The sequence below is a fragment of the Mauremys reevesii genome, unplaced genomic scaffold (genome assembly GCF_016161935.1).
Source record: "Mauremys reevesii isolate NIE-2019 unplaced genomic scaffold, ASM1616193v1 Contig51, whole genome shotgun sequence".
Classification (NCBI taxonomy): Eukaryota; Metazoa; Chordata; order Testudines; family Geoemydidae; genus Mauremys; species Mauremys reevesii.
The window spans coordinates 375,658-445,928 of record NW_024100864.1 but is presented as its reverse complement, the minus strand read 5'-3'; the positions used below and the strand labels follow the sequence as shown (position 1 = coordinate 445,928).

At 54.3% G+C, this 70,271-nt stretch overlaps 5 non-coding genes and 2 pseudogenes across 5 annotated transcripts; 5 read left to right on the top strand and 2 right to left on the bottom strand.

Annotated features, from left to right (window-relative positions):
• The first annotated feature begins 7,324 nt into the window (after window positions 1–7,324).
• On the top strand, window positions 7,325–7,398 carry TRNAI-AAU. The gene has a single exon. It is a non-coding gene; the product is annotated as a tRNA-Ile (tRNA).
• Window positions 7,399–10,137: 2,739 nt separating this feature from the next.
• Window positions 10,138–10,211, top strand: TRNAI-AAU. The gene has a single exon. It is a non-coding gene; the product is annotated as a tRNA-Ile (tRNA).
• Window positions 10,212–36,226: 26,015 nt separating this feature from the next.
• Window positions 36,227–36,362, top strand: LOC120394332 (annotated as a pseudogene).
• A 1,786-nt stretch (window positions 36,363–38,148) lies between these two features.
• On the top strand, window positions 38,149–38,312 carry LOC120394326. Its single transcript, XR_005592259.1, has one exon. It is a non-coding gene; the product is annotated as a U1 spliceosomal RNA (small nuclear RNA).
• Window positions 38,313–40,236: 1,924 nt separating this feature from the next.
• Window positions 40,237–40,352, bottom strand: LOC120394329. The gene has a single exon (XR_005592262.1). It is a non-coding gene; the product is annotated as a U5 spliceosomal RNA (small nuclear RNA).
• Window positions 40,353–43,589: 3,237 nt separating this feature from the next.
• LOC120394331 lies at window positions 43,590–43,743 on the top strand (annotated as a pseudogene).
• Window positions 43,744–62,613: 18,870 nt separating this feature from the next.
• LOC120394328 lies at window positions 62,614–62,753 on the bottom strand. Its single transcript, XR_005592261.1, has one exon. It is a non-coding gene; the product is annotated as a U4 spliceosomal RNA (small nuclear RNA).
• Between the last annotated feature and the right edge of the window lie 7,518 nt (window positions 62,754–70,271).

Here is a 70,271-nt window from a genome sequence, read left to right as displayed (position 1 = left end):
ACTTCGGCAGGTCCCGGAACAGAACGGGTCCCGGCCGCCAAAGACCGGGCTGCGCTTCGCGGCGGGTCCCGCTTCCCGCCCGGCCCCAGCCTCTACCCGGCTCCTCCTCACCCGGAGTCTCAGCGCCTCGCCGAACAGCCGCAGCGTGTGGCGGCGGGGCCTGAGCTCCGTCCAGCTGAGCCGCGTAGGGAGGCGGGGCTGGGAGCCCACGCCGAGCGGAGGAGCAGAGCTCAGCCCAGAGCTCTCAGTCCCGCCCCTGACGACGCGGCTCGGAGCGGGGCGGGGCTCAGGGGCCCCAGCGGAGACAGGGCATTTGATGCGCTGAGGCTCCAGGAGAGGCGGAGGCGGGAGCCTCCGCTGTTCTCTTGGGGCCCGTGCAAGGCCAGGGCCAGAGCAAATTGCCCCCTTTGCCCCCTCTGGGTGGCCCTGGTCCAGAGTTTGAGAACTGTCCCTGTTCTCATTGGACATATGGGGAGAAGCCTGAAGTACAAAGAAGGGAAGTGACCTTCCCAGGGGCCTACACAGCAAGGTGGTGGCAGAGCCAGAAAGAGAAGCCAACAGTCCTGACTCCTGTTCTAATGGACAAAAAAAAAAAAAACCCAGAGAAAGGGCTAGAGCCCAGGAATCGAGATGGTGGGGATATTTCATTGAAACCATTTCTGTCAGAAAATCCTCCTCAGACTAAACCAGTTTGTTTCTCGAAATCAAAACAAGTGAGATGAAAGTTCTTTGCAAAAATATTTTGTTGAGCCCTGATTTTCAAACTAACCATCGGATCTTGAATTTCAGACACTGAATGACCTGAATAAAGTGCTCTCAGATGAGCTCCAGACCAACAACAGTGCACAATAAATACTCAGCAAGTATTTGAGGAGAACTGCAATGTTAGAGAGAATCATGAACTGCTCAGAGACAATTAATGCAGAGGAGCAGCAAAATTCATCAAACATATGACGGGTTCTGACTTATTTCCTTGGGCTTAAAAGAGAACAACAAGGACCTGAGTCTCCTCCCTGTCAATAACCCCCTGCTCAGCCAATCAGGGTAGAGTCTGAGGACGGGAGGCTGAGGTTCTCGCCCAAAGGATGGCCCAGGTCACCGGTGGGGATCACTGCCTGAGCACTATTTCAGCCCCACACTTTGGGTGGACCTCCCAGAGTGGGAGCTGCAGAGCATTCCCCTGAGACACATACGCACACTCCTCCTGGTGTTGGGAGGGGAACAGGAGAAAGGACAAAAGAAGCAAGAGACAAAGAGAAAGGAGGGAGGGATGGATGGATGGAGGAAAAGGTGAAACCAAAAGGACAAACCCTAATGACCCCAGTGATTCTAAGGGACAAAATCCCAGGTGTGCAATAAAATTCTGCCTCCTTAAGCTCGTGTTTTCCATGCCTAGAATTCAACTGTCACCAGATGGATCAGACTGAACAGGTTTCAAACCTCGAGAAGGCTCTTACCTTCTAAACAGGGACGGCTGTTTTCTAGTAAAATCAGGACAAGGAAGGAGAAAACTCGAAAGAGGTTCCTCCTGGCACTCACGTACGTGAACCCGAATACTCTCTCAGTCCTCAAAGAGAGACCGGGAGAAGGAGACTTGCTGAAGCAAAGCCACAGGGGTCTCTGAGGTTTCCCTGGCCCCTCGCCCCTGTCCTGCCTGGCTGATGTCAGCATCTCTCTGTGAGGTCACCACCTCCCCACCACCTTTGACCAATAGTCTGAGCCCCTGCAAAAAGCCTTTGTGATGTCACTGCCACACCCCTCCCTTGCTGTGCTAATGTCCTGCCCCTGCCCAGGCACTTTGGAGGTTTGAGCTACTCCCTGTGGATCACCCCACTCAAGGAGCATTCATTCTAGGAAGCAAGCCGGCTAGACAGGAAAACATGAGACAGAAAAACACGTTCCAGAAAGGCATCTAGTCTCCATTAGATGACATCAGGAAATGGTGAATCCACCACTTTCCTTGGTAGATTGTTCCTGTGGTGAATCATCCTCGCTGTTGAATATTTGTGTCTTAGTTGTAATATGAATTTGTCTCTTTTCACCTTCCAGCCATTGGGTCTTGTTATGCCTTTCTCTGCTAGATTAAAAGCCCTTTAATGCCCAATCTTTTCTCTCCATTAAGGCCCTTCAACACTTCAATGAAGTCACCTTTCAATCTTCTTTTGATAAGCTAAACAGGTTGAGCTCGTTCAATAGCTCACTAGAAGGCATTTTTCTCCAGCCCTCAGAACATTTGGTGGCTCTTTGGTTATCAGACTCCTGAACTGCACCTGGATATGGTTCTTGTTCTTCTGCACAACACAGCTCCTGGAGAAGAGGGATCTGCAAATGTACATTCATATGACAACTTTGTTTAACTGATGAAAACATAAACTAGACACTTAGAGGATTGGAACTGATTTCAGCAGATGGACAGCTTTGCTAGGTTTTTATGCATTTGGACAGCGAAATGTTGAGTGTTTACATTCATATCAAGCACTCCTGTATAGAGGAGCCCCTGAACATAATGGAGAATGGAAATGAAAATGTTTTCCTTTTTTGTTAAAAAAAGAAAGAGGGTTATAAGAGAACAGAGGGGTTTGAACTGAGAACTACTTGAACTGCAGTCAAGCACTCTACCACTGAGCAAGATCCCCATGACACTAAGAGTGTGGAATCGTGATGTCCCGGACTTTGAAGGACAAACCCTGATTCCTCGAGCTCCTTTGCAATTCCCAGACCACAGGTGGTTTTAAAAATGGGGTTTGATTAAACTTCTTAAATGTGGCAAACACCACAGCTTGCACACCCACCGATATAGTTTCTCCCACTGACATAGCTGCCACCTCTTGGGAAGTGGATTAACTACACCCCCAGGAAAACTCTCTCCCATCAGCATAGAGCAGTGGTTCTCAAACTGTGGGGCAGGACCCCAAAGTGGGTCATAACCCTGTTTTAATGGGGTCGCCAGGGCTGGCGTTAGACTTGTTGGGGCCTGGGGCTGAAACCAAAAGTCTGAGCCCCACCACCCAGGGCTGAATCCCTCAAGCTCTGGTTTTACCCTCCCCTAACTGGGGCAGGCCTCAGGCTTTGTCTCCTCTGCTTGTGCTCAGTGTGGAGGGGCTTGGTGCATCTTTCCAGGACCATGCAGTAAGTTTTTTTTTTAAAAAGCAGAAAGGGGTTGTAGTGAAAGGAAGTTTGAGAAACCCTGGCATAGAGCCTCTGAATATGTCTAGACTTGGCTCCCTGGGGCAGATCAGATACTGACAGTGCAGCCATGGAGACACCACACCCCAGCCTGGCCTAGCAGGCAAGAATCAATCCTCCATAAACAAATGCGTGTTGTTTTCTAACCCATCTCCTAAGCCCTCAGCCACCACCACTTAACAAAGGGGCTTTCCTACACTATGGTTCTGGTCTCACTGAAGGGTCATTTCCAATTGTTTGCTCAGAGCAGCATTAGGGAAAATGGTGCCCTGGGCAAAGTTTGTACTTTGGCACTTCCCCATTGCCCCTGGACGATCCCCACTCCCCCTTTACCGCTAGCTCCTGCACTCCCACCCCTTGCACCTCCTTCACCCCTACCTCCTGCCCCCTCCTGTGACCCCTTTGCCCTTAACTCCCTGGGCCACCAGCCATTGCTCCTCTCCTGCAGCCCCTTCACATGGCTCCAGTGCTGGGGGCCCCGCACTTGTTCTCCCTTTCCCTGGGCTTTGGCATCACTAGCCCCTGCTTAGCCAGTAGGGTTCAGTGGTCCCCAAAATGTGGGGCATGACTCTTAGGGGGACACAGAGGAACATTCATGGAGTCAATGAAATGAATTGAGCTTCTTCAGTCTCTCGCTGCAGACATTTCCCTTGTTTTTAAAGGCAAAAATCCTGATCTTTCCAACGGGAGCTGCTGCTTCAATGTTCAGTTTGGGGAGGGATTTGGCTGCACTCGGAGATCTGCCCGCGGGTTACAATCTGCGATCCGAAGGGCCGAACGCAAACAGCGTTTAGATGGGACCGTTAGTGCCGCCCCCGTGTGGCCAAAGGTTAGAACCGACGAGCAGAGTTTACAGCTGGAGCCTGGGACGCTCCTGAACAAACTGGGCCCGAAGCCTCTCGCGTGGGATCCTCGCCGTGCAGCAGGAGGCGGAGGGAAGCTGATTGTCAGGGCTCAGGGCAGCTCCCTGCCAGGCTGAGCCGGTGTCTGTGCTAAGCTCGGCATCAATCAGGTGATTCTGGGAAGTTCGGGGTCCCCAGGCTGCCAAAGGAGGGTGAAGTAGGTCACCCCTGGAGCAGGGTAAAGCTGCAGGGTGACAGTGGGGTTGCTGCCCCTGTGAACAGCTGCTGTAGCACCACCTGGGCAGGACAGGGAGAGCCAGTTATACCCCCCCCCAGCCTGTATCGGGGATGGGAGCACTCACACCCTGGGGACCCACCCACCAGAGATCTACTGGGGGAGAGAGTGGCACCCACCCACTCAGGATCTTGTAGGGGGGGACAAGGGTATCCACACTCCAGGATCCTCTGCAGAGGGACGGACACCCACACATCCAGGATTCTGTATGGGGGGCAGAGGTACCCGGACACCTGGGCGGGGGAAGGGGGCACCAAAACGTCCGGGATCTTACCTGGCAGGACAGCGGCGCATGCAGCTCGACATGAGACAGGGTCGGGGGGAGCAGGAGCATTTCCCAGTTCCAGGCTGTCCCCGTCTGGCCAAGGCACAGAGCTCACAAGCAGAGTTTAAAGCTCCAGTTGCCAAGCTGCAAAGCAAGCTGGGCCCTGTGGCTGGTGCCTGTGATCCCAGCTCCTGGGGAGGCTGAGGCTGGCAGATTGCTTGAGCTCAGGAGTTCTGGGCTGCAGGGGGCTGTGCTGATCGGGTATCTGCAGTAAGTTCAGCATCAGTATGGTGATCCCGGGGAAGCTTGGGATCTCTAGGTTACCTAAGGAGGGGTGAACTGGCCCAGATCAGAAACAGAGCAGGTCAAAACTCCTGTGCTGATCAGTAGTGGGATCACACCTGTGAATAGCCCCTGCAGCGTAGCCTGGGCAAGACAGTGAGACACAGTCTCTTTTTAGACACCCCTACCCCACAGAGCCTGGATGGGGGGATGGGAGCACCCACATGCTGGGGAATCTGACTTCGGGGGAGGGAAGCGCCCAAGCAACACGGATCTTGAAAAGAGGAACAGCGACACCCACACACCACAGAGCCTGGATGGGGGCAGGGGAACCACACACGGGAGCTAGTTCATGGGGTGGGGGACACACCCTTATGCTCCGTTGCACCATTCTTAATGAGAAGAGCGGGGGCATCCGCACAACACGGATCCTTAACGGGCGGGGGGACACCCACACACTCCACTATTAACCAGGAGGGACAGGGGCACCAGACACCCCCAGTAGCATGGAGAACCCCCACATCCACCGGATCCCTCATGGGGGGTAAGACAGAGGGGATTGTAATGGGGCCCAGCGCACCCATGCACCAGGGATTGTTAAGGGTTGAAGGGACAGGGACACCCACACACACTGAGATCACGTCCTTGGAGGAACGCAAACCCTCCACAGAAGGACCTGGTCTGTTCCATGATGGCAGCCCAGCCTGGGTGAGTCAGTCTCCTTTTATACAGGCACGCCCCAGAGATCCTGACTAGGGGGAGAGAGACACCCACCCACCAGAGATCCTTAATGGTCTGGGGTGCACCAACACACCAGGGATTCTTATGGGTGGGAGGAATGGAGACAGCCAGACACACTGAGATCACTTCCTCCCAGGAGCCTGGGCCAGACAGGGAGACACAGTCCCCCTTTACAGATCTGCCAGACAACCTTCCTCCCACTCCCTCCACACAATGTTCTTATTTGGAGGTGAAGCCAGGGAAATCCCATGGAGAATTCTTATCTGGGGAACTGGGGGTACCCACTTACCACCAGGGATTCTTAAGGGCAGGAGGAACAGGGACTCCCACCTCTGCAGCATGGGGGTGGGTCGCCTGCTGGGATCATCGGGGCATATTTCACCTCGTCAGTTCCCTGCCATTGCCTTGGGGGCTCCTTGTTCGCTGCCTCTGGCACCCAGTTTAGCCTCCTTCCTGAGGGCTGAAACGCTTTGATCTATCTAAGGTCTGTGGGATCAATATGTGTCATTGTGTAATTCTGTGTTATTCGGGGGTCAGACTAGCTGAGCTAATGGCCCCTTCTGTCCTTAAACGCCATGAAAACATTTCCTGGTTCCTCCTTGCACCTGACAGACACCACGGTGAGGGGCCCAATAGAGGATCCTGGACCCAGCGCTCTGGCTCTTATGTTACTTGGGGACGTCAGCGCTTTCCTAGCAAAGCTGCTGCTAAAGCGCTGGATTTGGGGAACGGTTCGGCTCCGATTCAGAGATCTGCCTGCGGGGTGTGAACCTGCCACGAGGAGTGGGAAACACAACCAGCAACGGGAGGCTTTGGCTGAGCTCCAGGCTGCCCCCGTGTGGCCAAAGCTTAGAACTGAGCAGCGGAGTTTAAAGCTGGCGCTGGGAGGGACCTGAACACGCGGGGCACGAAGGCTCCTGCGTGTAATGCTTGTTGGGTGGGCAGCTGAGCGTAGCTGATTGCGGGAGTTCAGGGCTGCACCCCGGGGTGCTGAGCAGGTGTCTGTGCTCAGGTTGGCCTCACTATGATGGTTTCTGGGAAGTTTGGGGCTGCCAGTTCCCCTAGCAGAGAGGGGAGCCAGGTCAGCCAAGGAAAAGAGGCTGGCAAAACACTGGTACTAATTGGCCATGGACTGCCCTGTGAAGAGCCACTGTAGAGCTGCCAGGGAGAGCCGGTCTCTCTTTATGCAGCCCCAGCCCCATTCCTCAGGACGAGGGTTGTGCTCAAAGATCTGTGCCCCGTGTTTTTACCTCTGTGTGAAGCGCACAGTGCAAATAACCCTCAGCGCATCAGCTCAGTTCCAGGCTCCACTTCCACCGGCTCAGGCAAGATGGTGCAGAGGAGCCCCTGGGTGGCTGAGGGCAAGGGGGAGAAGGGCCAGGGAGGAGGAGCTTTGTGATCCGCAAGGGCTGGCTTTTTGGGAGGCCAAGCGGGGAGAGGGATGGAGGCCACTGGAGGAGCTGAGCCGGCTGACTGTCCATGGCTTCTAAAAGAAGGGCAAGAGAAGGTCCCGCGGGTGCCTTGCCTCTGGAGAATGCAGGCATTGATCCTACTCCCTTTCGCATGCGAAGCGAGCGCTCTACCACTTGAGCTAATTCCCCTACCTTGGCAAGTGCTGTCTTGATCCATTCATTCGATAACGGAGGCCACATTGTTCCCCGTGCCAGCCGGTGACTCCTTCCAAAAGGGTGAAGCAAGAGCGAGCACCCCGTAGGCTGGCTAGCTCAGTTGGTTAGAGAGTGGTGCTAATAACGCCAAGGTCATGGGTTCAAGCCCCATGCTGGCCACTCGGGTTGCAGGAGGGAGAGGGTGGCTTCTGCTCTTTTGGCTGACTGCTAGGGGTGGCAGAGGCCAAAACCAGGTGGGCCGGGAGCAGGCAAGGTTCCTGCTGGGCGCGGGCGCAGGCGCTGGGCAGGAGGAGGCTCCGGACACCTCGTTGGGCTCTGCTCCCTGGGCTCCTCGCTCCACCTGCTGCCTGAAAGGAACTTGGGCCTGGGGAGGAGACGGGTGAGCCTGGCCAGCTGCCTTCCAGGCTCATAGGAGGCCAGGCTTGAGCTGCCCGCGAAGCCAAAATCGCAGGCCTGCCGGCTCACCCCCATTTCCACAGAGGGTTGACCTGATGGCCCGAATTCTTGCCGGCCGCCAGCTCCACCCAAATGGACCTGACGCCGGATCACGCTCCCCAGCCCAAGCCACAGAGGAAGGCTTAATCCTCGGCACCCCAACCTAGGGGAGAGGCTTCACACTCCGCCGGCGCAGGGTGACCTTTGGGACTTCCCTGGACACCATCCTCCCACCGCCCACAGCCAGACCCCCCAAGCCCACACTCGAGCCCACACCTCCGACAGGAAGGAGCAGGAGGACCACTCCGCCCAGGGGCACCACCACTCAAAGTCAGCTTCACTTGCTTCCTCTTCTACCCCTTTCCTCCCAAGTTATGCACGCCTCACGGGAGCCGGCCCTGGGAAGACGCAGGCACGGCACTCTGACTGGCGCAAGCCAAACGCCCACACCGAGAGTTTAGCACGGGCTCTTGAGGCACTGGAGGAACCCCATGCAGACGCACTGACTGAGCTGAGGTTTACGGCCAAGGGCCCTACCTGTGCAGAAAGCCAACTTGCTTGTGAAAAAGACGCCTCTTTCGGCTCCCCTTCCAAACTTCCAAATGCCTCCAAATGGGAAAACACACACACTGAAACACCCAAACGGTCCTAACGCTGGGGCCAGGTGAAAAAGAAAAGCAAGGAAAAGATTTCTAAATGGCCACCCGGCCAGAGTCGTACAGCTCCGCAAGTGAAACCCGTGGGAGGGACATTACACAGAAAAGGGGAATGGAAAGCTGCCCAAATTGAGATGCTGTGGAAAGCTACAGCCCCATCGCTACTCCTACTCTGCACACTTCTTGCAACAGCTGATGAACGGCCAGGTGCTTTTCGCATCCAAGCCCACACCAGGGAAAGACCTTGAGAAGCTTCCCGTGGCTTGCCTGGTTCAGCTGGTCAGAGTGTGGCACTCGTGGAGGCAAGATGGTGCAGAGGAGCCCCTGGGTGGCTGTGGGCCTGGGGAGGATGGCTTTTGATTTTTCGGCCTGACCGCTATGGGCAGCCAGGCCAAAAGTCAGATGGCCGGCTCTCCCGTCCACCAGGCTCATCAGGAGCCCTTAGTTGACCGGCTCGGAGAATGCGGGCAGCGTCCCCCACTACCTCTCGCATGCAAAGCGAGCGCTCTGCCGCTTGAGCTAATTCCCCGCAGCTGGCCTGACTCTCAGGCACCGGGCAAAAAAAGGCAAGGGCTCTGTGGCCTTAAGCAGAACACAGCCTGAAATGGGGGCGAGGGGGGCGTGCTACCCAGAGCTGGGGAAGGGGGTCCGAGTCCCAGTCACGCTCCTCGGCACAAACACCAACGCTCCCTCCCTGGAGTGTGTCTGGGCTGAGAGTTAGCCCCTGAAACAAGCACCAAGCTTCAGAAGACAACGCAGGGATAGATCACTTGATGATTGCCTGCTCTGGCCATTGCCTCTGAAGCGCCTGGCATTGGTTACTGTCAGAAGACGGGATAGTGGCCTAGCTGGACCATCGGTCTCACCCAGGAGGGCCGTTCTTATCTTCACCACTTTCCTCTAACCCAAGCAAAGCCAGGAGCAGGCCCAGCTCAGCAACTCTAGCAGACTCCCTGGCCCCTGGCCCAGCATACAGCAAAACGACCCTGCCTCCGCCAGGATAGACAGCCACCGACTCCCTCTTCCAGACCAACGCAGCCCTTCCCCGCTTTGGCTGTCTCCAAGCTGTCTGGGTGCTCTGCTCTGCTCCACGGCTGCCACGCTGCCTGAGATCAGGAGGCTGCGAGGTCTCACGGTCTCAGCTGAGCTGGTATCGCGTGCCATCCCGCCCATCTCCTCATTCCCTTCATGGACCCCTGGGATGTGAGTAATTCTGTATTTGAGTGGCTCTCCCTCCCGGCCAATGAGCTTGGCGTAGACTAGCAGGGAGGGAGGAGGAAAGGGATTGTGCTCCAGTGAGAGCTCAGAAAGAAAGGTGCAGGTCCCCCACTAGAGCCCAGCCCAGCAGAGCAGAGCAGAGCAGAGCAGGCTGGAGAATGTGTGTATGGGTCTGACTACTTCTCCCCTGCTCTCCCATTTGAGCTAACTTCCCCCAGCTGTCGCCAGCCTCCCAGTCAGCGCAAGGGGGAGAAGGGCCGGGGTGGAAGAGCTTTGTGCTCCGCAAGGGCTGGCTTTTTGGGAGGCCAAGCGAGAGGATGGAGGCCACTGGAGGAGCTGAGCCGGCTGACTGTCCATGGCTTCTAAAAGAAGGGCAAGAGAAGGTCCTGGGGCTGCCTTGCCGCTGGAGAATGCGGGCATTGATCCTGCTGCCTCTCGCATGCAAAGCGAGCACTCTACCACTTGAGCTAATTCCCCTACCTTAGTAGGTGGTGTCTCGATCCATCCATTCGATAATGGAGGCCACATCGTTCTCCGCGTCAGCCGGTGACTCCTTCCAAAAGGGTCAGGCAAGAGAGGGCTTGCCATTGGTTGGCTAGCTCAGTTGGTTAAAGCATGGTGCTAATAACGCCAAGGTCATGGATTCAAGCCCCATGCTGGCCACTCCAGGTGTAGGAGGGAGAGGGTGGCTTCTGCTCTTCTGGCTGACTGCTAGGGGTGGCAGGGGCCAGGAGTGGGCAAGAGCCCTGCTGGGCGCAGGCGCTGGGCAGGACCAAGGTCCTGACACCTCCTTGGGCTCCCCTCCCAGGGCTCCTCGCTCCACCTGCTGCCTGAAAGGAACTTGGAGATGGGTGAGCCCGGCCGGCTGCCTTCCAGGCTCATAGGAGGCCAGGCTTGAGCTGCCCGCCCGCGAAGCCAAAATCTCAGGCCTGCCGGCTCGCCCCCATTGTCCACAGAGGGTTGACCTGATGGCCTGAATTCTTGCTGGCTGCCAGCTCCACCCAAATAGACCCGACGCCGGATCACGCTCCCCAGCCCAAGCCACAGAGGAAGGCTTAATACTCGTCACCCCAACCTAGGGGAGAGGCTTCACACTCCGCCGGCGCAGGGTGACCTTTGGGACTTCCCTGGACACCATCCTCCCACCGCCCACAGCCAGACCCCCAAGCCCACCCTCCGACAGGTAGGAGCAGGAGGACCACTCCCAGGGGCACCACCACTGAATTCAGCTTCACTTGCTTTCTCTTCTACCCTTTCCTCCCAAGTTATGCGCGCCTCACAGGAGCCGGCCCTGGGAAGACGCAGGCACGGCACTCTGACTGGCGCAAGCCAAACGCCCACACCGAGAGTTTAGCACGGGCTCTTGAGGCACTGGAGGGACCCCATGCAGACGCACTGACGGAGCTGCTTTACGGCCAAGGGCCCTACCTGTGCAGAAAGCCAACTTGCTTGTGAAACAGACGCCTCTTTCGGCTCCCCTTCCAAACTTCCAAATGCCTCCAAATGGGAAAACACACACACTGAAACACCCAAACGGTCCTAACGCTGGGGCCAGGCGAAAAAGAAAAGCAAGGAAAAGATTTCTAAATGGCCACCCTGCCAGAGTCGTACAGCTCCGCAAGTGAAACCCATGGGAGGGACATTACACAGAAAAGGGGAATGGAAAGCTGCCCAAATTGAGATGCTGTGGAAAGGTACAGCCCTACTCTTGCATGAGCTGGGGTTGTTGATATCCTTGCTGGTGTGGAAAGGCAGAGGTGGTTTTGAAGTTCTTCAAATTGTTGTTAGTGTTGCAATTGCTCACCCTAAGCTTATGCCATTAGATCTTTTTCATGGTGTATTTTGTTTCTGAGGGCTTGGCTACATTTGCAAGTTGCAGCGCTGGTGGAGGCTTTCCAGCGCTGCAATTATTCTTTGTCCACACTTGCAAGGTACATCCAGCGCTGCAACTCCCTGGCTGCAGCGCTGGCTGTGCACCCGTTGGGGTATAAGGAATGCAGCGCTGGTGATCCAGCGCTGCTCATCAGGTGTGGACACACACCAGCGCTTTAATTGTCCTCCAGGGAATAAGGAGATATCCCAGAATTCCTGTTCAGCCACTCTGCTCATCAGTTTGCACTCTACTGCTCTGGCCTCAGGTGACCCGCCCTTTAAGTGCCCCGGGAATTTTAAAAATCCCCTTCCTGTTTGCTGCAGCCAGGTGTGGAGTGCAATCAGTTAATCTTTCCAGGTGACCATGCCTCCACGCGGCAAACGAGCCCCAGCATGGAGCAATGGAGAGTTGCTGGACCTCATCAGTGTTTGGGGCAGGAAGCTGTGCAGTCCCAGCTGTAGGAATTATGATATCTTTGAGCAGGTATCAAGGTCCATGCTGGATAGGGGCCATGATTGGGATGCGCTGCAATGCAGGGTTAAAGTAAAGGAGCTGCAGAGTGCCTATTACAAAGCCCGCGAGGGGAACCGCCGATCCGGCGCTGCCCCCACGACCTGCCGTTTTTACAGGGAGATGGACGCGATACTTGGGGGTGACCCCACTGCCAATCCGAGGACCACGATGGACACTTCTGAGCATGGTGGGGGACAGGAGCAGAAGGAGGAGGAGGAGGTGGGGGGTGTGGAAACCGCGAGTGAAGCTACTGGGATGGGGGAAGACACCCCAGAGTCCCAGGAGGCATGCAGCCAGGAGCTCTTCTCAAGCCAGGAGGATGGAAGCCAATCGCAGCAGCCAGCAGTTGCTGAAGGACAAACAGAGGAGCAAGTTACCGGTAAGCGTCTTTTATTTTCAGGGTGGAAATGTTTCGGGAGAGGGGGGGGTTAGGGCTGCATACATGCATGCCTAGATGTGGAATAGCCCCTTGATGTGGTCTATCACGTCGCGGTAATCGGCTGCAGTAATCTCCTCAAAAGTTTCAGCCAGATCGTGGGCAATGTGCCTGCGCAGGTTTATAGGGAGAGCCACGGTGGTCCTTGTCCCAGTCAGGCTAACGCGTCCGCGCCACTGTGCCGCGAGGTGTGGGGGGACCATTGCTGCACACAGGCAAGCTGCATAGGGGCCAGGGCGGAATCCGCATTGCTGTAGAAGACCTTCCCGCTCTTCCCTAGTGACCCGCAGCAGGGAGATATCTTCCAGGAGTAACTCCTGTGGAAAATGTTGGGAGACTGTTTAGTGCAGATCCCCCATGTAGCTGTTTGCTGTCCCCAACGCACAGAAACCCCTGCACAGCCCTGAAGCAATCTCAGTACCCCTGTCATAAATAGTTAGTTAAGGGTTAAGTTTCCACCTGTAAAGGGTTAACACATAGTACCTGGTGAACACCTGACCTGAGGACCAATCAGGGAAGAGAATTTAAAATTCCTAGGAGGAACTTTTCTCTCTGTTCATGTGTGTGTTGTTCTTAGCCGTTTGGAGTTACAAGGGTCCAGATGTTTAATCAAGTCTTCTGCAAGTTTCCATCTTTCTGAACTAATTTTTTCTAGTCAGGATAGTGAGTATTAGAAAGGTACTTTGTGTCCTCATCTAATAATCCTATGTTTGCAATTCTGTGTGTTCGTTATTGATTATTCTTAATTCTGCCTGTATTGTTTGTACTGAGAAGGAGAGAAGATTCTCTCCAGAAATTAGTAAGGTTATACCCTATGAATGTCCAGGTTGGATTCATAGAGATTGTGTATTTTCTTGTTTTTCTTTTAATAAATTCTTTCTATAAAGATTTGATTAAATCCCTTCTACTGTGGATACAGGGGAGGGGTAAGAAACTCTCTCGGTGGTGAGACAAGCTTATCTCCGGGCAGAGAGGGGAGGGAGGAGACGGGAGGTTTCTCCCTCTGTGAGTTGCTCTGTGTTTCCCCAGGGAACGTCTTTGGAAAGAGGAGGGGGAAAACAGGGGTGTCCCGGCCCACGTAAATTGACCGGGTGGTGGCAGCAAAAAGGAGACCTACCCTAGGATTTTAGGGTGGGGGGGGATACATGCTGGTCCTCAACTTGAAACCCCCCAGTTTCAAGTGAGGGTGAGACCATGACAACCCCTTACTCACCATTTCCTGTCTCCTGTTGTGTTATGTGTGGTCTTATTTGGTATGGGAAAAGAATGCTAAAGTGAACACTGAAAACTCCTTCAGTGTGTGGGAATTACTGTTTGGATGAGATAATTAACAATGCTACCCTGTTAAATGTTGCCATTTTTGCCTTCAAGAAGTGACCTTGACTGCTGGACTGCCCAGATCTACCACAGCACAGAGACTACAGAATCTGAAGAAAAAGCTTCGAAAAACCAGGGAAGACATGCTGAAAACAGTTATTGATCACTCTGCTCAAGAGAGTAAACAGCTGCAGGAGTGAGAGTAAGGGAAAGCAGGATCCGCCAGAGGGACAGCAGGATCCACCAGAGACATTGGCGGAGAAACGCTGTGGCAAAGAGGAAAAGCACAGACCTGCTGCTAGGCATCCTGGCGCGCCAAGCGGACTCTCTCCAGGCACTCGTAGCTATGCAGGCAGAGCAGTCCCGTGCTGCCCCACAGCCCCCTGTCCCAAATTTTATTCTCTTCTGCCCCAATGTTAGCTCCAAACCCCTTCCCAGCATCCAGGTTCTTACCACTACCAGCTGCCTCCAACACCTGTACATTCACCAACCAGCCCTGAGAACTACCACCCTTACCTCTGCACTCAACCCCATCACCATGCAGTATATGCACCCTGAAGTGCAGCAGCCATTGCACAGCACTGCAGACAGGACATATACAAACTTGTGACTGTACAGTTCACCCACCCACCCCCCTGCCCTAGGTTTCTGAAATGTTGTGTGTGTCTGTCAATGATGTATTTTTCTATTCAATAAAATAAATCTTGGCTTTGAAAACAGTCTTTATTATTGCATAGTGAAAGATACCTTATCCCAGTAAAGAAACAGTCACTGGAAATCATGTTAGGATAATAGAATCCTAACAGTGTAACCACTGCACTTCACTCCCATGCAAGGCAGCAACATTACTGTTGGCTTTCAGCCTCAAATTCTTCCCTCAAGGCATCCCTAATCCTTGTAGCCCTGTTCTGGGCTTCTATAATAGACCTGCTCACTGGCTGTGCAAATTCAGCCTCAAGGACTTGAACCTCAGTGATCCATGACTGACTGAATGTTTCACCCTTCCTTCACAAATATTATGGAGGGTACAGCATGCGGATATAACCGTGGGGATGATGCTTTCCCCCAAGTCTAGCTTCCCATACAAGGACCCCCAGCGTGCTTTTAAACGCCCAAAAGCACACTCCACAGTCATTCGGCACCGGCTCAACCTGTAGTTGAACCGGTCCTTGCTCCTGTCAAGCTTCCCTGTATAGGGTTTCATGAGCCAAGGCAGTAACGGGTAAGCGGGGTCTCCAAGGATCACAATGGGCATTTCGACGTTCCCTACTGTGATCTTCCTGTCTGGGAAATAAGTCCCTGCCTGCATCTTCCTGAACAGGCCACTGTTCCGAAAGATGCGTGCATCATGCACCTTTCCAGGCCAGCCTGTGTAAATGTCAATGAAACGCCCGCGGTGATCCACAAGCGCCTGGAGAACCATAGAGAAATACCCCTTCCGATTAACGTACTCTGATGCTAGGTGGGGGGGGGTGCCAGAATAGGAATATGCGTCCCATCTATTGCCCCTCCACAGTTAGGGAAAGCCATTTGTGCAAAGCCATCCACAATGTCCTGCACGTTCCCCAGAGTCACGGTCCTTCTTAGCAGGATGCGATTAATTGCCCTGCAAACTTGCATCAACACGATTCCAACGGTCAACCTTCCCACTCCAAACTGGTTCCCGACCGACCGGTAGCTGTCTGGAGTTGCCAGCTTCCAGATTGCAATAGCCACCCGCTTTTCCACCGTCAGGGCAGCTCTCAATCTTGTGTCCTTGCGCCGCAGGGTGGGGGCGAGCTCAGCACAGTCCCATGAAAGTGGCTTTTCTCATACGAAAGTTCTGCAGCCACTGCTTGTCATCCCAGACTTCCATGACAATGTGATCCCACCACTCAGTGCTTGTTTTCCGAGCCCAAAAGCGGCATTCAATGGTGCTGAGCATTTCCGTGAATGCCACAAGCACTGTAGTGTCACACGCGGCAGGCGACTCGATATCATCGATATCATCGCCGGACTCTCACTGTCACTTTGGAGCTGAAGGAATAGCTCAACTGCCAAACGTGTTGTGCTGACGACACTCATCATCACAGTCCTCAGCAGCTCGGGCTCCATTTCTAACAGAAATCGCGATTCACAGACAGAGAGTAAAAAACAGAAAGAGACTCACAATGGCGCCAAACGTGGCCGGAAAGACTGTGAATTCTGGGATGTGAAGCGATGCACCACGGGGCGTTGGCACAGGAAGGAATGAGCCACACACTTCCTTCCCCTTCCCACAATACTCAGCGCCAAAATGGGACGAGGTGCTCTGTGGGATAGCTGCCCACAATGCATCTCTCAATACAGCGCTGGAAATGCTGCAAGTGTGGCCACACTGCAGCGCTGGTAGCTGTCAGTGTGGCCACACTCCAGCACTGGCCCTACACAGCTGCATGACCAGCGCTGTAACTCCCAGCACTGCAACTTGTAAGTGTAGCCAAGCCCTTTGGAGGGTAACATTCTGCTGCCAACATGGAAGGACATCGGTGCAGGCCCAACAGAGACCCAGCTCGTCCTTGTGCCCGGCTTTCCTGGCCAGTTACCACCACAAGCTGCAAACTCAAGTCACAAACTCAAGCTATCTTCAGGACTGGTAACTATGCAGCAGCTGCAGAACATCTGATGGATGTGTGTGTGTATAGGTATTAGGTATAATGTGTGAGTATAAGGATTAACATATTAGTTATTGGTCATAAATCAAATTGTTCTCATAATAAATGTGGCATCTTTGTCTTGCCCCCTGAAAAGATCCTGTGTAGCTTTGGCTGTCCAACACTTGTGGCTTGTCCGGGCAGGCTCCAAGCAGGGGACACCAGGTGCTGCAGGGCGGCTGCCCCCCAACGCCACAGCCAGGTGGCCAGAAGCAACAGCAGCAGCGGCGGGGTCATAGGGGGTGGGGCGCTGCCATGCGGGGCCCACGTTCCGCTCTCCGGGGCTCCACTCCCTCTGGGGCTACCCTGCCCCGGCTCCTCAGCCTCCTGCCGGGACAGTCCCCCAGCTCTGCCCTCCCAGGTCCCAGCTGGTCCTGGAGGCGGGAGCCCTGGCTGGAGGGACCCTGGGCTGAGGCCCGGCCCGGGAGCCCCACTGCTTACCCCGACCCTGCCAGCGCCCGACGAGCTGGAGGTGAGGGGGGAGTGGGCAGAGTCAGCACTGGTAGGTGGGAGCCCAGGGCCAGGGTAGCAGGGGGTGTGAGTGCGGTGGGGTGGGGGGGAGAGCCCAGCAGGGGGTGTAGGGGGGGCCAGACAGCCCAGGGCTGGGGTGGGGGGCACCCAAAATTTTTTTTTGCTTGGGGCAGCAGAAAGCCTGGAGCCAGCCCTGCAGGTGGGCTGGAAGCCCCCATGCTGATGTCCTGCCGGGGATCTCAAAGCCAGGTACTTGCCTCAGGTAAAGGAGCTTCCAGAGGACAAGCTGCCCCCTACACAGAGAGGGATGAAAGTACCTGACAAAGCCCACGATTGAACCAAGGACCTTTAGTTTTTCAAGCTAATGCTCACCCCACTGAGCTACTTTGGCAGCTGCATAGGGCTGCTGTGGTTTGATGCTTCTCTGGCCAGGAGGTTTTTGCAGCAGTTGCACACAAAAAGGACGTCATTGTGAGCGGCCCATGAACACAAGACTCGCTTTTGCCTGCCTTGCTCAGCTTGACTTGCTGCCTCACCCTGTTCCTGCCCTAGTGCCCGGGTTGACCTGGTGGTGGAAGGGGACTGGGGGCCAGTGGCGCGGGGAGGAAGTTGAGCTGGATCCTGAGCTAGACTAGACCCTGGCGGTGAGAGTCTGGCCACCACTTGCCGCCCCACCCTGGTGTCCTGGCTTCCCCCACTGGGCGTCCTTTCGGGAGGGAAGTGGGGCTTCTGCCTCCTCCCGATTTTCACACCGCAGAGGAGTGTGAACAGGAAAACGAACGGCTGCTCCACACCCCCACCGGAGGAACCCGACGCCCTTAGCTGCTCCCCCTGCTCCCCCCCAGCTGTGCTACTGAGTGGAAGCGTCCTGTGCCCATCACACAGAGGTCGATTAATCAAAACCCTCTTCTGCCAGCACCAGGCCTCCTGCTTCTTACACTGGGCCTGCAAGCGAGGGGGCGGCTGGCACAGCGCCAAGAGTCTAACCTGTGAGGCAGGAGGCGGCTGACGCCCGCAGCCTGCTGGGGAGCTCCCAGAAGTTATTAAGGGACAGAGACTCCTCAATGCCCTTAGTGACAAGGGTTTGGGGGTCACCGAGGCCAGTAAGGGGGTCATTATGTCAGCCCTATAACCCTGGGTGTCAGGTCACTGTGCAGCTTTGATCTAGAGCTCGGATCCCAACAACCAACCAGCAGCCCACAGCCTCCCCCTGGGTCTGCCCCACCTGGTTCCTCCTTACAGGCCGACCTCACCCCCCTTCCAGCCCCGGATTCACCCCCTAATCATCCTACTGCCACTCAGAGCCACAGATGTGGAGGTGCTGAAGGAGGGAGGGGTGACTCTAGGGTGGGGTTCTTCTCTAAAGATGGCTGGCAGAGAGGTGGTGCTCAGCTCTGTCCGTTGCCTCGCTGCCAGGGGATGCAGACGTTTCTGTAAGGCCATTAAATGGGGTATTTGGCTTCTGAGTGAATGTGAGGAATGTGCAATCCTGAGAGGGAATTTCCATTCTACCTTCCAGTGTTCTTCAGTGGCCTAATGGATAAGGCATTGGCTTCCTAAGCCAGAGATTGTGGGTTCAAGTCCCATCTGGGGTGGAAAAACTCCTTTCTTCTTGTATATTGCAAAGAAGCCTTGGTGTTATTTTCACCAAGGAAGCTGGGAGATGTTTGAACCCAAAGTACTGGATCTTGGGAACAAACCCCCAGAAATGGCATCTTCTACTTAACAAACACTTTCTAGACCCATCAGTAGCAAATCCTTAATACTAGTGTTTATCTGTATAGAATAGAAGGAAGGAGAGTGTTTACTCCGACACCTCAGTGAGTGAAACAGACAGAAAGAGCAAGGCTGTCCTGAGAGAGAATGGATCTGTCTGGAGACAAAGCAGAACCTGAGAATGAGCAACAGTGTGAAAAGAAGAACTTTAAATGTGTGTTAGGTGTTAGTTAGGTTGGTCTGACAAATTTCAAGAAAATACCAATGCTCGTAGAGTGATGCGGACACTGGCTGCTTCTGGTCTTTTACTGAGAATTTATTGAGAAATATTTTCCTTAACTATGTTATGGAATATTGGGTGGGCTATGAAGGCATCATTCCTACTGCTTTCGCCCTTCGAGACAACACGGCTACATGGCATGCGGCCAATGCTCACCTTCCAGTCAACTAGAAGACAACACAGACAGGGATGGCAGCAGGGCAGACTGGAGCTCCACGGAGATGGTGGGACCAGCCCACCATACAAAAGGCTGAGCCAGCAAGTGCGGTGTGTGCTTCACTGTGTCCCTACTCACTGCACATGGTGGTGGAGGGCAGTTACTGAGTTTGGGTGGTCTGGCAAATTTAGGGCTTGGCTACACTTGGAGAGGTAGAGCTCTGGGAGTTAAACCACAGCAGGGAAACCACTGCCGTGTGTTCACACTGACAGCTGCAAGCGCACTGGAGTGGCCACATTAGCAGCTCTGGCAATGCCACAGAGAGCAGTGCAGTGTGGTAGCTATCCCAGTGTACAAGTGGCTGCAACGTGCTTTTCAAATGGGGGATGGGGATGGAGTGTGACAGGGAGTGTGTTGTGTGTACGTGGGGGGAGTGACAGTGTGTTTGGGGGGGTGAGAGTGTGTCAGCATGCTGTCTTGTGTGTTCGGACAGCAGCAGACCCCCCCTCTCTCACACACACTCACAACAGCAGCATTCCACACTAATGGTTGCTTTGTCCCAGAGCAGATAAGCAGCCGGCTGTCAGAAACGGAGCTTTGAAAGGGGATATCCGCATGCCTGCAGCCGATTTCAAAACACTGACCAGAGTGGGCACTTGACTTCAGGGGATTATGGGCCATTTCCTGATGCCAAATGTAGTGCAATGATGCAACACGTCATCCACACTGATGCCAGGGCATTTCAGCAGGACTCAGCAAGCTTTATACTTCTCATGGAGGTGGATTACCAGGAGTGCTCCACCTGCAGAGCCCAGGTGCTGCATGTGCCTTGCCAGTGTGGACACCTCAGGAGTTAGGACCCCTGGGGCTGCTTTAATGGGCTCTAACTTGCAAGTGTAGCCAAGCCCCTAGACTATGTCACTTGTGTGACTTACTTGTGCTATTGTAATAAATACAATAGACGTGCAATGGTCAGAAATTGCACCAGCAGAAAAGTATATTGCAGGGAAACCATAAGGAAATTAAGAGTTTAAATTCTCCTCCACATGTCCCACGTCTCACTAAAATGAATCCAACTCACAGGTCACATGGGGAGAAGTATCAGTGTCAGGCTGCTACATTGTTAGCACAGTAAATGAAGTTGCAAAATAAATGATGTTTAAGTGACCTCACTCTATTTTTTACAATCCTGTGTTAAGATGTAATAGATACAGATGTGCACCTGGCAGGGTCGCTTGGAGGACGAAGCCTTTATGCTTCCATCCCCCACCACTGTCAAGTTTTAGCAAATTAGGACAAGTCAGCAAATAAGAACAACCTCAGGTCTTAGTAACTGCTGCAGGTAGCAAAGTCCTACAGGGAGCAGTTTCTGGCACTACACCAGCCAACAGTCCCTTACATGACCCAGTCCCGTGAGGGTCACCGATGGGCAGAGAAGGCAGCATGAGCTGGTCCCATGGTGTAATGGGCAGCACTCAGGATCCTGAAATCTGAGTTCAAATCTCAATAGGACCTTGTGTTAGCTTGTGGTAAAGCCCTGGAGCTCACAGTGCTCAACTTCCCTGCCTCCAGCTGTGCAAGAACCAATCTTTCCCCTCCTGCTGGGTGACTCAGGCTGTGGTGTGTCAGGGCTCTGGTACTGGTCCCTGAGGGTGAGGATTATCACAGCTTCATCTGGTGCCCACAACTTTGTGCTTTCCCTATTGCCCACCTGGCACTTGAAGAAAGGAGTGTCAGGGCCAGGCTTCATAGTCAGGGCTAGGCAGGAGGGAGGCAGAGTCCCAGGCTGGAGCCCAGCACCTCTCCTCCTCTGGGCACCTAGAGCAGAGGCGGCTGGTGCTGACAGCTCCAAGGGAAGGCTTAAAAGCTGCAGGGCAAGAGGAGAGCAGGACCATGCATATGCGTGGCCAGCAGACAGCCACAGAGACACCCAGCCAGCCTGCTCCCTGCTATGCCAAACCCCCACTGAAGACGTGCTTAATCCACTTGCTGATCAGGAGGAAAACTTGTCAAAATCTGTGTGCGAGGAGTACCCGCTTGGCTCGGAAGGAGAGAGGAAAAAGAGCGAGTGAAAAAAATAACCACCGAGAAGCAAGCGAAAAGAACGTGAAAGGCAGAGAAAGAAATAAAGGGAGAGAAAAAAGCATTAGAAAAAGAAGGAAAGAAAGCAAGAGCATGAAAGGTAGAGGGGAAAAAAGAAAGCAAGAACATACAAGCTAGAGAAGGAAAGGAATGAAAAAGAAGAAATGAACCACAAGCGCTAGTTGAAGCTGGAATGGGACAGTCAGAGAAAGGACAGACAGACCTGTTAAGTAAGGTTGAACCCCATATTTTTCATGTTGGGGGAACAGCCCCCCCCCCCATTTCCATCCAGGCCCTGCTTGGAGGGACCATCCATAGGTGCCTATTGGCACCCCCATGCTCCGAGGAGGGGGCAAGCCCCTCCCATACCCTCCCCTTGGGACACGGGCTCTCCCCAATCCCAACCCCCTTCCTGCACGCTCCTGGGAATGGGGGGGAAGGTGGGGGGTAGGTGTGTGCTGAGCAGCACCGTGGGTGTCTCTCTCTGGGGCGAAGGAAGAGGATATTTTTAGTACCAGAAGGAAAGAGCAGGTGGCGGGGGCGTTTGTGGAGCCGGGGCGCACACCAGAGACAGGAACTGAACGCAGCCCAGCGTGAGCCCAGTGCCAGTTGGAGCCGAGACGCCCGTACCTGGAGGACCATCTGCAGAACCTGCCTTGATGGTGCCGTCCATCACCGCTCCCACATGGAGCTTCCCACCTAGACCTGCCTGGACGAGGTGAGGTGGTGCATTGGCAAAGGGGGCGGTTTGAGCGGGGCTCTGTGTGTGTGTGTGTGTGTGTGTCTAATTTTGGGAAGTGAAGTCAAACTGCTGGGGCTGGTTTCCTATTGGTGTGACCGATTTTTGCAAAGCTTTCCCCCCCGCCATCTTCTTTTGGCACTAGGGCTTTCTGCGCTGCCATTGACAAGGGCAGTGGCACAAGGGGCTCAGGGTGGAGAATCAGGGAGCCAGGGGGAGAAAGGGTGCACGGGGGTGTGTGTGTCACAAGGATAAGAATCACATTTAGCCCATGCACGGCAATGGTGGTGCACTCACGCACTGCCACAGCTTCTAGTATCACGACTATTTATCTGTACAACAGCAGCACCTTCAGAGACCGGGGCAGAATCAAGGCCCCCGTTGTGCCAGGCACTGCCCAGACACAGCAAGATACAGGCCATGCCCCAGAGAGTTTACAGGCTCCATATCCAAAAAGTGGGAGGAGAAACTGAGGCCCAGGGTCAAACAGCAGCACTGAGAGTAGAACCCAGGAGTCCTGATTCTTCCTGCTCTAACATTAGACCCCACTCTGCTCCCAGAGTTGGGGACAGAACCCAGGAGTCCTGGCTCCCCAAAGGGGCGGGAGTGGGGTCTAGTGGTTAGAGGAAAGGAAGATGGGTGTCAGGACTCCTGGGTTCCAGTCCCAGCGCTGGGGTTAGAGTAGAGTCTCGTAGCTTAGCACAGGTGGGGCTGGGAGCCAGGACTCCTGGGTTCTTCCCATCCCCCCCTGAACCACCTTGCACAGCAGGAGGGGGCTGGGCAGGAAGCAGTGATGGGGTGAAAACTACCAAGAAATGCAAATCCTCCAAGGAGCCTGTGCCAGGAACCGGGTGGTGCAGAAACCATGGCCCCATCCCCACCTCTGATCCCCTTGGCTGGCACTGGATCATACCCCCAGCCCCCAATCTGCCCCTGAGAGCCCTGGGGGGCAGGGACTAGCCCTGGTGCCGGGCCCCCCATCCCAGTGCAGGAGTCCGTGTCGCAGTGACCCAAGGTGTGTGCCCAGAGTGGGGATGGATTGTGTGTGTGTGGTGGATGGATGGATTTTTGCATGTGTTTGTGTATGTGTGGTTTTCTGTAAGGGTTTTGTATGTGTGGGGGGTATTATTACAGCTGTGGGGGTTGTGTTTGTGGCTGTGCAAGTGTGTGTGTTCATGTGGCTGGATTTGTGCATGTGTTTGCCTCTGTTAGCAGTTGTGTTGATGTTGGCTGGATTTGTGCGGGTGTTTGTGTATATTAGCAAGTGTGTATGTGTGTGTGGCTGGATTCATGGATGTGTTTGTGTATGTTTGCAATTGTGTGTGTGTGTGTGCATGCTCTGCTGCTCTCTGCCGGTGCAACAACCGTTTCTCCGTATGTCACAGCCCCCATACCGTTGATCCCGGTGGTGATTTCCCCATGTTACAAGGGCTGGCTGGTCTGACCCTTCTCCCCTCTGCACAGTGTGGCGGGGGCTGCAGCTCACCCCCTGTGGGGCAGGAGTGCCAAGGTGCGGGGCGCTGGGTTCCGATGCACCTGGAGAGCAGCTCAGGTGAGGCAGGTCAGGGCCTGTGGTGTCCGTTCTGTGTTGCCTGGTGCTGGGCCATTGCACAATCCCCAGCCACGCCGCACAGCGCACCCCAAGAGGGGGCAGGGGGCCAAGCAGATGATCCAGCACGAGGGGGAGAGGATGTGTGGTTGGGGGGAGGAAAAGCCTTGGGCTGCACTGGGGGAATGCAGAGCAGGGGTGACACCCCAGAAACCTGCAGCAAAGGGATGGACAGGTGGGGTGGGTGGATAGAAGAGGCAGCGGGACTAAAATCTAAAAGGGGAGTGTGGGGTCTAGTGGTCAGAGCGGGGATGTGTGTGGGGAGCTGGTGGTTAGAATTCCTGGGTTCTATCTCCAGCCCTGGGAGGGGAGTGGGGTCCAGTGGTTAGGGAGTGTGTCGGGGGGGAGCCAGGACTCCTGGGTTCTCTCCCTGGCTCTGACTCTCTCGTGCAATCCCTCGGCAGTTACCCAACTCGCCAGCATGTGGGAGCGAGGGGCTGGGGCCGGGTTGTGACATGGCCCAGAGTCCTGTGCTGCCCTTTGTTACCCAGCCCGGGGCAGGGCGGGGATGGCCTGGGACACCCGCTAAGAAAGGCACTTCTGGTGGGTTTGTGTGTGGGTCACGCTGCCCCTGGCTGGATAGACCCTCTAGGCAGTGATGAGCTGCCAAAATCTTAACAACGGGTTCCCTATAAAAAGTTCTGATTTAACAATGGGTTCCCTATAAAAAGTTCTGATTTAAGGGATGTGCGAAAGCATGTATTTTTTGTACCAATAGGGTTACCATTCGTCCATATTTTCCCAGGAGGTGATTAAGAACCGAAAAGCCTGACATGTCCAGGAAAATACAGATGTATTTTAACCCTACCTAAAGTTCTTTTTTAAAAAGATGGGTCTGAACTAGAAATGAGCTCCGTTTCACATGTGTGGGTGGTGATCAGGGACAGTCTCAATTTTTGGGTCTTTTTCTTATATAGGCTCCTATTACCCCTCACCCCCGTCCCGATTTTTCACACTTGCTGTCTGGTCACTCTAGGGTGTGCACATGGGGTCCCAGCTGCCCCTGCCCCCTCATTAAAGCAGGTGTGCAGGGTTACTGCCCTGGGAACTGCAGGGCACCAGTGGATGTGGGGCTGGCTGCAGATAGGGGTGTGGGGCAGGGCTAGCTGGAGGCAGGGAGTGACACGGGCTGGCTGTGGGCAGGTGATGCAGACGGGCAGGCAGGGGTGGCTGTGGCAGGGGCTGCAGGCAGAGGCTGGCTGCAGGCAGAGGGTGGCTGTGGCAAGGGCTGGCTGCGGGCAGGTGATGCAGACGGGCGGGCTGCGGGTGGCTGGGGGCAGGGGGTGGCTGGCAGTGGCTGTGGGCAGGGGCTGGCTGGGGGCAGGGGCTGGCTGCAGGCAGGGGCTGGCTGGGGGCAGGGGCTGGCAGGGGCAGGGGCTGGCTGCAGGCAGGGGTGGCTGTGGGCAGGGGCTGGCAGGGGCAGGGGCTGGCTGTGGCTGGCTGGGGCAGGGGTGGCTGTGGCAGGGGTGGCTGTGGCTGGCTGTGGCAGGGGTGGCTGTGGCAGGGGCTGGCAGGGGCGGCTGGGGCAGGGGCTGGCTGCGGGCTGGTGATGCAGCGGGGCGGGCGGCGGGTGGCTGGGGGATGGGGGTGGCTGGCTGTGGCTGTGGGCAGGGGCTGGCTGGGGGCAGGGGCTGGCTGCAGGCAGGGGCTGGCTGTGGGCAGGGGCTGGCAGGGGCAGGGGCTGGCTGCAGGCAGGGGTGGCTGTGGGCAGGGGCTGGCAGGGGCAGGGGCTGGCTGTGGCTGGCTGGGGGCAGGGGTGGCTGTGGCAGGGGTGGCTGTGGCTGGCTGTGGCAGGGGTGGCTGTGGCAGGGGCTGGCAGGGGCGGCTGGGGCAGGGGCTGGCTGCGGTAGCTGCGGGCAGGGGGCAGGGGTGGCTGTGGCAGGGGTGGCTGTGGCAGGGGTGGCAGGGGCTGCGGGCAGGGGCTGGCTGCGGGCAGGGAAGGCGGGGAGGCGCAGACACTCACATGGGGGCAGGGGCTGGGGAGGAGCAGCCCCTGCCCCAGCTGGCTGCGGTGGCTGTGGGCAGGGGTGGCTGGGGCAGGGGTGGCTGGGGTGGCTGGGGCAGGGGTGGCTGCGGGTGGCTGTGGGCAGAGCAGGGGGCGGCTGTGGGAGGGGCTGGCTGGGACTGGCTGTGGGCAGGGGCTGGCTGGGGCAGGGGGTGGCTGCGGGCAGGGGGCAGGGAAGGCGGGGGAGGGGCTGGCAGGGGGCGGCTGGGGGCAGGGTGAGCGGGGGAGGGGCTGGCAGGGGAGGGGCTGTGGCAGGGAAGGCGGGGAGGGGCAGACACTCACACGGGGGGCAGGGGCTGGGGAGGCTGGCTGGGGCTGGCTGCGGGTGGCTGTGGGCAGGGGCGGCTGTGGGCAGGGGTGGCTGGGGCTGGCTGTGGCAGGAAGGCGGGGAGGGGCTGGCAGGGGCTGGCTGGGGCAGGGAAGGCGGGGGAGGGGAAGGTGGGGGAGGGGCGCAGACACTCACACGGGGGGGGGGGCTGGGAGCAGCCGGGGACTCACAGGGCAGCAGGAGCCCCAGGGCCAGAGCTCCGAGCAGCAGGAGCAGCAGCAGGGCCAGGAGGCAGCTCACATGGCTCTCGCAGCACAGCGCCCCCCGGCGGCCGGGAGGAGGAGTTACAGGCTTCCCAGGCAGAGCCCATCAACGCTTCCCTCGCAGGGCAGCCAGTTAACAAGCGGTTCTAAAACCGCTTCTCAATTTAACAACGGGTTCGTGCGAACCGGTGCGAACCGGCTCCAGCTCACCCCTGCCTCTAGGTCAGAACCAGTCTCAGCCCAGGTCAGACCCTGGGAGCCCAGCCCCCTCTGTCGCCACGGCCATGTCTATTGGTCTCCTGAAAAGGTCCATTCTCATGGGTAGCTGTCCAGTGGCAGTGAGTTCCACAGGCCTCGGCACAGGCTGTGTGAGGCAGGAGGTCCTTGTGTTGGGAGCAGTGGGAGTGAACTGTGTGCGGTTGTGTCTCTGAGCACAATTGTGAATATTCTGGGGTGTGTGTGTGATTGTGAGTGTGGCTGGGGATGTGATTGTTTTTCTTTTTGGGGGTTGGGCTAGCATGCCCCTCTGGGTGTGTTGTGTGTGTGTTCTTGGGATTGTGTGAGTCCCTTTGTGCATCAATGTGTGTGTGTTTGTGTGTGTGTGTCACTTGCTGCAGGATACAAAATCCTGCAAAGCAACCACACACACACAGTGTGGCTCAGCCCCACCAGCAGGGGGCAGCAGGGACACACACGTCTCTCCTGGGCCAGCTTGGACAATTTCCCATCACGACCCGCCACAGTGCTGGTGCCCCCCACACGGGGGTGAGCAGTGACTGGGCAGGGGGGGCTGATATGCTGGATTCAGAAGGAAGCACTTTGCAACATCAGTCAAGGCCCTTAGCAGAGCTGGGACACAGACCCAGTGACCCCTGCACCACCCTGGGAGGGGAGTGGGGTCTAGTGGTCAGAGCAGGGAGGGGGCTGGGCACCAGGATCCCTGGGAGTGGAGGGGGTCTAGAGCAGGGGGACTGGGAGCCAGGACTCCTGGGTTCCATAGGGGAGGCTGTTTGTTTCCTGGGCTCCCCTCCCTAGAGATCTCAGCCCAGCCCCCTAGTAGAGAGTGAGTGGCAGCGGGGGAAGTTGCTCTCCCACTTCACAAACATGATTCAATTCCCGCCCCCCTTCCATGGGCTGTGACATTACAGAGCCGCCCCCCTCCCCAAGGCTGAAAGTAGAAGCCCCGCCCTACCAGAGAAGGGTGGGGTCTATACGTAGCTCAGTGGCAATCACTGCCCCGAAGTGACTCCGGTGCAGGCACCCACAGCACGAACTCCCCACACCGGATTCTGTCCACACGCAGAGAATTCTCCGCCGGGCTCCTTCGGTTCATCTCGCTGCTCTCCGTCCTGCCGCCAGACACGGCTCATCTGCATAAACCCGCCCATGGACACGTGACACCTTCTGTCATTTTGGTCTCGAGTGAATGAGTTGCCCGCGGGGAGTGAGTACGTCACCGCACGTCACAGTCGCCGGGCGGGGATTGTCTGTGAGCCCCGCGCTGGGGGCGGGGCTTCAGGGAGAGACCCAGCCCCATAGACAGCCTGGGGCAGGGAGCTATTGGGAAAAGGGATGAGGGGATGGGGAGAGACCCAGCCCCATAGACCTGCAGGGACAGGGGATATTGGGGTCAAGAGGGGAGAAGGGGGTTGGCAGAGACCCAGCCTGGGGTGCATGGGAAATGGGGTGGGGTGGAGGGAGACGTGGGGCGGGGGTGGGGGTGAAACGTTGGTCCAGGGAATCTGAGTCACTCCCAGGACATGCTGTGCAGGGGGGAGCACAGGGGCAGGGAGAGAGCCCCAGCCCCACAGAGCCCCAAAGGGATATTGGGGGCAGGGGAGGGGATGGAGGGAGGAGAGACCCAGCCCCATAGACCCCGAGAGGCAGGAAATGAGGGGAGAAGGGGGGGATCCAGCCCTATAGACCTGTAGGGGCAGGGAGATATTAGGGGCAGGAGGGGAGAAGGGGGGGTGGCAGAGACCCAGCCCGGGGTGCAGTGGAAATGGGGTGGTTTGGAGGGAACTGGGGAGGAGAAGAGACACAGGGCAGGACACACCTTGGGACAGGGAAACTGACTCACTCGGAATACATGCAGAGCAGGGCAGGGCGGAGGCAGATCATGCTGGTCCCAGGGTAATTTCGGGGGGTTCTGATTCCCCACTCAGCCGGGGGGCTCCCCTCTGGGCTGACGAGACCTGGGGTGGGGCGGGTGCAGGGGCTGTGTGTGTGTGTGTCAGGCTGGGGGAGCTGCCTGGGCAGAGGGGCTGGAACCAGGGGCGGCTCCAGGCACCAGCACACCAAGCGCATGGTTGCGGGGAGCAAGCTGCAGGGGGCGCTCTGCTGGTCGCCGTGAGGGCAGCAGGCACCCCAACCCTCCCCCCCACTCGATCCCCCCCAGCCCCACTCCCCTCCCAGAGCTGGGGGGAGAACCCAGGAGTCCTGGTTCCCAGCCCTGCCCCTCCCCCACTCTACCCCCCTAGCCCCACTCTCCTCCCAGAGCTGGGGGGAGAACCCAGGAGTCCTGGTTCCCAGCCCTGCCCCTCCCCCACTCTACCCCCCTAGCCCCACTCCCCTCCCAGAGCTGGGGGGAGAACCCAGGAGTCCTGGTTCCCAGCCCTGCCCCTCCCCCACTCTACCTCCCTAGCCCTACTTCCCTCCCAGAGCTGGGGGGAGAACCCAGGAGTCCTGGTTCCCAGCCCTGCCCCTCCCCCACTCTACCCCCCTAGCCCCACTTCCCTCCCAGAGCTGGGGGGAGAACCCAGGAGTCCTGGTTCCCAGCCCTGCCCCTCCCCCACTCTACCCCCCTAGCCCCACTTCCCTCCCCGAGCTGGGGGGAGCACCCCGGAGTCCTGACCCTCCGTAGTTCCATATGGCTCCATCCAACAGCTACCCGCGTTGGGCGAGACGAGGCCAAGGGAGAAGCAGGCGGGGGCGCTGGCGGGCGGCGCTGCAGGGGGGGGCAGGGCCGGGCCGAGACCCGGGACATGCGAGTTCACGTCAGGAGCCGGAGGGGGGCGGGGCGGGGATGAGGAGTTGCGTTGTGGGGGAGGTGTCAGGTTGACCAGGGACCCGCCCTCACCTGGGCTGGAGAGGACGGAGGCGCCCCGGGGCAGGCTGGGAGTTGTAGTTCCTGGCTCGTCTCACAGCGGAAGTGATGGACGGTTGCTCAGACAACGCCCCCCGGTGCACACTGGGAAGCGTATTTTTCTCTCTCTCACACACACGCGGCCTCTATTGGAGGAGGGGCCGTAGCTCGTCACTTCGCCGCGCCCCTCCCCGCTCCCTGATTGGCGGAGAGAGCGCGGGACAGAGACTCGGCGCATGGGGGGAGGCTCCGGTTCCCTCGCCGCGAGGCTTCGCTGCCCCCCACCCCAGGCCTCAAATAAAATCTGAACAAATAGACAAGATAGGCAAACAGTAGGATAAAGAACTATTAACCTCCATTTATAGATGGAGAACTGAGGCAGAGATGAAGGAGCAGCTTTTCAAAGGTATTTAGGTGCTTAAGATGCAAAGAGATTCTTAAAGGTGCTTTTGAAAATCCCACCAGCAGGTTAGGTGCATAACACCCACCGATTTCAATAGGAATTAGGTGCCAAACCTAACTTAAGCACGACTGGTCTATCTCTCGTTCCAATTTTCACCAAAACCAATATGGTTCTGCTCACTGATGCCTAGAATATTCCTGGAATTTTGGAATTGATTGGATGTGGTGTTCACAAGTTCATGTTACAAACAGACAAATGCCATCAGGTAGAGTGAAGAACTCACTCAGTAAACAAGTTTTCAAATGTTTTCTCACACAGATCACTTCTTCAGATAAAGAATATTTCTTCTCCCAACCCGCCCTGCCTCACACGTACAGTACCCCACAGCAACAAGAGAGCTCAGTGACAGGAGAAAAGATAATTTTAGGACAGGAGTAAGGACAGAGCCAAGTGGTTTAAAAGTGATGGGTGCAGTCATTCGTTACATGATGATGGACACAGTCTGTGACATCACACTCCATTGCCAAGGAAACAATTGTGACATCTCATGCAGAGGAGTGTAAACAAGAAGCGGGCAGCATTATCTCCTGCAAATATAAACAACTTGTTTGTCTGAGTGATTGGCTGAATAAAATATTATATTATGCTTATAACATCGCAGGGTATAGATGGTCAAAACACCTGGCTTTATGCCCTGATACCGGATGGGCCACCCCTTTGAACTGGTCCCTCCAAGCACCTGCTTGCTACACTGGTGCCTGGAGCCAGACCTGCTCCCATGACAAGCAGGGGCTGGTGCAGAGCGTGGCAGGACAGGGAGATGACATCTCCCCTAATGGCGGGGCCTTTTCACAGCAAGGGCAGCACCTCCCTGCAGTAGCACAGACCCCACCTACTCCTCCTACTTTCTCCTGACACCAGCACCACCCTTCCCAGCACCACCTCATGGCAGCATCTGCTTCCGGACTCGCACCAGAAATGGGAAGTCTGGGCTGGACCTGGCAGCGGCTGTCAGGAAATGGAAGCAGGAGACATGACTACTCCCATGGTGCAGGGGGGGCCACCCTGGCTGGTGGGAGATGGAGGCAGTGGACACTACCACTCCCATGGTGCTGTAGGGTTTTCAGGTGGGGTGCCTCCCCCCACCAGGGTTGGGCACCTCCCCCCACCACCAGGGTTGGGCTCCAGGGGAGGTTTAGCATCTTAAGGGACTGGGGGGGCGTTGCTTGGAGGAGGTTTGAGGACCAACAGCGAAAGGGAAGTTGGACACCGCCCAGAATACCAGGGAGACAAGGCAGGTGAGGTGATACCTGTTACTGGACCAGCTTTGGAGCCACACAGGGTTTTCTTCATGCAGGGGAAAGGTGCTCAGAGTATCACAGTTCAATAGAAGGTGGAATGCTCTGCTCTGAACACCAGACATTCCCCTACTTCCTGGAACGGGGGGGCCTGTCCCCATTGTCCTGTAAACAGCCCCACCATGTAACCCAGCGGTGGCTGCATCTTAGCACCAAGACACCAGTGGTCACTGCTCCAGAGGAGATGGTACATACAGGCCATTGCTCTACGTGGTCACCAGACTGTGCACTGTCTTAGCTGGTCCCACACGTTACTGCCCCAAGAGGTGAGGTACACACAGGCTACTACTCAAACTGGGCACCTGGGGTCACTGCAGCAATGGTTGGGGGGGATACATGCAGGGCACTGCTGCACATGGCCACCAGGGGGCACTGCTGCAATGGTGGGGGGGGTGATAAACAGGCCTCTGCCTGAAGTGGCCGCTACCACAATGGTGTGGGGAGAGGGGGAGGGAGATACCAATAGGGCACTGCCACACCAGGGCACCACGGGGAGGTCACTGCTCCAATTAGTAGAGATACACATCGGGTAGTTCCCCAACTGGGGGCCCTACCCCAGAGAGAGAGGAGGCTGGGGAGAGAAGAGGACATCAAAGGCCACTGCCTCACTTAGCCACCAGGGGTCACTACCTAAATAGGGGACACACACACACAGGGCACTGCCCCACCTGACCAGCAGGGGTCACTGCCCCAATTGGGGGATATACAGAGGGTATTGCCCCACGGGGATGCCAGGGATCAGTGCCTGCCATACCTGGCACAGGGGTAGAGGGGATAGGGTGACCAGATGTCCTGATTTTATAGGGATATTCAGGGCTTTTTCTTATGTAGGTGCCTATTACCCTCCACCCTGTCCCGATTCTTCACACTTTCTATCTGGTCACCCTGGGGTGGGGAGGGGGCTACACACAGGGCACTGCTATACTTGGCCACCAGTGCACATCCCTAGTGGGGGAGTGACACACACCAGGAGCAGGGATCACTGCCACAAAGGGGTTGGAAGATACCCAGGGCAGTGCCTGACACGGCCACCCAGGCACCCTGCCACCTTGGGGGAGGTGAAGAACACACCTCAGGCACTGACTCCTCTGGCTACCAGTGGTCACTGGCCCAATGCAGGGGTTGGGGGGAGTAAATACACACAGGGGACTGCCCCACCTGGGCAACACGAGTCACCGAGATGAGAGTGGGATACGCAGAGGGCACTGCCCCAATGGCTGATATACATACAGGGCCCTGCCTCACCTACCCACCAGCGCTCACAGGCGCAATGGCAGTGGTGGGGTCACATAGGCAACTGCCCTCAGTGGCCACCAGGGGTCGCTGCAGCAATGCTAGGGGGGATACAAGCCAGGCACTGCTGCCCCTTGCCACCAGGAGTCACTGCTCCTACAAGAAGGCACCTACGGGACACTCCCGTGCCTGGCCAGCAGGGGTCACTATCACTGGGGAGGGGCTATGGGGAAGCAGAGAAAGAGCAACTAACTGCAGTGGGGAAAATCGTCATCTACCGGGGAGATCTACTAGTGGACCTTGAGCGAGGCTTTTGGGTGATGCAGTAATGGAGCTAGCGGGTGATAAGGGGGGTTCTGGGCATCTCTAACCCTGTGCCCAAAGCCATGACCACGAGCCCACCCCTCTCAGTCTCAGACCCCACAGCCCCAAAGACATGACTGGCCACTCATGCTGTGACCCAGTTACAGCAATGAGGTCTCCCCGAAGATAGAGGGTGGGAGGAGCAACCCCCTTATCCTTATCACTGCCACAAAGGGGTTGGAAGATACCCAGGGCAGTGCCTGACACGGCCACCCAGGCACCCTGCCACCTTGGGGGAGGTGAAGAACACACCTCAGGCACTGACTCCTCTGGCTACCAGTGGTCACTGGCCCAATGCAGGGGTTGGGGGGAGTAAATACACACAGGGGACTGCCCCACCTGGGCAACACGAGTCACCGAGATGAGAGTGGGATACGCAGAGGGCACTGCCCCAATGGCTGATATACATACAGGGCCCTGCCTCACCTACCCACCAGCGCTCACAGGCGCAATGGCAGTGGTGGGGTCACATAGGCAACTGCCCTCAGTGGCCACCAGGGGTCGCTGCAGCAATGCTAGGGGGGATACAAGCCAGGCACTGCTGCCCCTTGCCACCAGGAGTCACTGCTCCTACAAGAAGGCACCTACGGGACACTCCCGTGCCTGGCCAGCAGGGGTCACTATCACTGGGGAGGGGCTATGGGGAAGCAGAGAAAGAGCAACTAACTGCAGTGGGGAAAATCGTCATCTACCGGGGAGATCTACTAGTGGACCTTGAGCGAGGCTTTTGGGTGATGCAGTAATGGAGCTAGCGGGTGATAAGGGGGGTTCTGGGCATCTCTAACCCTGTGCCCAAAGCCATGACCACGAGCCCACCCCTCTCAGTCTCAGACCCCACAGCCCCAAAGACATGACTGGCCACTCATGCTGTGACCCAGTTACAGCAATGAGGTCTCCCCGAAGATAGAGGGTGGGAGGAGCAACCCCCTTATCCTGGCAGGCAGGACACATCCTTCCCAGTATGGCAGAGACCCTGCCCGTGGGCAGATAGACCTAGCTGAGCCCATAGGAGACTGGGGGAGGAGGAGCAGAGGAAGAGGATGAAGGCAACTGAACATGACAGGTGTCCATGAAAGGAGAGAGAGAGAGTTTGAGTGTAAGTTGGCCAACACAGAGAGAGAAACCTCAGAGGAAGAAAGAAACTCAGAACAGGGAGTCACCCTCATGGATCCAACTTTCTGCTAGGGAGCACACACCACTCCTGGCCAGAGAGATGATCAGCCCCCGCAAATGGCAACATCATCTCCCTTGAAGCCACAGCTAGTCCAGAAACCCACACCCAGGTAACGGGACGCCCCTGCCTGGAGCCAGGGGGGCTGTGACCAGAGCCCTCCCCAAACCAGATACTTCTCTCACCGACAGAAACAGCTACTCTCATCCCAGCTGGGCAGGTCTTGCCTGGCATCAACAGGATTCACCCTGTCACTGCTCTCGCTCACTTGCCATCTCACCTCGGGGCTGGACTCCGTCCCCGCAACTTCTTTTCCCTTGGTATGAAAAACAACCCAAGAGGAAAAGAAAAAGCAATGGTGGCGAGGCTCCTCTTCTCGCTACTCCCACACCCCAGGGCTCCGGCTTCAACCCTCCTCCCATTCTGCCATCACAGCTACAATCAGAAATCTGAGCCCGGGGCTCACACCTGGTTGTCTCCTCAATCCTTGGCGCTGTCCAGCATGTCTCCCTCCACAGAAGTCACCTGGCCTCCTCTTAGACTCCATCTTCATATTGCTCTTCTCCTTCCCAGAGCTCCTGCTCTGCTCCTCAGACCTGTCTGTGCTCAGCTCTGCAGGCAGAGGGGAAGGGGCATGATGGGAACACACACGCCCCATTCCAGACACCACGCAGCATCCACAGGGCTACCAAACCACGTCACCTTTGGCCAAAACCACACCCCACTCCGAGGGAGCAAAAACCCTTTGTGAGCTCAGCACACACAAGCCAGGAAAAGATTAACACCCACACCCAGCCCAGCCAAAGTGGGAGCTTCCCCCACTTCCCGGCCACAGGTCCACGGGGCTCATGGATTGAGGAGTTTGGGGGGCTGTGGGGGTCCCTGAAGAACTAGCTCAGCGTGTGAATGAGTGACTGGGATGTATGTGGGGGCCGGATCAGGTTGGGGTGTCCAGGGGACCCCTGGGAAGGGACGCGGGGTTTTAGTAATAGAGGAGGGTGGGGATACCAAGGTGCATTGTGGTATTGTGGGATTTAGAGAGCCCAGAGTGGTTGGGTGGGGGGGGGTTGGAGGACCCCACAGTGGCTGAAAAGGGGAACCCGGCAGGTTGGGGGGTAGCAGAGATTGGAGATGAGGAAACTCACACCCTGGGGATGGACTGGGGCAGTGGGGGGATGGGAAAGTGGGGCCCAGCCATGGAGAAATGGGCGGGAGGCACTTAGGGGCAGGGCGCTGAGGACGGGGAGGAGGAGGGTGGGGTCGGGGTGCTGAGCACGGGGGGGCGAAGGGAAAGGCCGGGCAGAGCGGACAGGGTGGGGGAGGGGACGCCGGGGGCAGGGCAGATGGGAGAGTCACAGGTGGGGAGGGACACTGCAGGGGCAGGTTGGGGGGGGTTGAAGGCCCCGTGGCCCCAGGCTGCCGCTTGTGGGGCTGCTCCCAGGCAGCTCAGCCCCCCCCCCCCGCGGCGGCCCCCCAGGCCCCGCGGGGGGGGGCTGAAGCCCTTTCACTCCGCGCTGCCTCTGCCTCGTGCCCCCCCAGCCCGGATCCCACGGGCCCAGGGCAGGGGCTGGGCCTGGCGCCTGAAACTGGGGGGTCTCCGAGGTGGAAGGACCCCAGCCGCTGGCAAAGACTGGGAGCGGAAGAAGCTCCTGCGCCGGCCCCGCAAGAGTTTTCCAGGCTCCCCAAAGCGAGTGAAGGAACCTGCTCCAGGGGCCCCGGAAAACTCTGGTGGGGGCCCCTGTGGGGCCTGGGGCCTGGGGCAAATTGCCCTCTTGCCCCCTCTGGTGGCCCTGCCTGCCAGTGCACTCAGCCTCACTTGGCAGGTAACAAAAGGGATCGAGTGGCCGTCCAGTTTCTGGAGAGTGGCTGACAACGCCCGACCTTCTGCCCTGAGGAGAAACTGAGGTGAGACAAGGCAGGGGAGGCCATTCTTGTATTGGACCAACTTCCGGTGGGGAGAGAGAGAGAGCGAGCGAGAGCATACGTCTTCACTACCCGCCGATCGGGCGGTAGCGATCGATTTTTCAGGGATCGATATATCGTGTCTCATCTAGACGCGATATATCGATCCCGAACGCGCCTCCTGTCGACTCGAACTCCACCACCGCGAACGGAGGTGGCGGAGTCAACATGGAGAGCCCCAGACATCGATACCGTGCCGTGAGGACGGTAGTGATCGATATAAGATATTTCGACTTCAGCTACGTTATTCACGTAGCTGAAGTTGCGTATCTTATATCGATTTTCCCCAGTGTAGACCAGCCCAGAGAAGCGACACACAAGCTGCGCTCTTTCCCAGCAGCAGGTGGGCTACATGGTCTCTCTGCTGGCCTGGCTTCCCGGGACGGGACCAGGCTACCCCTACAGGGCACGCAAGAGTGGCGGCCCAGGCGGGCAGGGAGAGGGGCCCGAGCGGAGGGGCGGAGCCGCGTGAGCGGGTATGCAGATCTGTGTGCGAGCAGAGCATCGTGGGAGCGGACGCAGGCTGCCAGGCAGGGCCCGGCTTTGGCACCGGGAGCTCGGGGTGGGGAAGGGACGGTCTCCGGGGGCCGCGTCGGGCAGCTGTCTGCAGTGGGGGTGTGGGCGAGGCCGGCGGTTGGTCCGCCCCGTGTGTTAGAAGTGTGGGGCGAGCGAGGGCGGGCGGCAGCTGGGCAGCAGGAACTCATACTTACTTGGCAGAGGAGATACCATGATCACTAAGGTGGTTTTCCCAGGGTGAGGCTCATTCATTGCACTGTAGGTTTGCTGACCTTTGCAATTTCCCCAAATGCGGGCAACTCAACTGCATAATTTTTACTTCATTTCTCCCAAATCAGTTTTTTCTGCAAGGTGCCAACTGAAGCTGTTGGAAAACAGAGAGATCGGGTGGCCTCCTAATCCCTGGAAAAGAGACAGAGGCCAGCGGAGGGAGTGTCAGTGCCTGTGCAGACTTCTGGGAAGTGCATGGTGTGGAAGGGGATGCTGTGATGCTTTGGAACAACTCCATACAAAGCCAGTCAGGATTCTGGGGGAGCCTCCTCTCTCCGAGCATACTGTCTCCAGGGCAGGAAGCTTACACCTTCCTGGGTCTGACCTCAGAGCATTCAGCTTGCCCTTCCACATCATGCACTTTCCACAGCGAGTCTGCCCAGGCGGGTCCTGGGGCAACCAGAGGTCCCTGCACCCCAACTCCGCAGTCAGATGTGACTCTCAGCCAGACAGTAAAACAGAAGGTTTGCAGGTAAATATGCCCAATGGTATGGGATGAGATCTGAGTTACTACAGAGAATTCTTTCTTGGGTGCTGGCTGGTGAGTCTTGCCCACATGCTCAGGGTTTAACTGATCACCATATTTGGGGTCGGGAAGGAATTTTCTTCCAGGGCAGATTGGAAGAGGTCCTGGAGGTTTGTTGCCTTCCTCTGCAGCATGGGGCACTGGTCACTTGCTGGAGGATTCTCTGCACCTTGAGGTCTTTAAACCACGATTTGAGGACTTCAATAACTAAGACATAGGTTAGAGGTTTGTTACAGGAGTGGGTGGGTGAGATTCTGTGGGCTGTATTGCAGGAGGTCAGACTAGATGATCATAATGGTCCCTTCTGACCTTAAAGTCTATGAGTCTATGAGATGACGGGAACACAGTTTAAACAGAGCTTGTTGGTACAGAAAACAGAACCCCTCTGTCAGGTCTATCTTAGGGGGTGGGGAGCCCAGAACCAAGTTCTGTGTCTCTCCCCATTTCCCCAGCCAGCTCCAAACTGACACTCCCTCCTCTGGCCTCTGTGTCTCTTCAGGACAAGGAGACCACCTGATCTCTCTGTCCCCAACACCTTCAGTTGGCATCTTGCAGGGGAAACTGAGGCACCCACACAGTATTGAGAGAAAATATTAACATGTCCACTTCATCACAACAAGTGCAACAAAATATAATACTGTATATTGAAGTAGGCAATTGCTGCTTCTGACTTTCCACTTTTAATTGACCCTTGTAATCTTGTGGCACTGACGCGTTATAGCTTCATTTTATATTGGCTTACAGGGCGGGGGGGGCCCACCATTTTGGGCCCCACCAAAAATTATACAAACCTGCCGCCTATGAAAGTGGGGTATACTGTGGGTGAGTTCAAGATACAGTCAGCAAGCAGTGAGGGTACATCACGCATACAACAGTTAAAGACAGTCATAGGTATAAATAAGCAAGCCAGGTAATGGGGCTAGAATGACCCTCACATGGCAAAGTTAAGGTCTGTCGCACTCGATCTGAGCACTACACCCCATCTGAGCTCAAAGAGCTGAGCACGCAAGAGCGGCGGCCGGGGCGGGCAGGGGGAGGGGCCCGAGCGGAGGGGCGGAGCCGCGTGAGCAGGTATGCAGATCTGTGTGCGAGCAGAGCATCGTGGGAGCGGACGCAGGCTGCCAGGCAGGGCCCGACTTTGGCACCGGGAGCTCGGGGTGGGGAAGGGACGGTCTCCGGGGGCCGCGTCGGGGCAGCTGTCGGCAGTGGGGGCCGGTGTGGGCGAGGCCGGCGGTGGGGGCGCGGCGGTCCGCCCCGTGTATTATAAGTGCGGGGCGAGCGAGGGCAGGCGGCGGCCGGGCAGCAGGAACTCATACTTACCTGACAGGGGAAATACCATGATCATGAAGGTGGTTTTCCCAGGCTGAGGCTCATCCATTGCATTGTGGGTGTGCTGACCCCTGCGATTTCCCCAAATGCGGGAAACTCGACTGCATAATTTGTGGTAGTGGGGGACTGTGTTAGCGATCTCCCCTGGTGATTGGTTTGAACAACAGATGACCGATAGTGGGCTGTTTAGGCTTAGTGCACTGCAAAGCAGATTCTCAGGAAAACAGCTGTTATTCTGGGTCTTTGGGAGTGCTCTTTTCCACAGGCCCTGTACTTCTAGGTATCTTTGTCACACGTTCCTCCTTGTAAACAAAGCTCAGCTCTGAAACTTTACTTGGGTCTCTCTGTGTTCTTGGCTTTCCCTAGTCTTTTGCAGCTGATCTGCTCTCTAGTCTGCTTTTGGGGGGCTTGGACCGGTGCCTTCCTTGGCTCTAAGGGGAGCTGCCTGCCTGCTCTGCTTCTTTCCCTGCTTGTAGCTTCTTGTCTGGCCCTTCTTCTCGGGCTCTTCCTCTTTTGACGGGAGGACGGCCTGTCCAAAACACCTGTCCCACCCGGTCTCCTCGTCCAACAGGCAGCCTCGCCCCCTGCCCTGGGGCCGCTTTGGCTTTCGCTGTCTGTTCCTGTCTCTTGGTGGCCACCCTGTCTGTGCTACGGAGACTAGGCTGTCACAACCCCATGCTGGAGGAGGGCTTTCCGTCGCTTGAGGCCCACCCACCGCCTCCCGAATGCCCTTTAGCTACGCTGCGGGTTAGGCGGCGTGGCCGTGTCGCCCAGCAGCGGGTTTTCCCTTTGCACACCTCTGACGGACGGAGCTGTTTTGACTTAACTGTTCAGCACGCACCGACCCTCGGGCCTGGGCTGCACGGGAATGTAAATCGGCGCGCTACATCAGTCCGCGCCTTGGTCGGAAGAATTCTTCCGTCGACCTAGCTCCCGCCTTTCGGGGAGGTGGATGGCCGGCACCAACAAGGAAAACCCTCTCCAGGACCCTTCTCCGGGAACAGTGCCCTTCCATTTGGGGAGATTATGCTGCTTTAAAAAAGAGAAATTGTTTAACTGCCTTTCTCTGAGGCAAGGTTGACTTTGTATTGCTTCACTCTTGGCTCCTTATAGCAGTTGTGTTCTGAAATCTGTAGGGTTTGACTTCAAATATGATGAAATCTTGCTGTAACTTTATTCTAATTTTCAATGAGTAACTAGACCTGAGCTGTTTGGTGTGTTAGTGGAGGATTGTTTAAAACCTGGGATTCCACTTTCGGCTGCCTTTCCATTACATTTCCTCTGAAAGCGCACCAAAGCCTCCACTTCCCACATAACTCTCTCAAACCTGCAGCCATCAGGCATACAGAAGATGCTTACAGTTTCACTCCATACGAGTCCAGTTCCTTGCTGTTTCCTGTCTAACCACTGCACACATATGGTATCCCCTCCCTACCCGGAGCTGCTTCCTGGCTTTTGCGCTCAGGACAGGAAAACGAGAATGGAGAGGTAAGCTGTGCAGGGAACTCTTCCTCAGCTCGCACTCCACCCCCCAAGGGCCTTTCGAGGTCTTCTACGGACTTCAGGTTTCATTTGATTTCCAAGGTTTATGGGCTCATTAATTAGCCATCTCTCCTAATGCAGGGATCCTACGGGTCAGACCAAAGATCGATGGCCCAAAAGAGCTAAGAAACAGAAATAAAGGTGAGAGCTAGGCGTTACATTCAGATGAGCATCCAGAAGCTGACTGTGCCCTGGCATGTTCAACGCTGCCCAAAAGAAGGAGCTCGTCAGGTCCTTCTGCTAGCACCCAAATCTGGTGGCTAGTCGGTCTGCTGGGAAATAAGGAAAAGGAAAAGAATTAAAGGAGTCAGGCAATAACAAGGAAATGAAAAGGTTTGTCAAACGGGTTCTGTCTGATTGACCGTCTTCCCAGCTACCCGTCCAAGTTAAAGACCTAGCCCAGTATCCTGTCTGCTGACAGCGGCCAATGCCAGGTGCCCCCTACTATACTTTTTTCATACTATAGAAAAGCTTCAGCCAGTGACACCAGCTCAGGGAGCACTCTTCTGTTTTTCTCACAGCAGGCAACAGCCTTGCCGAAGCAAAGCCTTAAAAAATTGGGTACAAACTCATCAACATTCCTCTCCATGGAAATCTTTAGTAAAAGGCGAAAGATTTATACGAACTGAAGAGAAAGCAGAGTATGTAGAACACGCGGCAGAGGCGCTGCCGGGGCAACCGCCTACGCTCCCAAAAGTCAGGGTGACTACTCTCCCAGCCCGCTACACCGCTAGCTTTCAGAGGAAATGGAATTGAACCGATTGGCAGCCCGAGTTGGATCATCGAAACCGGGGACACAGGGAGCAAAACCAGCCCCTCGACCAGGGACTCGCTTCGCTGCACGCAATGCACTGTGGCTATGCAACTAAGATGCTCCGGCCGTCTCCGGCGCTCAAAGGAGTCTTTTCTCCGGGCTGCCTCTGCTCCTTCCCCGGCTGGGCGGAGATTGGGATGGGGCAGCTGCTCTCCTGAGACAGTCCCGCTGATGCCCAGGCGCATGGAGGACGGAGCCCGGACGAGAAGCCAGAGGGCACTTGGCCCACAGCTAAAACCCGGAGCAAACGCACACACTTTGCAAAGTAACAGGAGCCGGGATCTCGCACAGGAGATTCTATCTGCCGACCGGGGTGCGACCCCGCGTTGTACCTGCCGCTTGGTCTGCCTCTGCTGCAAAGTAGCTCGCCTCGCTCAGATCCTTGGGGTTCGCTGAGCTGCAGCTCACCTTGATACACGGGAACAGCTTCAAATCATGGAATATCAGGGTTGGAAGGGACCTCAGGAGGTCATCTAGTCCAACCCAATCCCCAACTAAATCATCCCAGCCAGGGCTTTGTCAAGGCTGACTTTAAAAACCCCTCAGGAAGGAGATTCCACCACCTCCCTAGGGAACCCATTCCAGTGCTTCACCACCCTCCTAGTGAAAAAGGGTTTTCCTAAGATCCAACCTAAACCTTCCCCACCGCAACTTGGGACCATTGCTCCTCGTTCTGTCATCTGGTGCCACTGAGAACAGTCTAGATCCATCCTCTTTGGAACCCCCTTTCAGGTAGTTGAAAGCAGCAATCAACTCCCCCCTCATTCTTCTCTTCTGCAGAGTAAACAATCCCAGTTCCCTCAGCCTCGCCTCATAAATCATGTCTTCCAGCCCCCTAATCACTTTTGTTGCCCTATGCTGGACTCTTTTCAGTTTTTCCACATCCTTCTTGCAGTGTGGGGCCCAAAACCGACACGGTACTCCAGATGAGGCCTCATCAACGTCGAAGAGAAGGGAACGACCACATCCTCGATCTGCTGGCAATGCCCCTATGTATACAGTCCAAAATGCCGTTAGCCTTCTTGGCAACAAGGGCACGCTGTCGACTCATATCCAGCTTCTCTTCCACTGTAACCTCTAGGTCCTTTTCTGCAGAACTGCTGCCTAGCCATTCGGTCCCTAGTCTGGAGCAGTGCACGGGATTCTTCCGTCCTAAGTGCAGGACTGGGCACTTGTCCTTGTTGAACCTCATCAGGTTTCTTTCAGCCCAATCCTCCAATTTGTCTAGGTCCCTCTGTAGCCTATCCGCACCTCCAGCGTATCGACCGCTCCTCCCAGTTTAGCGTCATCTGCAAACTTGCTGAGAGTGCAGTCCACGCCATCCTCCAGATCCTTAACGAAGATATTGTACACAACCGCCCCAGGACCGAGCCTTGGGCACGCCGCTTGAGACCGGCTGCCAATTAGACGTGGAGCCATTGATCACTACCCGTTGAGCCCGAGGACCTAGCCAGCTTATAGTCCACCTTATAGTCCATTCATCCAGCCCAAACTTCTTGAACTTGCCGACAAGAATACTGTGGGAGACCGTATCAAAAACTTTGCTAAAGTCAAGGAAGAACACATCCATTGCTTTCCCCTCATCCACAGACCCAGTTCTCTCCTCACAGAAGGCAATTAGGTTAGTCAGGCGTGACTTGCCCTTGCTGAATCCATGCTGACCGCTCCTGATCACTTGCCTCTCCTCTAAGTGCTTCAGAATTGATTCCTTGAGGACCTGCTCCATGATTTTTCCAGGGACTGAGGTGAGGCTGACTGGCCTGTAGTTCCCCGGATCCTCCTTCTTTCTTCCCTCTTTAAAGATGGGCACTACATTAGCCTTTTCCCAGTCATTTGGGACCTCCCCCAATGGCCATGAATTTTCAAAGATAATGACCAGTGGCTCTGCAATCACACCCGCCAACTCCTTTAGCACCCTCGGATGCAGCGCATCCGGCCCCATGGATTTGTGCTCATCCAGCTTTTCTAAATAGTCCCGAAGCACTTCTTTCTCCACAGAGGGCTGGTCACCTCCTCTCCATGCTGTGCTGCCCAGAGCAGCAGTCTGGGAGCTGATTTTGTTCGTGAAGACAAAATCACGAAGGAGGGTGGGGAAGCATTGAGTACATTAGCTTTTTCCACATCCTCTGTCACTAGGTCGCCTCCTCATTCTGTAAGGGGCCCACACTTTCCTTGACTTTCTTCTTGTTGCTAACCTCCCTGAAGAAACCCTTCTTGTTGTTACTCTTAACATCTCTTGCTAGCTGCAACTCCAAGCATGAGTTGCCCTTCCTGATTTCACTCCTGCGTGCCTGAGCAATATTTTTATACTCCTCCCTGGTCATTTGTCCAATCTTCCACTTCTTCAAACAGCGCTGCCTGCCAGTGCACTCAGCCTCACTTGGCAGGTAACAAAAGGGATCGAGTGGCCGTCCAGTTTCTGGAGAGTGGCTGACAACACCCGACCTTCTGCCCTGAGGAGAAACTGACGTGAGACAAGGCAGGGGAGGTCACTCTTGTATTGGACCAACTTCCGCTGGGGAGAGAGCGAGAGAGAAGCGAAATGCAAGCTGCACTCTTTCCCCAGCAGCAGGTGGGCCACGTCGTCTCTCTGATGGCCTGGCTTCCCGGGACGGGACCCGCTACAACTTAGATAATTTTTTACCTCAAGGTTCCCAAGACACAGACAAGGTTTTCATCTCGAGGCCAAAAGACCAAAAACATCAAGACACTTGATCACGGCCAAGCACTTGGATAGGCCAAGATTTAAAAGTTTATTAGAAAATATTTGAAAATGAACGATACAGAGAGTTGAAATGTCAGATATTGGTCATCGGGGGTGACATACAGAGTATAGGGCAATTTTAGTTTTAAATGTTTATTAGAAAATGTTTAAGAATAGATACAATTTAGATAATGCTTTCCCAGCCAGAAGGCCGAGAAGCACAGAGAGTTTGTAACATCAGTTACTGGTCATCAGGGGTGACATACAGAGTATAGGGGGATGCTAGTACTTTGGTATTGGACAGCACATAACTTATACAGTGTGCAATGTCCCCAATGTGGGGTATACTGTGGGTGAGTTCAAGATACAGTCAGCATGATACCATGATCACAAAGGTGGTTTTCCCAGGGTGAGGCTCATCCATTGCACTGCGGGTATGCTGACCACTGTGATTTCCCCAAATGCGGGAAACTCAACTGCATAATTTGTGGTAGTGGGGACTGCGTGCGCTCTCCCCTGGTGATTGGTTTGAACAACAGACGACCGATAGTGGGCTGTTTAGGCTTAGTGCACTGCAAAGCAGATTCTCAGGAAAAGAGCTGTTATTCTGGGTCTTTGGGAGTGCTCTTTTCCACAGGCCCTGTACTTCTAGGTATCTTTGTCACACGTTCCTCCTTGTAAGCAAAGCTCAGCTCTGAAACTTTACTTGGGTCTCTCTGTGTTCTTGGCTTTCCCTAGTCTTTTGCAGCTGATCTGCTCTCTAGTCTGCTTTTGGGGGGCTTGGACCGGTGCCTTCCTTGGCTCTAAGGGGAGCTGCCTGCCTGCCTGCCTGTTCTGCTTCTTTCCCTGCTTGTAGCTTCTTGCCTGGCCCTTCTTCTCGGGCTCTTCCTCTTTTGACGGGAGGATGGCCTGTCCAAAACGCCTGTCCCACCCGGTCTCCTCGTCCAACAGGCAGCCTCGCCCCCTGCCCTGGGGCCGCTTTGGCTTTCGCTGTCTGTTCCTGTCTCTTGGTGGCCCCCCTGTCTGTGCTACGGAGACTAGGCTGTCACAACCCCATGCTGGAGGAGGGCTTTCCGTCGCTTGAGGCCCACCCACCGCCTCCCCGAATGCCCTTAGCTACGCTGCGGGTTAGGGCGGCGTGGCCGTGTCGCCCAGGAGCGGGTTTTCCCTTTTGCACACCTCTGACGGACGGAGCTGTTTTGACTTAACTGTTCAGCACGCACCGACCCTCGGGCCTGGGCTGCACGGGGAACGTAAATCGGCGCGGCTACATCAGTCCGCGCCTTGGTCGGAAGAATTCTTCCGTCGACCTAGCTCCCGCCTTCGGGAGGTGGATGGCCGGCACCAACGAGGAAAACCCTCTCCAGGACCCTTCTCCGGGAACAGTGCCCTTCCGTTTGGGGAGATTATGCTGCTTTAAAAAAGAGAAATTGTTTAACTGCCTTTCTCTGAGGCAAGGTTGACTTTGTATTGCTTCCCTCGTGGCTCCTTATAGCAGTTGTGTTCTGAAATCTTTAGGGTTTGACTTCATTTATGATGAAATCTTGCTGTAACTTTATTCTAATTTTCAATGAGTAACTAGACCTGAGCTGTTTGGTGTGTTAGTGGAGGATTGTTTAAAAACCTGGGATTCCACTTTCGGCTGCCTTTCCATTACATTTCCTCTGAAAGCCACCGAAAGCCTCCACTTCCCACATAACTCTCTCAAACCTGCAGTCATCAGGCATACAGAAGATGCTTACAGTTTCACTCCATACGAGTCCAGTTCCTCGCTGTTTCCTGTCTAACCACTGCACACATATGGTATCCCCTCCCTACCCGGAGCTGCTTCCTGGCTTTTGCGCTCAGGACAGGAAAACGAGAATGGAGAGGTAAGCTGTGCAGGGAACTCTTCCTCAGCTCGCACTCCACCCCCCAAGGGCCTTTCGAGGTCTTCTACGGACTTCAGGTTTCATTTGATTTCCAAGGTTTATGGGCTCATTAATTAGCCATCTCTCCTAATGCAGGGATCCTACGGGTCAGACCAAAGATCGATGGCCCAAAAGAGCTAAGAAACAGAAATAAAGGTGAGCGCTAGGTGTTACATTCAGATGAGCATCCAGAATCTGACTGTGCCCTGGCGTGTTCAACGCTGCCGAAAAGAAGGAGCTCGTCAGGTCCCTCTGCTAGCACCCAAATCTGGTGGCTCGTCGGTCTGCTGGGAAATAAGGAAAAGGAAATGAATTAAAGGAGTCAGGCAATAACAAGGAAATGAAAAGGTTTGTCGAACGGGTTCTGTCTGATTGACCGTCTTCCCAGCTACCCGTCAAAGTTAAAGACCTAGCCCAGTATCCTGTCTGCTGACAGTGGCCAATGCCAGGTGCCCCAGAGGGAATGAACAGAACAGGGAATCATCAAGTGCTCCATCCCCTGTCGCCCATGCCCAGCTCCTGGCAAACCGGGATACCTAGCTAGGGATACCATTGGCGAAGCGCCATAGATGGACCTATCCTCCATGAATTTATCTAGTGCTTTTTTGAACCCTGTTACAGTCTTGGCCTTCACGACATCGTCTGGCAAAGAGTTCCACAGGTTGACTGTGTGGTGCGTGAAGAAAGACTTCCTTTTGTTTGTTATAAAGCTGCTGCCTATTAATTTCATTTGGTGACCCCTAGTTCGTGTGTTATGAGAAGGAGTAAATTACTCTTCCTTATTTACTTGCTCCAAGCCGTTCATGGTTTTATAGACCTCACTCGTATCCCCCTTTAGTCGTCTCTTTTCCAAGATGATATGTCCCAATCTTATGAATCTCTTCTTAGACGGAAGCTGGTCCATATCCCTCATCATCTTTGTTGTCTGTTTCTGACTCTTTCCCATTCCCATATATCTTTTTTGAGGTTGGGGCGACCGCATCAGCACGCAGTATTCAAGATGTGGGCGTACCATGGATTGATATTGAGGTGATATGATAGTTTCTGTCTTATTACCTGTCCCTTTCTTAATGATTCCCAAAGCTCCGCTGCACATTCAGTGGATTTTTTTCAGAGAACTATCCACAATGACTCCCAGATCTCTTTCTCGAGTGGTAACAGCTAATTTAGACCCCATCGTTTTATAGGGATAGTTGGGATTATGTTTGCCAATGTGCATTACTTTGCACTTATGAGCACCGACGTTCATCTGCCATTCGGTTGTCCCATCACCCAGTTTTGTGAGATCTCTTTGTGGCTCTTGGCAGTCTGCCTGGGACTTAACTCTCTTGAGCAATTTTGTATCATCTGCAAATTTTGCCACCTCACTGTTTAGCCCTTTCCCCAGGTCATTTATGAATAAGTTGAACAGTACTGCTCCCAGTACAGACACCTGGGGATAAGAGAGGGCAGATCCTCTTCTGACACTGGCAGACCAGGTGCCAGCTCATGCCAAGGCCCCTAGGCCTTACTGAAAAGTGAAAAACGCATGGCTGGAAACTAGTCTTGCTCACCTGTTTGTTAGTGTTGTTAAAACAGGCATTAGCTTTATAAAAAAACGTGTTTAGAGTTTATGACAAGCTTGTGAGTTGCTTCATGCATTATTCTCACTTATAATAGCCGTAGCCCATGTTGTAAGGTGATATATAAGCGTTGGCACTAAACCCCGCCACCAGTCAGGAGAGAAGCATTACCAAGTGTGAAATGCCAGTTTACCAGAAGAGGTTTCATCTCCTTTCCAACAAGAGAAGGCCCTGACTGAGACCAGAACTGGGGTGGGCGGGGCACATGACTTTTGCAGGACATGCACCACCTTTGTAACTAACCTTTGCTATCTCACTGTAACACCACACACAGAGCACCTTTTTACCTCTAAGGACCAAAATACACTGTGAAAAAAATCTAACTGCATAAACTTATGATGAGGAACTGCAGCACCAACAACAATTTTAAAAGATTTAAAACTGTCTCTGTTTTTCCACACCAGGACCAGCACATACAAAGCCACCACCACTGCCAACAAAAATCTATTTTCACCACCCACCATGTTTTGCTGTTAGGAACCCATACCCCATATTGGTGAGTACTTTTCAGACGAGGATGACGCTCTCAGGCCTCAAATGCCAGGTACAGTTACTCTGTCCTTGATCCAAGATCAACAGGAAAATACACTGGATTACTCCTGCCCCAATAACAAAGAGACTGGAACTGAAATGGCCATTTGGACAAGCAATGCCATCATGCAATCCGGGGTGGGTGTAACCATGCAAATGACATCAGCCCCAAAAGGCCTTGACAACAGATCACTGGGTAGACTTCATACTGACCCTGTTTCAACTAGATTGTGGTAATTAGTGTTTGTCAATAGTACAGACGCCATGGTGGACTCTAGGCTCTGCTTGAGGGATCCTGGCACAGGGGCTGGGGGAAGAAAGGATTGTAGAGTCTGACCTGTGCTCTGAAGAGGAGGTAATAATGGAAGGGGGCATTATTGACTCCTTTTCTTCTCAGGGTTCCCTGGGCTGGAGTTCTACATTCCACAGGGCCAAATGAGAGGGTGATGCCATGTTGTTAATGATAACCAGTGTTACAGGTGAGGTTTGAACTCACAATCTCAGCATAGTTCCTTTCAGTAGTGCATGCTAACCAACTGTGCCACTGTAGCACCTGTCACTCAGTGTTTTCTGAGACCCCCTAGGCTGATAAAGCCAAGGAGTGACCCCAAAACATTCTCAGTGGGGTTGAGAGCAGGTAGCGACAAGTGTTGGTACTTGGTGGGGTGGATTCTTCTTAAGGGTTCCAGGCCCCATTTCACCCTTTTGTTCTTCCCTGTGTAATAACAGAGCTGGTTAATACTCAATGGAGAGTCTTGCTGCAGACCAACAGATCTGAAATCACTGATAACCAGCTCTAAGTACTAGTCCTGCTTTGGGACAGTGTCTCTCATGCAACAAACTGCCCAGTCTGCGCTAGCAGGGAGGCTCCCTCACTAACAGCTGAAATCAGGGAGAGCTGTGTGAAGCGCAGGGACCCAGGGGTGCCTGAACAGGGGGGAACAACACTCCAGGACTTTTAAAAATGGGAGGGCTCTGCCTTACCACTTTGTAATGACAGTAAGGGCTAATGATGGGGGGAGGGGACGGAGACCAGTGAGCTGGAGGCAGGGGCGGCTCTAGACAGTAGACTGCCCCAAGCAGCGCGGAGCGCTGCGCCGCCCTTCCCCGGTCCCGCGGCGGGTCCCCTCTTCCCGCGGCTCCGGTTGAGCTCCCGCCGGCATGCCTGCGGCAGGTCCACCGGAGCCCGGGACCAGCAGACCTGCCGCAGTCATGCCTGCGGGAGCTCAACCGAAGCCGCGGGAAGACGGGACCCGCCGCAGTCATGCCTGCGGCAGGTCCGCTAGTCCCGGGGTCCGGTGGACCGGCCGCAGGCATGCCTGCGGCAGGTCCACCGGAGCCAAGTGCCGCCCCCCCGGGAAACGGCCGCCCCAAGCGCCTGCTTGGCGCGCTGGTGTCTAGAGCCGCCCCTGGCTGGAGGAGGGGTCTTGGGGGATGAAGCAGCAAAGGAGTGGGGCCTTGGGGAGAAGGGGTGGGGTAGGGGCGTGGCCTTGAGTGGAAGGGGTGGGGCTACTGTTTGGGCTCTGGTGGCTGCTACTTTTAGGCAGGGCCACCCTGGGGGGGCAAGTGGGGCAATTTGCCCAAGGCCCTGGGCCCCGCAGGGGCCCCACAAACTCTGGCCAAGAATCCCTTCCCTGGTAGCGCTCCGGGTCTTCAGATGCACTTCTGTGGTGGGTCCTTCAGTGCTGCCAAAGACGCAGACCGAGTGAAGGACCTGCTGCTACTGAAGACTCAGACGCCGCCCAGTGAGTACAAGAGCCGCAGCAGGTGGCGCCTTTTTTTATGTCCGCTCCCCCGCTTTGCCCCAGAGCCCCGAATCCTCTGGGCGGCCCTGCTTTTAGGGAGCCTGTTCCGCTCCTGGTGGGACCACAAGACATCCCAGAGCAGAGAGGGTGGCCAGCAGAGCGGTACGGGGGGAACAGCAAGTGGCCGGCAATGTGGCCAGACAGCGGAGGGAGAAAGGGGCTTTCCCCCCGGGAGGTGAGAGGTGAACTCTGGGTTTTCATTGACCCAGGGCAGCAGCTGAGGGTGAGGTGCAGTGAAGGGAGGGGCACATCCACAGAGCTTCTGGGGTCTTGATTTAAGAGCCCGAGGCCAAAGGCCACTGCCCAGTGCACTGTGGGTGGGTGTTTTGCTCATAGTGTTGTGTTATGAATCCTGATTGTGGTGTTTTCCCAAGTTAATACAAGGTGATTTTCCTCCTTTTTATTAAAGTTTCTTTTCTGCACTCAGTGGTTGTGAGTGGGGAAAGTATCGCCTCTTAGAGGCACCCAGTGGCCAGGGTTAGTTTCCCCAGGTTACTGGGTGGGGGCTTAGGCACATTGTGTGTTGTATTGTTGAGGAGGAGCCCCAAGCACCCAGACAGGGAATTGTAACTTCGACCTTCAGAGTAAGAGCCAGAGGTGCTGCCAGCTGAGCTAGCCAGGCTGCCTAAACGTATTAACCCCTTTCACCGCAAGAGCAAACAGTGGGTACTTCTGTGCTTCTCAGCAGCTGGGAAAAAGCCTCTTGGGGGAAATGTCTCCTGCCCCACTGCCAAAAGGAGCCCCTTGAGTGGGAACGGTCAGAGGCCCCACTTGGGGGCTGGCCCTGCTTTCCAACCACCTTGTGATGCTGGCCGCAGAACGAATGCTGGTCTGTGAGTGGCCTTTACTGGGGGTTTGGCATGGCAGGGAGCAGCCTGGCCGGGTGTCTTTGTGGCTGTCTGCTGGCCACGCATAGGCATGGTCCTGCCTTCCTCTTGCCCTGCCCTTGGTTGATCTGTGGCTTTTAAGCCTTCCCTTGGAGCTGTCAGCACCAGCCGCCTCTGCTCTAGGTGCCCAGAGGAGGAGAGGTGCTGGGCTCCAGCCTGGGACTCTTCCTCCCTCCTGCCTAGCCCTGACTATGAAGCATGGCCCTGGCCCTCCTTCCTTTAAATGCCACATGGGCAAGAGGAAGAGTGTGGTAGCTGGAGGGTCCAAAGTTGTGGGCATCAGGTGAAGGAGCGAGAAACAACCATATGGTCAAACCACAGGACTCTCTAGCCAGACTGTTAAGTTCTAGGACCCCAACCTATAGCAGCCAGCCCATTGAACCAGCCAGACCAAAGACCTATCTCCAGTGGCCCTCAGTCACCCAGCACGAGGGAAAGAATTCACTCTAGTTCACCCTGAGAGAGGGTAGCCAAGCACATTGAGCTCCAGGGCTTTGCAGCAAACTAACATACCTCCAGGAGGTCACACTGAGATTTGAACTCAGATTCCAGGATTCAGAGTCCTGAGTGCTGCCCATTACACCATGGGACCTGCTGCTATTTTATTTTCTAGACCCCTGTGACTCTCATCTGGATGGTTTGCACTCTGCACTTATTGCTTCCCACCAGCGGCTTCCTCTCGCAGGACTCTCTCTCCTCCTCCAGCGACTGTGGTCCTGCTCTACCAGATCTGTGGGTCCTGCCCTGAGACCCCACATCCCCCTGCTTTGTCTCCATTCCCTGCAGGCCACAAACATGTCAGGGGAGGCCACCCCTCCCTTCACTCGGTGCTCCCGCTCATATCGGCCAGCTGCAGCCTCATCTCCTGGATCTCGGGCAGCTGTCGCTTGATCCGGTCGTACAGTCACACGCTGACTGGCTACCCTGCCTGGATGCTCTTGTGGAAATCCCACAGGCGACGCTGCAGGACTTGGCACCATTGGTTTCTTAAATGTTGTGGTGTTTGCCCGACTGCCACAGCAAAGCTGCCAACTCCTCCCTCACCAACTCCCACCAATCCCCCTGGTTGCCATAGAACCCTCTGATGCTTTTCCGTTCTGCCAACACCACCAGGCCTCCCCCTCTGCTCCTTTATCTTGCAAGCTCTGGATGTTCAGCTTCCAATATCCTCTGCCCTGGGTCAGGGAACTGAAATCCTGCTCAACACCAAACAGTCTAGAGGAAGGGAGCCAGTTCCTTCATAGAACTTTCCTTTCACACCTTAACTGGGGACCATACACACTAATATAGCCATAACCAGTGCTACAGAGCACAAAGCCCACCAGTAATGCCCTCCCTGGTTGGAGCTCCAGCACCTTCTGTACTCGCACCATGAATATGAAGAACAAGACTCCAACCCCATCATTCTTCACTGGCCTGGAGGACCAGAGAGATGGGCCCTTCCACCAATCACCCTCTGCTCATCTAGCTACCCTAGACTTGTTAATGTGCATTTCCTGAACACCCACCATGTCCAAGCCCAGCTGCTCCAAGGCAATGAACATCAAGTGCCTCCTCCTGGGCCCCCAAATCCCTGCCACCTTCCAAATGGCCATTTTCACAGATGCCCCTTCCCTGGTACTGCCCTTGCTCAGTTGCACAGAGGACTTTTCATCCCCAATCCCTGCCTGTCATTGCCCAGCACCCCCTCTGGCACCATTCCTGAGGGCCACCCTGCCTCACTCTCTTCCTGCTATATTGGGTCCACCAATACCTCATGTAGGAGAGACAGCTCCCATCCCTCATTGGAAAAGGTGAGGCCAGCAGCACACAGTTTTTTTTCTTCCTATTCCAGAACCGAAGCTCAGGGCCTCACCTTGGGGTGCAGGCACCCCTGTGCTCCCAGAAGACAAACCACCATTGTACAAAGAGGGATGAAAGGACCTGCCAAAGTCTGGGATTGAATGAACAACCTTTAGATCTTCAGCCCAATATGCTCCCAACTGAGCTACTTTGGCAGCTGTGTAGCAGTATTTTGGCCTGTTGCTTCTCTATACGGGAGTTTTTTGAAGCCGTTGAACACAAAAATGACGTCAATGTGAGTGGCCCATGAAGACAAGACTCGCTTTTGCCTGCCTTGCTCAGCTTGACTTGCTGCCTCACCCTGTTCCTGCCCTAGTGCCCGGGTTGACCTGGCAGTGGAAGGGGACTGGGGGCCAGTGGCACAGGGAGGAAGTTGAGCTGGACCCAGAGCTAGACTAGACCCTGGCAGCAAGAGTCTGGCCACCACTTGCCACCCCACCCTGCTGTCCTGGCTTCCGCCACTGGGTGTCATTTTGGGAGGGAAGTGGGGCTCCTGCCTCCCTTCCCCGATTTTCACCCCGCAAAGGAGTGAGAACAGGAAAACGAACGGCTGCTCCACACCCCCACCGGAGGAACCCGGCGCCCTTAGCTGTGGGGAGTAAGAAGTGGCTGTTGGCTGACAGGGCCTGTCCCCGAGGAGCTGGAACAGCAGCTGGCGCCTCCCCCTCGGCTCCAGGCTGTGGGAAATGCTCATTGCCTGGCTGCATGGGCGGCTGCTGCTCCGTGCTCTGGAGAGCGTCTGTATTGCTCTGTCAACCCCCCATCTTCACTGAGCGAGTCTGGTAAGGTCCCAAGTGCCCCCTCCGGCCTGGCAGCTGAGAGTCTGTGCAGACATCAGCCCCCCTGCCAGCCCCACAGGCAGCAGCAGCGCCAGCCCCCCAGCACCACAGGGGCACTCAATGCACTCTCTGTGGGGAAATGGCTCCCATGGAGTCGCTGACTTGGCTCCTTTCGCACTCTAGAGAGAGGAGCAGAACCAGGGCTATGGCTGATCTATAGGGCACCAGGTGAGTAGCAGACGGTTCAGGTGCTGAGAGTTTGCCTGACCTCTCAGGGACACAGTGTGAGGGGTTGTCCCAGGCATCTCTATGAAAGGAGCAGAACAGGATTTACTTGGGGTGGGAAGAGAATTGAGAGTGTCTTGGGGGGTTGTACAGAGGTATTGCCCCGGTGAGAGACTGCCTAAAACACAGGCCTCGTTGTGAGCAAGATTCCAACCTGCGCAGGGGAACCCTATTGGATTTCGACTCCAATGCCTTAATCACTCAGCCATCAGCACAGTAATGCCCTAATGCCAGAGAATCACAATGCCCAGGTGTGAAGTCATCTGAACTACAGAATTCCCACAGCAAACCTGGCTCCCAAAGCACAGGGGGGATTTGGGGTTCATTCTCTTTGCTTAGCCATGTGCAGTCGCACAGCCGGATGCGGCTGGTGGGACAGGGATACTGAATGCTCAAGGGTCAGACCTAGGAAGGTTGAAGCTTCATAAGCTTCTTGCCCTGCAGTCAGCCTGCTCAGAGAAAGGAAACTCCCGCAGAATCCGGACTGGCTGTGTATAGCGCACTTCCACCGCATTGCCCAGTGCCCCAGCGACAAGCCAGAGCTGTGGTCTGGGAGTGAGAGGCACAGGCAGAGCCCTGACTTGTAGCTCAGGGCTCGGATAGCAGGGGCTGCAGGCAGGGAGTCAGGGGCACCGGCAGAGCATTTAATTGAACCGATTTAAATCTCAGGTTTGATCATTCCTGGGACTGGACCTGGCTAGGACTCTCGGGCATCACTGAAGTGTTCTTGAAATCAGGTTCCAGCTTTGTCCAGCCCCCTCCTTTTCTCAGCTGGGCTGCAGCCCCTGACGCAGCCGCCCGCCCGCCTGGCGCGGAGAGCGGGCCCAGCAAAGGCTGCAGCGGGAACTGGGCGGCACTTTGGCAAGGGCCCCTGGTGGGGCTGGCGGCCGGGCTCTCAGCGCCGAAGAACCCGGGCTGGCCAGGGGAGTGCACCAGGCAGGGAGAGGGGCCAGACTGGAGGGCTGGAGCCGCGTGAGCAAGTGTGCGAGCAGAGCATTGTGGAAGAGGAAGCAGGAGTAATCCAATGTATTTTCCCTGTTGATTTTGGATCAAGGCAGTTTTGAATCTCTTCAAATTGTTGTGAGTGCTGCAGTTGCTCACCCTAAGCTTATGCCGTTAGATCTCTTTCACGGTGTATTTTGGTCCTGAGAGGTAAAAGGTGTGTTGTTAGGGAGTGAGGTAGCAAACGTTAGTTGCAGAGATGGTGCATGTGCCACAGAAGTTGTGTGCGCCCCCCCCCATCCCCGCTCCCGTCCAAGAGTCCAGTATTTCCATAAACCCACCCACTGACCTGTGACTAACAATCTCGCTCTCCTAACTCTTCCAGCAAAACAGGCCAAAGAAAGTGTATGCGAGCGCTGTACCACAGCCCCGGTGCTCTTTTCGGTTCCTTCCCACAGAACTTTCCTCCCATACCAGTCCAGTTCCTTGCTGTTGCTTGGCTAACCACTGCATGCGTGTGCTATACCGTACCCTGAGCTGATTCCCGGCTTTTGTGCTCAATACAGCCTTGCCCCTCCATGTCTCTGTGGTGCAATGGGTCAGCGCGTGCGGCTGTTAACCGAAAAGATGGTGGTTCGAGCCCACCCAGGGACGATGCTAAGCCTGTGCTACTTCCTTGCTTGCCTGTGGGGGGGAGCCTCAAAGGTCCCATTTTGCTGCCTCTTGGCCTCAGTGCTTTCAGCTGGTGGTCCAAAGAGCGGGCTGGATGCCATTCAGAAACCCATCTGCCAGCAGCCGTGCCGGAGGCTCAGGTTTAATCCTCAAAGCCGAGCACAAAAACTTTCAGCCGGGAACATTTCGCTCCCTTCCCGCCTCCGCCCAAGCGGCAAGGGAGAAGCGGAGGAGACACGCCGGCTCAAAGACACCTCCCTCCCACTTCCCTGTACGCTGTGCAAAGCTCTTGGCCTGCCTCATGCCTCGTCAGGAAAGCACGGCCATGCGGCCCAAGCCTGAGTCACGTCCGCAGCCTGGCCCGCCCCGCCCCGGCTGACGGCCGCGCAGAGCCACGCGAGTCAATGGCAGGTCGAGTCGGGAGCCTCGGCTCTTTCCCCTGACAGCCACACACGCAGCGCTGCCTAGCGCCCCGAGAGCCTCCCTCGTGTTCTCCCGCAGCAGCCGCCTGCCGGTGTGGGTGGGAAAAGGGGACCAGGAAGCACTGCAGCCTCATGCCCGGACAGGAGGCCCTCGCCACGCCCAGGCCTGCCTCTTGCCTTCAGCCCAGGCAGCCAGAGGTGCCAGGAAGCTCCCTGGCAGTCCGCCGCTTCTCCTCAGCCACCTCTTGCCCCGGCTCTTGGGGCTCTGCTGGTCACCGGCTCGCTTGAAGGCCCAGAGGGAAAAGAAACAAGCGCACGTGTAGCAGAGGATGGTTTCAATCCATCGACCTCTGGGTTATGGGCCCAGCACGCTCCCGCTGCACCACTCTGCTGCTTCCTCACACCCTCCCCCTGCCACCTAGCCGCCACTATCCGGATTAGTGCCTTACGCGCTCTCGTGCTGGCAGGCAGATGCGCAGGCTGCTAGGCAGCTGCCCTGGTCACAGGATTTTACAGCTTCTACAGGGTAAAAAGGATCTGGTTGGGGTTTGGACCCCATTGGGAGCTGGGTAGCTGAGTGCCGGAGACGGGAGCACTTCTTAAACTGTTTTCAGTTACGCTTGTGGGGGACGAGGTTCAGCCTTGGATCCATGTCTGCAGCAGGCAAGCACCTCTGGCTCAATCGCCCCCCGCCGTATTAGCAGACTAAAACGCGGAGCGAACGCACACGCCTTGCAAAGGAAGAGGAGCCGGGATCTCGAACAAAAGTCAGCATTTTATTAAGATGAGGTTCAAAGAAAAAAAAAGTGTACAGTACAGAGTTTCGGCGTAGACTTTTCTGGTGCTCAGGGAACAACGTACAGCTTACCCAAGGGGTGCAAAGTTCGGTTTAAAATGGGGTGGCGTAAGGAATACATAATCTGCAATAGCCCTGACTGGGGGTAAAAAGTTAACATACAGACACTGAGTTAGGAGGAGCAGCAAAGAGTCCTGTGGCACCTTATAGACTAACAGACGTTTTGTAGCATGAGCTTTCGTGGGTGAATACCCACTTCTTCAGATGCAAGTTCACCCACGAAAAAAAGCTCATGCTGCAAAATGTCTGTTAGTCTATAAGGTGCCACAGGACTCTTTGCTGCTTCTACAGAACCAGACTAACACAGCTACCCCTCTGATACTTGAGTTAGGAGGGTATGTTGTCCATATGAGGGCTACGTTCGGGTGTGGAGTATAACGAGCGGTTACGATGATGAGGATGGATTGACCCACGTTAGGTGAGTTTTAACGTTCGGTGTTTTGGAATCTTTGCCACAGTCTAGTTGAAGCAGGGTCAGTATGAAGTCTACCCTGCCATCTGTTGGTGATCTGTCGTCAAGGCTGATGTCATTTGCATGGTTACACCCACCCCGGATTGCATGATGGGAGTGCTTGTCCAAACGGTCATTTCAGCTGCTGGGATCCCGGTCTCTTTGTTATTGGGGCAGGAGTAATCCAGTGTATTTTCCTGTTGATTTTGGATCAAGGACAGAGTAACTGTACGTGGCATTTGAGGCCTGAGAGCATCACCCTCGCCTGAAAAGTACTCACCATTAAGGGGCATGGGTTCCTAACGGCAGCATGTGGAGGGAGGTAGAAATGGATGTTTGTTGGTCTCTTGCAGGTGTTGCTTATGTCCTTTCTGCTGTCCCTGGTGTGGAAAGACAGAGGCAGAGGCGGTTTTGAATCTCTTCAAATTGTTGTGAGTGCTGCAGTTGCTCACCCTAAGCTTATGCCGTTAGATCTCTTTCACGGTGTATTTTGGTCCTGAGAGGTAAAAGGTGTGTTGTTAGGGAGTGAGGTAGCAAACATTAGTTGCAGAGATGGTGCATGTGCCACAGAAGTTGTGTGCGCCCCCCCCTGTCCCCACTCCCATCCAAGAGTCCAGTATTTGCATAAACCCACCCACTAACCTGTGACTAACAATCTCGCTCTGCTAACTCTTCCTGCAAAACTTTTCTGCCAGGTTCTTATTCCCATCTGTATTCCTACAAATTTAAGCTTTTAAGTAGCATCAGAGTCCACCTCCTTCAGTATAACTCAATTTTTTTACTTATGTCTAATATTTTAAGTTTATGCTTTAACACATTCTTTGTAATGGGATAATAATTAATTCTATTTTTCAACGAAAGAGAAAAGAAAACCATAAAATGTGCATTTAGAGAGCTCAGAAGAATCTCAAAAATGTTAAACATATATTTATTTTCAATTTCTCTTAAATTACTATTCTTTGGAACCCATGTCCCTTGTCTAACGATTTTTATCTAGGTTCGGGTGAGTCCCGAAATCATGAACTGCTAAGTACCGTTCTACTGTCCTTGATTCATATATCCAGGATTACTACACTTTATTACTCCTGCCCTATTAAGAAAGAGTTTGGGGATCCCACAGCAGCCAAAATCACCATTTGGACAAGCACCCCATCATGCAATGTGGGGGGGGTGTGACCATGCACATCAGCAACAAAAGGCCTTTACAACACATCACCAACAGATGGCAGGGTAGAGTTCATTCTGACCCTGCTTACACCCTCCCCCCCAGCCAAGAATTGGTGGTCCTGATAAATCACACTCCCTATTATACCAGCTCACTGGTATTGAATGCTGAAGTTATGGCTAGCAAAAGTAGCCACCCATCTCTGCCCTGTAGCATCCAGCTTAGCCCTTGTTAACACAGAAGTCAGTGGATTGTTCTCTGTCCATACCTGAAACTGAGCACCGGACAAGTAGTCTGGAAATTTCTCAGTGATGGCCCATTTCAAGGCCAAGAACTGCAGCTGGTGGATGGGATAGCGAGTTTCGCTATCAGGCAGTCCTCAGCTGGCAAAGGCTACAGATTTACATTTACCTTCCACTTCCTGGTAGGAGAGTGCTCCCAGACCCTCCAAACTGGCATCAGCATGCAGGATAAACAGTCTGTTGGGTCAGAAAGGACTAGGACTGGCACATGAATCAGGCAAATAATGATTTCCCGTAAAGCCCTGTCACATCTCTCATCCCGCCATGTCCCCAATGGAGAGGAGAGGAGCCCCTCCTGTCCCAGGCCAGGCACACCAGATCTTTGGGGAGGTGTCCATGTCCCAGCCTAGGTGTGCTGGAGCTGCTGGAGAGAGAAGTTCCTTCCTCAGCCCGAGCCCACCAGAGTTGATGTTTCAGTGGGGGAGAGGTATCTCTCACCTGGTTTTTAGATGCTCTGATGAGAGGGAGCAGGAAGAGGATTTTTCTTCTCCTTGCATTTCAAACCCTTCACCCCGCCCCCAACCATTTTCTGCTCTAGCCTGATCTCTCTCTCACGTCTCCCGGGCTGTCCTTAGCCATAGACAGCCACGTAGGGCACCGCTAGGTTTGGGGGCACGGCTCTCCTGGGAGCCTGGACAGATGGGAAGCAGTGGAGCAGGCTGCTGGATCCTAGAGAGAGCTGAATGCAGCACAGTCTGAGGGAGGGGATTGGCTGCTGGGGTCTCTGGGGAGGGAGGGGGTAGGGGTTGGGAAGGAGCTCACCTGTGAGTGTGACTCTTTCCCCGGCTGAGGTGAGGTGAGGCAGGCTCTGCTCTGGAACCAGTGTCCTTTGTTGTCCCCATAACATCCATTCTTCTCCCCCCCTGCCCCATGGAGCACCCCCTCCTTTCTCCCTCCTCCCCAGGAGCATCCCTCTCTCTCTCCTCCCTCCCCTCCGTCAGGGCTGGGTTGGGTGAGGTGCTGGGGGGTAGGTGGGGGGAGGCTGGCTACCTGCTGAGGAATGACAGTGAAAGTAACTCACTTCCTCGGCAGTGAGCCAGGATTGGAATGTCACACGGGGCTGGGCTGGGGTTAGCCAGATGTGTGAAAAATCAGGACAGGGGGTTGGGGTAGGGTGAGCAGATATCCCTATTTTATAGGGCCAGGCCCAATTTTGGGGTCTTTTTCTTATATAGGCTCCTTTTACCCCCCCACCCCCACCCCCTGTCCTGATTTTTCACACTTGCTGTCTGGTCACTCTAGGTGGGGGTAATTGGTGCCTATATAAGACAAAGCCCCAAATATCGGGACTGGCCCTATAAAATCAGGACATCTGGATCTGGTCACCCTAGCTGGGGAGCGCCTCTCCCCCGGGCTGCCAGTGATCCATCTCATCCGGGGGGAGCTGCACAGGGCAGGATGAGCTGCTGTGGCTCCATGGGTGACCTGTCCCTGAGATCAGATGCTGGGCTAACTTCACCATGGTCCGTAAGGCTGGTGGTAGTGCCCATTGGCGTGTGATTGGACCTGAGGGTTTGCTGCTGCTGTTGCCACTTTGCACCCCAAGAGGTGGATTTGGGGGTCTACTGCAGCTGTTGGACCAGCAGGCTTGGGGGTGAGCCAAGCATGAAAGCAGGACTGTGTTGCCATTTAGATTGTCATTTAACAACTTAGTTTGCCAAAAATTCTTGCTAACAATCCTGAATCCAATTTCAGTATTTAAAGAAAAAAAATCAATATCTTAGCCAAAAACAGAAAATTAAGTTGTTGACAATTATTAGTGACAGGTTTGGTTTGAGGCAGGGAGTGGGCCAGTTTTCATCAGAGAAACAAAAAATGTCGACTGACTTTCCCATAGCCTGTTACTCCTGATAAGAGCCCTCCAACAACTGTAATATGCTCATCTCCTTACTAGTGCATAAAGCAGGGGTCGGCAACCTACGGCACACACGCCAAAGGTGGCAGGTGAGCTGATTTTTGATGGTACGCAGTGGCAGGCTGAGCGGCTCAGCCCATCACTGCTCTGGGGTTCCGGCTGCTGCCCTATTGCCAGCTGGGATACCGGCCGTCGGCCCCACTCAGCACCTGCTGCTGGCCTGGGGACCCCCAAGGAACCCCAGGCTGGCAGCGTGCTGAGCAGGCCGGCTGAACCACTCAACCTGCTGTCAGCCTGGGGTTCCATTCACTCAGCCGGCAGCGGGCTGAGCAGGGCCGGTGGGGGGGTTGAGTGGCTCAGTCTGCTGCCAGTCTGGGGTGCCGGCAGCACTCAGCCTGCTGCTACTCCGGGGTTCCGGCTGCTGGCCCCTTGCCAGTCAGGAGCCCAGCCGCTGGCCCCTGTCTGCCTCCTGCCAGCCTGGGTGAGCAGAATTCCAGGCTGGTAGTGGGCTGAGGGGGGTTGGCGGCCGGGATCCTGGCTGGCAGGAGTTGGTGGTCAGAACCCCAGACCAGCAGTGGGCTGAGCAGGGCCTGGGATCCTTGTCTAGGGTTCCAGCCACCAGTCCCACTCAGCCCGCTGCCGGTCTGGGGTTTCATTTACTCAGCTGGCAGCGGGCTGAGCAGGACTGGTGTCCGGGACCCCAGATAATAATAGTTTATTTATATAATATACACATAGAGAGAGACCTTCTACAAATGTTAAAATGTATTACTGGCACGAGAAACCTTAAATTACAGTGAACTTGGCACACCACTTCTGAAAGGTTGCTGACCCCTGGTATAGACTGACCATATGTTGTACTAAGATTCTCCTGCTTTTTTTTTTCCTGTGAGTCAGTATAGCTTTTGCCAGCCCAGAAGTTGGGCAGCCAATGTTTTACGTTTTCACAATGTTTTCTCCAACTTTCATAAAGTAAATATATAGTTAATATAAGTTAAAAAGGCCAGGGACACTTCCTTGTGAAGAATCTGTACAGCAGCTCATGCTAGAGCTGTGAAAATGTCAGTTTTTGATGGAACTTTAGAGGCAGTGATTTATCATTTATTTTATCATGTGAATGTGCTGCTATTGCTAATGTCTTTCCAAACAAAATAAGGCACAATAGGACTTCTGTAACATTTCTGTGCTACCTTAATCTAGATGAGATGATTCTGTGCTGACTTCATTTTGGTCACTTTGTGCTTTACCTAGCAGTAAAACTAGGGTTATATTTTCCCGCTGTTTGGAAACCCAGCTTATTAAACTGATTTTGCAGCCAAAAAAGCCAGAAAGATTGCTTTTAATTAAAAACAAATCTTTGTTTCAATACCTCTTCATAGAAATTTCCAATAAAAATTAGACAAATTAAAAAAATTATATTATTTGCATCATTCTGTCAAATCAGAATTTTTTCTATAGTGCTACTTCTTTAGTGCTAGTGCATCAGCATTACAGTGTGCTTCATTAAGTTAAACTGGTTTAATAACGTGAATGTGGCAAGTTTTCCAATAGTGTAAGCTTATATTTGTGTTGCTAAGAGCAGATCAGGCACAGGGGCACCAGTTTCATAATCTCGCCTAGGGCACCATCAATCCTAAGGACGGCCCTGCATGCCTTAATTCTCTTTTTCCTGGCCTTGTTCCAGAGCCCTCACAGCCCAATTCTCTGCCCTAACATTGAGCCCTCTACTGCACCCTGAACCTCTCATTCCACCCCCACCCCAAAGCCTGCACCCCCTAGCCAGTGCTCTCATCCCCCTGCACTCCAACTCTCTGTCCCATGCAGCCTGATTTAGGGTGTACTAATAATATTAATTTGGAAAATATGATGAAAATTTAATTTATTAGCTTACATTTTATTTAATTTAATTGAGTTATAAAGTTACAGTTGCATTACTGCTATTCAAAAGATACATATGGCATTATATGCAACAAAGTTTTGGTTAATATACTCACACCTTTCCTTGATAACCTGGTGGTAAGAGACACGGGACCAGCCTTGCAGTTCAGGTTTCTCAATTCTTGAGTGAAAGATGCAGTGCTTAGAAAAAGCTAATGTTACTTTGGGTTTACTTGAATAAGTTAAACTTAAAATCAAATCCTAATAAAGAATAAAAACTTAGGGAAACCAAGCTTAGCCGAGTTACTTTGAAACTTAAAGTTTAAGAACAAGTACAGGCACCTACTGATAGTAGATAGAGAGAGAGTGGAGGAAGTAAGTCAGAATGATAGAGCAACGTGCTCTAACGAGGTGGGTTACCTCTTTTATAGGGCACAAGCGCCGGAAATCCTTCCTCCTATGCCCAAATTTCATTCCTTACCCACAAAACGTTAGGGTACGCTTACTTCATAGGCTAGTATGTTTGTGCCTGTTGATGACATGTACATATGCACATAAGTTCCCTTGTGGTGTACGTGTTAATTCTGTGGGTACAACACTGAAAAACCCCTTATGCCATTCTCCATTGTCGATTGGTCTAGGTAAAGGTCTTAGACAAGCGTGGGTACTTCTCTCTTTATTTAACAAGATAAAGGTCAATTTTCCTTTCTCTATAGCATCTCTATAGTGTAAAAGGTCACACTATAGAGATGCTAACTTTGCCTTAGCTTAACATACAGGATATGGCCTGTAGGTCCTCTTAAGTCATGTGCCCCAGCCCCCTAATCATTTTTATTGCCCTCTGCTGGACTCTCTCCAGTTTGTGCACATCCATTCTCATGTGGGTCCCAACCCCAAAAGTACTCACATTTCACCCCAATGGCTCCAACACGTACATAGGGTGCTGCCATGGTCAAGTCACCCCGAGCTCTCCAGTGGAGCCTGCTGGCAGAGAACAAGGTGAAAATTAACCAAGACGTTGCTCAGTCAATTCCCTCTGCTCCCAGCAGGTGGTATCGGAAACCTCCAAGATCACACACTTCCCTTTCTCTCATCAGCTTCAGGCCCCAGGGTTACAAATGCACAAACCAGTTGAGATTCTCCCCTGGGCTCAGGGTGTGGGGCTGCTCTGAGGGGATGGACTTGCACATTTGGGATATTAGTGCAAAGATACAATTTCAATTTCTCATAGAGAAAACTGAGGGCATTGGGAAAAGTTTTCAACTAGCAATAATCACACCTCGGATTAACCTAATTGGCTATGATACTGCCACTTCTCATTTAGTGAAAGGAAAGCTGCAGTGACAGCCTGGTTACTGAGATGCAAAACACTTTCCTCCTGGGAGAAACAAGAAGTTAGAATTAGAAATTTACATAGTTTGTTCCAGTGTTGGCACAGGTTTAATTTTGCTTCTGTGTAGGTTTGTTTCAGGCTTTGACTGTTTTGGTTTATTGGGTTGTTTTGTTTTTTTTAATTGGAATGGAGCTTTTAATTGACATTTGCTGATTCTGAATGGCTGACCTGCAACACCAGTTTTGACATAGTTCTGCATATTTTATACAGATTTGGCCAGTATTCAAGGATGTGATTCCTTTATGGGAGGTTTTAGTGGTCAGGCTTATTTATTTTATGTTATTTTCTCATCCTGCTGTAGCACACCTTTTTGATAAAATGTTGAAATTATTAATTTATGGCATTTGTTAGTTTTTATTTTTAAAAACAAAGTTTTTCTTAATGTTTGGGTTTTAAATTAAGCATTGTTTTTTGTTTCAATTTTTCATTTAGGTTTTTGTTGTTGATGGGATCTTTAAGAACTTTGGATTTAAATAATATTTTTATCTCAAGGTTCCAAAGACTCAGACAAGGTTTTCATCTCGAGGCCAAAAGACCAAAAACATCAAGACACTTGATCATATCCTTGGATAGACCAAGAGACTACTCACACTTGATCTGAGCTCATAGTATTAAAATTTGGACAGATTTAGATTATTAAAGTAAACCGTTTACTATTTTATTTTAATAAAGGTTGTATTGCTCCCATAAAGGGTGGGGCCAGGTGATGGGGGGCACAGCCCCCCAATTTTTTTTGTCTAGCCCATCTCAGTCCCCCGCCAAACGAGAAGAGTCTGATGCCACCCCTGCTGGTAACTGGGTGTCACTGCTATATCAAGGAAACACCTTCTGTGCATTACCCTCAATGACCACGAGGTGTCACTGCTGCGCCAACGGAGACACCTTCTGTGCATTACCCTGATTGGCCACTGGGTGTCACTGCTGCGCCAAGGGAGACATAAGAACGGCCAGACTGGGTCAGACGCAAAGTCCATCTAGCCCAGTATCCTCCTGTCTCCTGCCAGCGGCCGGTGCCAGGGGCCCCAGAGGGAATGAACAGAGCAGGGAATCATCCAGTGATCCACCCCCTGCCGCCCATTCCCAGCTTCTGGCAAACAGAGGCTACAGGCACCATCCCTGCCCACCCTGGCTAATAGCCCTTGATGGACCTGTCCTCTGTTCATTTACCTAGTTCTTTTTTTTTTTGAACCCTGTTATAGTCTTGGCCTTCACAACATCCTCTGGCAAGGAGTTCCACAGGTTGACTATGCAACTGCCCTGAGTTTCCCCCCACCCACCCCGGGTTGTATCTGGAAAAGAGGATGAGGATGAGAAGAGCCATGATGTGTCTGTCACTAGCTGGTGCCTCAGTTTCCTCTAGGCAGCAGTGCTGCAGGCTCCTTTGGTCAGTTCCCGTGCAACTGTGTCGGGGGAAGGGGGAGTAGAGGCTCATGCTCCCCAGCCCCACGTCCCTCCCCCAGCAGCTGGGGAATCCAGGCCAAATGTAACCCTGGTAGCTGAGCCGGGATTAGCCTGGGCCGGGCTAGGGCTGGGGAGGAATTGTGGGGGAGACAGATGCACCCGCTGTGAGGGGAGATCCTCCCATTCCCTGCCAACCCTCCTCACTCCTTGCAGCACGGCGCCCCCTAGCACTTTTTACTCTGTCGTGGGGGTGTCTGCTGCCTGCTTCTCCCTTAGCATCATCTCTCCCCACCCTGGGGCACTGGCATCACCTGTTCTGTGCAAACAGGCAGGCCCCGGTGTGCCCCATGGTGCTGCCCTGCAATTGGGGGGGGCAGCTGCTGGATGGAATATGAGGGTGGGCAAGGCTGGGGACCAGGACTCCTGGGTTCTCCCCCCAACTCTGGGAGGGGAGGGGAGGTTAGGGGGTAGAGTGAGGGAGGGGCAGGACTGGGATCCAGGGCTCCTGCTTTTTCTGGTTTTCTCCACCTCCTGCAGCTGCCTTGCTCCTTTCAGTGCATTTCCTGTTCCAAATTCATTTGCTGACTTGTGCAACCCACCCCAGAGGTGGCTGCATCTCTGTGTTGGGTGAGGCATCCTTGAATGCATCACCTCCTAACCGTGTCTCTCTCTCCCTGCAGGTGACCCTGCAGCACTCGGCAAACATCCGCAAGATCGTGGGGGGCGCTTTGGGCATTGGGCAGGCAGGAGCCAGGGGCCCAACCCCCGCCCAGAGAATGGGACCCAGCCCCCCCTATTTTTTACAGGGATTAAAGAGGGCAAAGGGGGGCAAATCAGAGGAGGGGGGTGGCCAGGGTCTGAGCAGGGGATGGAAATTGACTGGTCAGGGGGTCAAGCAGCTGGAGGCAGAGTTAGGAGAGGGACTGAAGGGCAAAGTCAGGGAGGGGGGAAGGAGCCAGAGTTAAGCCCAGGGGGAGGCGCTGCCAGAGGGTTAAACCCCGGCACAGGCAGGGCAGAGGGGTAACAGTTACCCCGGGGGGCTGAGACTCCAGTGTTTGCAAAAACAGGTTGGGGGGAGCAGAGGGGCTTTTCTATTTCCCCTCCCACAGGCAGCACCTCTCAGCATGGGCTTCCCAGGGCTGGGCTCTTAAAGGCACAGGCATCCCACTGCCTAGACACTGCAGCTCCTCTCTGATGTAACCTGCTGAGGTGCTTCAGTAGGGGACTCAATTCAGTGAAACCGGACATTCCCTATACACCCCCCAGCCAGGGGGCTGTGCACCCCCTCCCCTGAATTTCCCCAACGCCCCCCCCCAGTGGTCAGGTAGTTACATGCAACACTGCCAATGTTGTCACTGGCTGCAAATCTGAATGAAAATTGAAACATTAACACACACTTTAAAAGCAGATCCAACGTATGAAAAATACTTGTACCTGAGAAAGTAAAATAGGTTTGAAAAGTCTGGACAAAGCCTGGTTTCCTCACCCAGCTGTTGTGTTTGCTGACAATGTCGGTGCATTGGCTTCGGCAATGTTGGCCAACCTCAGAATTTCAAATGATGATTTGGAAGCGAGGTGTGAATGAGCTCTCCCCTGACAGCTAGTGATCAGCCAGGGTTGGGGGAGGCTTTGGGACCAGCCTGTATTTACATGAACTCACCTACTCTGCCGAGGTGTCCAGCAGACAGAGCTGGGCCGCCTCTGCTCTAGGTGCCCAGAGGAGGAGGGAAGGTGTGTGGGGCTCCAGCCTGGGAATCTTCTTCCCTCCTGCCAAAACCTGACTATCAATCCCAGCCCTGGCTCTCCTTTCTTCAAGCATCATGTGGGCCCCAGGAAAAGTGTGGTAGAAAGCACAAGGCCCCAACTTGTGAAGCAGCAAGAATCCCAACCACCATGGTAGCAAATTCTAGAGCCTCAACCCATTGCCGCCATCCCAGCCAGAGACCTGGCTCTAGGAGGTGTGAGTCATCCAGCAGGAGGGGGGAGACTGGATCTTGCACAACTGGAGACAGGGAAGTTGAGAACTGTGAGCTCCAGGGCTTTACCACCAGCCAACACAAGGGTCCACTGAGATTTGAACTCAGATTGTAGAATTCAGAGACCTGAGTGCTGCCCATTACACCATGGGACCAGCTCATGTTGCCTTTTCTGCACATCAGTGACCCTCATGGGGCTGGCTTGTGTAAGGGGGCTCTTGGCCCTTTACTAAAACTTAGTGTGTGTGTGTGTGGTGTGGTGGTGGGGGGGGGTTTGGTTGGCTAGTTCCCAGTCCCAATAGAAGGGGGAAGGGCCAATGGGAAATCAGGACCCTGAGACTGACAGTCCCCAGGAGCAATGGGGAGAGGCCAAAGCTCCAAGTTAGCCGCACTGACAGGCCAGGCAGTGCAATGAGGGAGTCACCAGGCCAGGGGGTCCCATCCTCCGTGGGAGCTGGAAGTGCCTGGGCCAGAGTGGGGCAGAGCTAAGGAGAGAGCAGGAGCCCGAGAAGAGCCGGGGAGCAGAGCTGCACAGGTGTAGTGCCAGAAACTGCTCCCTGTAGGACTTTGCTACCTGCAGCAGTTACTGAGACCTGAGGTTGTTCTTATTTGCTGACTTGTCCTAATTGGCTAAAACTTGACAGTGGTTTCTCTAGCAAAGGCCAGTCCCTGGCCCCTTGCTCCAGACATCCTCATTCACATCAGGCTGGGGTGACCAGATGTCAAAGATGAAATATCGGGACGCGGGGGGCGGACCAAAAAAAAAAAAAAGCCGGAGACTCCGTCCCCACCACCAGGTGGCAGTGGCACAACCCCGTCTCCTCCCAACTCTCGGCTCCGACCCCCGATACACCCCCAGCTCCCCTGTCCCCTCGCTCCTGGGCCCAGCCTGGGCTCCGAGCTCTGCAGCCGAGCCGCGCTCCAGGTCCCTCCTGCAGCTCCCGGGCAAGGGGCGAACCAGGCAGCCGGGCCCAGGACCTCCTGGCAGGAGCGTGTCTGCCCCACGTGTGTCTCCGCCCCCTGCCCACATGGGTCCTGCCCGCTCCGCACTGCCCCCAGCACCACTGCGCTGCCCCATAGGCTCCAGGGCTGAATTTGGGGAGAGATCTAATGGGGCAGTGAGGGGGTGGGGCTGGGGGCAGGGCCAGGGTGAGGATTTCATAGAATCATAGAATTCAAGATCAGAAGGGACCATTATGATCATCTAGTCTGACCTCCTGCAAGATGCAGGCCACATAAGCCGATCCACCCACTCCTTAGCAAGCGACCCCTGCCCCATGCTTCGGAGGAAGGCGAAAAACCTCCAGGGCCATTGCCAATCTTCCCTGGAGGAAAATTCCTTCCCGACCCCAAATATGGCGGTCAGCTGAACCCCGAGCATGCGGGCAAGACTCTCCAGCCAAACCCTCTGGAAAAGGTTATATCATACCATTGACCCATTGTACTATTTACCAGTGTGGCACTTAATTGACCTATTGACTAAGCCCGTTATCCTATCATACCATCCCCTCCATAAACTTATCTAGCTTAATCTTAAAGTCATGGAGGTCCTTCGCCCCCACTGTTTCCCTCGGTAGGCTGTTCCAGTATTGCACTCCCCTGATGGTTAGAAACCTTCGTCTAATTTCAAGCCTGAATTTCCTGACTGACAGTTTATATCCGTTTGTCCTCGTGTCCACATTAGCACTGAGCTGAAATAATTCTTCTCCTTCCCTGGTATTTATCCCTCTGATATATTTAAAGAGTGTAATCATATCTCCTCTTATCCTTCTTTTGGTTAAGGAAAACAAACCGAGCTCCTCAAGTCTCCTTTCATACGAAAGGCCTTCCATTCCTCGGATCATTCTAGTGGCCCTTCTTTGTACCCGTTCTAGTTTGAATTCATCCTTCTTAAACATGGGAGACCAAAACTGCACACAATACTCCAAATGAGGTCTCACCAACGCCTTATATAACGGGACTAGCACCTCCTTATCCCTACTAGAAATACCTCGCCTAATGCAACCCAAGACCGCATTAGCTTTTTTAACGGCCACATCACATTGCCTACTCATAGTCATCCTGCGATCAACCAGGACTCCTAGGTCCTTCTCCTCCTCCGTTACTTCCAACTGGTGCGTCCCCAGCTTATAACTAAAGTTCTTGTTAGACATCCCTAAATGCATAACCTTACACTTCTCACTATTGAATTTCATCCTGTTACTAATACTCCAGTTTACAAGGTCATCTAAATCTCCCTGGAGAATATCCCGATCCTCTTCCGAATTGGCAATACCCCCCAACTTGGTGTCATCCGCAAACTTTATCAGCCCACTCCTACTCTTGGTTCCCAGGTCAGCAATAAATAGATTGAATAAAATCGGACCCAAAACCGAGCCTTGAGGAACTCCACTGGTCACCCCCCTCCAATCGGACAGTTCCCCTTCAATACTACCCTCTGCAGTCTCCCTTTAACCAGCTCCTTATTCACCTCTGGATTTTCATTTCGATCCCCATCTTGTCCAATTTAACCAGTAATTCTTCATGCGGTACTGTATCAAATGCCTTACTGAAATCCAGATATATTAGATCCACCGCATTTCCCTTGTCTAAGAAATCTGTTACTCTCTCAAAGAAGGAGATCAAGTTGGTTTGGCACGATCTACCTTTCGTAAATCCATGCTGTAATCTATCCCAGTTGCCATCGGCCTCATGCTCCGGAACCACTCTCTTTTAAGATTTTTTCCATGACTTTGCATACTACAGATGTTAGACTAACAGGCCTATAATTCCCCGGGTCACTTTTTTTCCCCTTCTTGAATATAGGAACTACATTAGCTAATCTCCAGTCAGTCGGTACAATCCCCGAATTTAGGGATTTATTAAAGATTATCGCTAACGGGCTAGCAATATCCCTTGCCAATTCCCTTAATATTCTAGGATGAAGATTATCCGGGCCCCCCGATTTACTTCCGTTAAGCTGTTCAAGTTTGGCTTCTACCTCAGATACCGTAATGTCTACCCCATATCTTCATTCCCATCGGTCCCTCTATCACTATTCCTTAGCCCTTCATTAGCCTCATTAAAGACCGAGGCAAAGTATTCGTTCAGATATTGTGCCATTCCAAGATTATCCCTAATCTCCACTCTGTTTAAAGTTTTAAGCGGTCCCACTTCTTCTTTCTTGGTTTTCTTCCTATTTATATGGCTAAAAAACCGTTTGCTATTGGTTTTAATCCCCTTCGCTAGGTCCATCTCCACTCGTCGCTTTGCCTTTCTCACAGCTTCCCTGCACCCTCTGACCTCAATAAGGTAGGTTTCTTTGCTGATCCCTCCCATTTTCCACTCCTGGTACGCTTTCTGTTTTTTCTTAATGACCCCTCTAAGACGCTTGCTCATCCAGCTCAGTCTAAAACTGCTACCTACGAGCCGTTTCCCCCTTCTCGGGATACATGCCTCTGACAACTCCTGCAACTTCAACCTGAAGTAACCCCAGGCGTCATCTGCCCTTAGATCCCTAAATATGTTAGCCCAGTCCACTTCCTAACTAGTCGCCTTAATTTAGTAAAATTAGCCCTTTTGAAATCATACACCCTAGTCTCAGATGCACTATTGATTATCCTCCCATTTATTTGGAAACGAATTAGCTCATGATCACTCGAGCCAAGGTTGTCCCCTACAACAATGTCCTCAACAAGGTCCTCGTTACTCACCAAAATCAAATCTAAAATGGCATCCCCCCTCGTCGGTTCAGCAACCACTTGATGAAGGAATTCATTAGCTATCACGTCTAGGAAAAGCTGAGCCCTATTATTATTACTAGCATTTGTTTCCCAATCTATATCCGGGAAGTTAAAGTCCCCCATGATCAAGCAGTTCCTATTAGTGTTTACCTCCTTAAAAACATTAAAGAGCTCTCTATCCATCTCTAAGCTAGATCCTGGCGGTCTATAGCACACCCCAATCACTATCCCGGGTGAGGCTCTGGTAGTTTTCTTCCCAATGTGACCATTGCCCAAACAGACTCTGTATTGTCCATTGCAGTGCTAGTTATCTCATTACATTTCACCTCATTATTGATATACAGTGCTAC